We start from the raw sequence: 64943 nt of genomic DNA, 5'->3' as shown, positions 1-64943 counted from the left end.
GGTCCCTTGCCACCAGAACCTGGACATTTTGGACTCCAAATCCCAGAATCCTCACCAGTTCTGCCTGCAGGATTCTGTAATCCAAAAAGTAATATGCCCAAGATCTGGACACAAGAAGTTACTTTTATCACCACTGTAATGATGAATGCATTAGATTGTGCACTCTTCACTTTTGTGGTTTTCCTTTCCTTTTTAAGTTTATGATGATGATGATGATGTGTGAGGTTCCCTTTTAAGACGTTCCTGCCTTTCAGCTTCTAGTAAATTCACTTTACTTGGTTTCCTGTTTCCCCATGGTGATAGCCTAGGAAATAAAACAGCTGCTTTTTGCTGACGTTTTCCAAGAAAGCTTCATCTACAGTAGATCTCCTTCTGCTTTCTCCCTAGTAATTGCATTGTTCTGTATTGAAACAACACAAGACAACAGAACAAAAATCTCTGAGTATCTTTTGTACATCTTGTGACTGGATAAAGCTAGCTCTGAAAGCCTTTTTTTTTTCTGCACCAGAGTCAGAGGAGAAAAGATCACACAGGCAAAGCAGAACTATTTATAGAGACTGGGAATCTTGCTACTTGCTTCCTTGACAGAAGATGGTTCTCCTCTGCAGCAGCTTTGTGTGAATGTATTGCAGGCCAGCATCAGTGCCTTGTACCATGGTCTCTTGAGAGCACAGGACCTGGAAAGAAGGTGGCTACCCCACTGTACTGATAGAAGTCTCAGTAACCTGCAGTTTTCACCCATTCCTAAATTGATGGGGGGGCAGATTCCCTCCACATCTTGGCAATCAGTGGAGGAAATGTCAGCTCTTGATGTAGAGTACTCTTTATTAATAATAATTGTGTGCTATCAAGTTAATTCTGATTGTGACTATTTCCAGGGTTTTCTAGGTAGACAGTACTCAGAAGTGGTTTACCCTTTCCTTCCTCTAGGGGGAGCCTTGGGACTGTACAGCTTGCCCAAGGCCACCCAGGCTGGCTTTTCTCCCAGGAGGGACAGTCAACCTCTCAATCTCTAGCTCCACGCCACTGAGCTATCCAGCTGGCTAGACCACTAAAAAAAAAAAATCCACAAATGTATGCTAGCTTCTGATCTCATACAGACAGGTCTTCACCAGGCTGGGTGTCAGAGCGGTGGAGAAAAAAAACATAAATGTTTCCCAAATCCTAGCCAGATGTGTCTGCTGGACTCCCTTCTTGGGAAAATAAAATTTCAAAACAGGAGCTGCAGACAGGTTCTGAGATGGACATTTCAAATTCCACCTCTAGTGATGTGGATTGGATGTTTTTCCCAACCTTGTTAGACAAAAGAGTAGCACTCTTTGAAAAGTGCTGTCCCATCTTCCCTACATCTTCTTTCCTCAAGGCTAAACATGTCCCGTGCTTTCCGTCTTTTCTCCTAGGGCTTGGTTTTTCTTGGAAGACCTTGGCAGAAATTCCATAACCGCTGCCAAGTGGTGAAAGCAAGAGCATCTCTGGGTTTCGGTTTTTGTTCTTTTTTTTAAATTCCAGAATACAAATCTAGAAGATCCAGGTATTCAAGACAGCGCTCCTTTTCTAGGCTGCTTCCAGACAGTCAAAATGCACTGTACAGCTATTCCATGATAGCTTCCTGACCTGATTTCCCTCAATAAGAAGAAAAACCAAAGAAAATTAAAACCAGGAGCCTTACGAGTGGAATATGCTGTTGTCTGGAAGCTGCCACCCCCACCCCTCCAAAAAAAATTCCAATGAGGAAGGGGGGTTGCACAGTAAAATAGTTCAGCAATTGCTAGTCCCTGCTTGAATAGATCAATGAAATCAACGGCTGTTGAATCTGTTTCATTGATTTAATTTCACTAGAGTGGTCCTATTGAATTCAGGCACCCATCTAGAAATGCTGCACATCTACTCAGCCCCCCATTTGGGCTCAGAAATTTCTTGCATTTGCTTTCATAACTACACAGAGCCCTCAAGTGGCTAGGTTACTGGCTTGTTCACTTGCCCAAACTATCCCCACCCCCGGGGAACAGCTGCATGCTTTGAGTTTTGCTGGTGATGCGTCAAAAAGGAAGTGAGTGCTAACATCCCCAGGGGAAAACAGAGTTGGCACAGGGCTAAATGACTGGAAATGGAATCAGTTTAAATAAACAAGACATCTGGATAGAGAAATGGCAGCTTATTCATGTCTCTTCCTGCTCATTCTTGGAAGTCCTGGTACAACATGGCCATGTATCAGGACTTCCAAGTATCATTTACTTAAAGTCAATTGTGACTCAGAGTGACCCTTTTCAGAGTTTTCCAGGTAGAGAATACACATAAATGCTTTACCTTTACCTTCCACTGGGGGCGCCCTGGGACTGTGCAGCTTGCCCAAGGCCACCCAGGCTGGCTCTTCGAGGCAAAGTTTGGAATCGAACTCCCAACCTTTGACTCCACAGCCAGATATCTGACTGAGCTTTCCAGCCAGCAACACTAAAAGTTAAATTGCCCCATTTTCTCTTTCTGTTTTCTCATTCACACATCCCACCCCCCAGGAAAGAGTCAGAAGCAAGGCACAGATCCACACATTATTACTCCTGTTCCTATATATCATTTAATAAAATAGTGATGTTTACATACATTAAGTTTTGCAAAGAAGAGGAATGACAGATCCCTGCCATAGGGAGCCTACAGTCTAAAACAGGTGCACAAAAAGGACAAAAGAAAAAGATAGTGGGGTTATGATCATGAAACAGAGGAAAACTATGTGGTTAATTTAATTACACTTACTAAGTACTTTTCACCTACAGGGGCAAGATAGAAAACCACTGGGACCGATTATCATTTGCTTAAGAAGATCTGCAGCCAATGTATAAATAAATGTTCTAAATTATAAACTTATAAGATCTGGAAGTTGTGACGAGGCCCCACCTCACACCAGGTTCTAGATAGCAGAGGCTTTGGCATGTCTGCCACTGGTTCAGAGAAAACAGCAACACAACGCTTTGTGGACCTTCCTTACACAATACAAAGTCAAGGGCAAGTGATACCTTTACGCCCCCCCCCTTTAAAAAATACAAGAGAACATGGTTGTTGTGGGTTTTTTGGGCTCTTTGGCCGTGTTCTGAAGGGTCCCGGCCATGAAAGCCTTCGAGAACACAAGAGAACAATTAGCTGCTAGCTTTTGGCCTAAACCCGTCTTCATCACGCTATATTTGGTGGGCAGCGTGGAAAAAAAGTCCCCAAAATTTCTTGGCAGATGGTCACGGCGAGTCTGTTTCGTACAGATGAGTGCAGAAATGCAGGCTGCAAACCAGGGGAGGGGGGGAATACAGCTTTGTGCCTTTGGACTGTAGCTGGCTAACGGCCAGTTCTCGGGTTTCGTTCTTTCTTTCTCATGTTAATTCTGGGCGTTTTGGTCTAAAATGACAAATTCTGCCCGTCTCTAATGAATACTATGTGCCACTTTGGCTCCTTTTCGGAGAACAGCGGCCTAGAAACATTTTAAAGATATAAATAAATGTCTACTACGGAAATACGGTGTCTCTGTCCTACCGTTGTGGAAGTGGCTTTATTGGGGGGGGAAAAGCCCCTCTTTACCAATCTGTCTATATAAGCAAAATGTTTTCACAAAGGGGAAGTGGGACTCCTGGAAGTAGGCCTGTACACGGCTATTTGCATCAGAGCAATTCCAGCATGAATAACACGGCTTTGTTTTTCATTTTTTCAAAGCGGCCTTTGCAGCTGCACCCCCCCCCCTTGTCTCTTTTGCTACCATCAATAGGGCAGGCAGATTTTTTTTCCAGTGCTTTTGACCGGGAACAGGAGGAGGGTCTGCCCAAAAAGAAGAAGCTCTTTTAATATGGTCTTGGGCATTTTTGCTTTAGGGAAAGCAAGCTCTCCATAAACCCTTAAATCAACAGTGTTACCTGACACTGCCTGTCATGTAGGTTCTTAACAAACAGATACTGTACACATAACTTTTCTAGGTTTTCCCCCCACTTTCTTCAACTGCACATCTCTCTGTTTCCAACCACACATTTCTCCCCCCCCCACAGCACATTTTGGGTTCAACTGCATGCAAAACAACAACAACAAAACCACAAACCCCTGGAAATAACCCCTTTCCTGTAAAATTGCAGTTCCAAAAGCCAAGCTCTGCCCAGGAATGAGTCATCTCTTGTGCTGTGTGATAAGAGCAGCTGATCCTTTTTTCAAAAACCAACTGAATTTTCAAATTTTCAATTTTCAAAAACCAACTTAAGACCTGGTTATTTAGACAGGTTCCCTCCGGGCACCACTTAATTGACTTTTCTCTCTCCATCTTGAACTACTGTATTGTTAATTGCTGTAAATCGCTGCAAAATCGTTATTATATATCAATTGTTTTCACTTTGCGTGTTGTGAGCCGCCCAGAATAGACAATGTCTAGATGGGCGGCATTTAAGCGTAATAGACAGACAGACAGACAGACAGACAGACAGATAGATAGATAGATAGATAGATAGATAGATAGATAGATAGATAGATAGATAGATAGATAGATAGATAGATAGATAGATAGATAGATAGATAGATAGATAGATAGATAGATAGATAGATAGATAGATAGATAGATCCTGCAGAATCAAGGATCTTGAATACTCCTAAATACTTAAAGCTCTTTCTTTGCTTGGGTTCTTGTCTGTCGAGCCGACGACCCTCCTTATGCACCTGTGGTTTCCTCTCAAAGGCCACTGGTTTGGCTTCCCCATGATTATGCTTAATTAAAACAAGGCTGAGGAGGCTGGATAGCTCAGGGGTTTAGCTATCTGGTTGCAGAGCCAGAGGTTGGGAATGTTCGATTCCCCACGTGTGTCTCCTGGGAGAAGAGCCAGCCTGGGTGGCTTTGGGAAAGCTGCACAGTCCTAGGGCACCCCTAGAGGAAAGGAATGGTAAAGCACTTATGAGTAATCTCTGCCTGAGCAATCCTGGAAAGGGTCACTATAAATGAGAATTATTATTTATTATTGAAACACAGACCTATTTTTTCCAGGTGTCTTCTCAACTCCAAAAGGAATAGAATGTAAGAAAACAGAGCTCATGACTTACTATGACTAACAACTGATCTGTGAGCTTCAACCTAACTACCAGGAGGCGCAAGTGGGGGATCGAACTGCGGTTCCTAACTCATTGAGCTACCCAGCCAGATGGTGTAAGTAACCGAAAGCCCCTAATTATATTCGAATAAGGAGGAAAAGAAAGGCGTCCTTGAGGAACAAGAGCTCAGAAAAGTTACTTTTGGGAGTTATTTTTACTCCCAGCATCTCAGGCAACTAACTACTAGGCGCGGGATGTTAGGAGCTGCGATAGGACAAACCACTTTCCCACGCTCTGCTAAAACCTGCAGCTAGCAATGGAGGCGTTTTCTTGGAACGTAACGAGCTGAAGCAACTTTACTTTTTTTTCACTTTTCCAAAGTAACGTCCCCGGTTCTGATCCGGGTCCCTGCACGTGGGTTGGGAAAGCTGAGGATGCCCGGGGGGAGCCGCGGCCGCTCGGAGCAGCTGTCCCTACGACCGGGCGCTGCAGCGTTTAAGCGGACCCTAAAGCGCCTGCCGTCTGAGGCCAGCCCAGCCTAACCAGCCAGCCAGCCAGCTTGCCTGCCTGCCTCTGCGCGCCCTGCTGGGACTCACATCCGGGGTTGGGTTGGGCTAAGGGAGAAACGTAACGAACCCGGAAAAAAAGAAAAGAGGGAGCGAGCGGAGCGCTGCGCGCAGCGAGCTTGGCGCGGTCTCCATCCCGCAGGATCCCCGAGGGCGATGTTCCAAGCCAGCCGCCGGACCACCCTTCGCCACCGGCCCGAGGAGAGGCCGCGAGGTGAGTCCGGGATCGGGGCCCGGCTGGAGCCGCCCAACAGGCGAGGGCGCCTGGGGGAGGGAGCCTGGGAAGCGAGCTAGGTTGGGGGCCCCCGAGAGAGCGCGCGCAAAAGGGGGACCGCCGTGCGCCCTCGAAGCGCAGGACGCGGCGGTGGCGGAGCTGGTGGGGACGAACGCTCCTTTGGGGAGCTGAGCGCCGGAGCGGGTCCCTCGGCCTTCCTTTGCTTGGTTTGGGGCTGAGGGTCGGGGGCGCCCCTGGCCCTGGAAGGCGCCGGGACAAAGAGCGAGAGGTCCCCTGAACATGTGCGGAGGGCTTTGCGTTCCCGGTGAGACCCCCCTCCCCTCTTCTGCCTGCCTCGCTTTGGGGGTTTGTCCGGCCGAGTTGTCTAGGTCAGAGGGAACCGCTTGCGTCTCCTCCGTCCTTTTGGAGGAAAAGAAATGAAATTCAAGGTCTAGACACCTCCGGGGTTCCAGGGATTTTCTCCTGGAGGGTTGATGGTCGCCCGCCTTCCTCCCAGGTGTGCGCACCGCGGTGGACATCCAGGTGATCACCTCATCTAAACTCCAGAGAGTTGGTCTTTGTGTTTTGCCTTTTTGTGTGTTTTGTTTTGTTGTTTAATTTTCTTTTTTTGGAACAAGTAAAAAAGGTTCTGATGCCTAACTTGATCAGGTGCCTTTCCTCTTCCGAGATTATGCCAGCTGAGTTTGGCGGGCGCGTTCCCACACGGGCAAGTGGCAGGCCCAGACATCTCTCCCTCCCTCTCACCCCGTGCGGCCTCGGCAGCCGCGGCGACGGCGGCGCAGGAATAAAGAGCCGAGTGTGCGGTAGCATCAGGGTGTGGCAGGTGGATCTGGCCCTTTCCTGTGTGCCCTCCCCCCCCATCGGCCCATGCCAGGGGAAGGTGATTAAAACAAAAAAGAACCAGGGACTGAGATTTTCCTAGTTGGTTTTGCAAGCCTTCTCGCTGGAGACTGGAAAATTCCCTTTTTTAACAACCCTTCTCTGCCTTTGTTCCATGAAGGAGACAGAAGAATCAGACTTTGAAAACCGCGCGGTCTTCTTTTATTTTATTTTTTGGTCCAAAAAACAGAACGTTGCCAAGCTGAAAATAGCTATGGACTGCTTTGCAAGGGGAACTGGGGTAGACGTGTGTGTGTGTGTGTGTGTGTGTGTGTGTCTGTCTGTCTGTCTGTCTGTCTGTCTGTCTGTCTCAAACTCAGGAGAAACTCAAATGAGTAAATTGAGGCCTTTGGTGAGCTGGGCTGTTCATGACAGGACCTTTTGGAAATCATTTATTCATTCATTCATAGGGTTTCCATAAGTCAGAAATGACTTGATGCCTCAGAACAACCATGGATTATTTTTGCTTATTTTTTTCATTGCACTTATAAATGGCCTTTCCAGTGAGCTGAACAGTAATGGCCCAGGTCCCTGTTTCTATCCTCCCTCCTCCCCCTATCATTTATTTATTTAATTTTAAATCTTTTTTTTACCCCACCTTTCTCCTTAAAAGGAGCCCAGGTGGCTTACCTCAATTTTAAAAAAAATGACATTTTCTCACTAAAAACAGTGAGAATACAAACATTGAAAAAGGACTGACCGCAAATATTATATTTAAAATGGTAATTAAAATCAATACCAAAAAAAAGCACATCTAAAAACAACAGACCACAACAATCCAGGTTTTTTTTAAAAAACTCTCAGGCTGCAGTCCCTGAGGGAAAGTTTGCCTGAAGAGAAAGGTCTTTGCTTGCTTGAGGAAGGAGAGGAATGATGGGGCCAACCTAGCTTCCCGTGGCAAGGAGTTCCAGAGTCTGGGAGCAGCCACAGAGAAGGCCCTCTTTCGTGTCCCCACCAAGTGGACCTGTGAAGGCAGTGGGATGGAGAGAAAGGCCTTCCTGGATTATCTTAACTCCTGGGTAGGTTCATAAGGGGAGATATGGTTTTTTAGATAGCTTGGGCCCAAGCCATTTAGGACTTTATAGGTTAAACTCATCACTTTCTATTATTTGCCAGTGCAGCAGTATCTTCACAGAGCTGGGCTCAACGGCTGTGGCTTTGATTCTCACGGGGTGACCTTGGGCCAGTAACAGGTTAACCGATCTCACCTTGTTACTGTGAAGCCGACCAACCTTGCAAGACTGATGTGAGGATGAAATGATAAGAGCAATCTATGCCACTCTGAACCCATGGAAGAAAGATGGGAGATCCGTTAGGCTGCCAATAATGAATAAATGAATAAGCGAAAGCATGCATGCTCACAAGAGCCCTGCCAGTTAGGTCAAGGCGGGTGGGTGACTTAGCCCCACATGGCAGCAAGAGTAGAGACTAGAACCCGCATCTCTGTAGGCCCAATCCACCACTGTCAATGCTGCGCCGCTGATGGTGGTCTGATGTCGTGTGTCAGATCTTTGGAAATGGCTGTGTTTGCAGGTGAATACTGGGAACGTATTTCCAAGCTCTGCTCTATCTAGCTCTGAATTCACCATCAGATTTCAGCTGCTAGGTCAAGGGTGAGCCTTTCGCTACGGGTCGAACCAGGGTGGGTTGCAATAGAAGCTTTACTGCTGGGTGAACGTATGAGAAAAGAATCCCCCCCAGTGCATGCTTGAGTGAAAGAGGGGGACCCCATCATCTGAACTTGTTGAACATAATAGAGATTGGCAGAGGCTCTTTGGAACCTCAGAGAAAAGGGATTTTTTCCCACCCAGTCTTTCCTGGAGGTTGAACCCAGGAGCTGCTACATTCATGGATGCCCCTCTTCCGCTCAGCTCCAGCGCCTCTGTGCTCGGATTGAGAAAAAATGTTTTTGTAACGATGCAGGCAAAACAACCTCCAAGCAAGGATCTTAGACATGAAGCGTGTAAGCAAAGAGTTGCAGCAACAAACACAGCTAGGGAATTGGCAACAGAGAAGTTTGCAGAGTGTAGAATTTGCAAGCTAAGGCTGGCAAGCCAGGCGAGGAAATCGCTCAACTTTTGGGCCACTTGCGGTGTGGTCTGGCGCAAGCTCTTTCTCGGTGGATTACGCAGTGTATGTGCAATGGTCTTCTAGCTCAACCCCAATCCATGCCTTAGACCTTTTTTTTTTTTTTTTTTTTGGTCTAGCAGCTGTAGCCGTTTCAGGCATATCAGGAACTCAATAGGGACTTCTGAGATACTATGCACCATTGATTCTTCGCGGCCAACCTGAGATTCCTAATGTGTGATATATGTATTGGTTGATACGTGTACTATATTTCCGTAGTTATCATTGTTTTGTACTTTTTGCTATATGTTGCAAGGTGGTGGAGTTAGAAACAGTTGCATTCTTTTTGTTAGATACATTTAATGTGTTTATTGTATTGAAGATCACATTACGGTATACACTGTTAAGCACACTATGCAGAGCTTTTTCAGCAGTAATTATTTCATTCTGTGCCCCCTAATTCTTTTACTTTTGGGGGGGCTTGGCCCACAAGGATGGAAGGGGTCCTTTAAGGAAGCTCGCTCTTGGCAAAGCCCCTTGTCATGATGAGACACAGTCATTTCTCACCTTCTGAGTACCCCTAAACTGTTTATATTCAGTTAATAACCCTGCTTTCTCGAGGCTGCAAATACTGTAGGCTGAATACACGGCCGTTAATGGGACAGTATAAAAATGGAAATTCATTCATTCATTAATTTAGTCCACTGTGGGGGACAAGCTGGTTCACTCCATTGACTGGCGATCGGGCAATATCTTTGCTGGCGCAAACCATACCGCCCACAGGGCGTTCCTACCTTCACTTTTCTGCAAGCATGTAAACGCAAAGCAGTGGCTTCTTGTATTGAATCAATCCATCTCATGTCAAGTCTTCCTCTTTTCCTACCGCCACCCACTTCTCCTAGCTCTGTTGTCGTTTCTTGTGAGCCTCGTCTTCTTGTGACATCCTGAAGTAGGATAGTTTAACTGAGGCAGTCCTTTTGGCGCCCTGTATTGCCACACAATAATTCATTTGAATGAAAGCGTATTTTTGGTAATGGAATTGTGGCTTCTTGGATGGGTACTGTAGCAGGAGGGCTAATGGTTAAAGACCCCTTCCTCTTCCGCATTGGCTCCCTAATAGGGATCAGGCTTTCTGGATCAGCGGTTGCATTGGCAATCCCATTGATTTTAATACACCCTTTACCTAAAAAAACAAAAAACAAACCCTAGATGGATACATTTGTTGTATGGCAAAGCAAAATGCATCCAGTCTGCATTAGGAAGGGGTGGAGGGAGCTGATCAATCCCATGTATATCCATGCTCCAGCATATCAGGCAGGATCAGCCCCCCCACCCCCCACATGCCTGCCTTTGCACTTGGGTTAAGTTTCTTGCATTAGAACTGATGGGAGGTTTCCTCCCAATAACAAAAATTGTAGATGGATGAATTATGTGTGTACATTTAATAATAATATTGCAAGCCATCAAATCAATTCTGACTTATGGTGAGTTGGTGGCGCTTCCCAGGGTTTTCTAGGTTTACCGTTCCCTGGGAGGTGGGGAGCGCTCCAACCCTGGAGGCCTTCAGGAGGAACTTGGACCACCCTCTATCAGATCTGCTTTGATTTGGATGCTTGCCTTGAACAAGGGGTTGGACTGGATGGCCTTTGAGGCCCCTTCCAACACCGTTCTTCTATGATTCCCTCCTTCTGGGGGTGCCCTGGGACTGTGCAGCTTTCCCGGCGCCACACAAGCTGGCTCACCTCCCAAGAGGCACCGAGGGGGAATCAAACTGCCAACCTCTGGGTCTAAAACATGAGTTATCCAGCCAGCATGTGTACTTTTAGAGGAAGAAAAAGTAAATTATTTTTTTAAAAAAATACATTCGAGGTATTAATTCTTCAAAAAAGCACTGCGGCTGATTTTTTTCTGCTCATTAAAAATATATTTCCTCGCATGCTTCGTATCTACTTTCCTTTGGCTGTTGCTCCGTATCTGGAAGTTTTGTTTCTCATTGCAGGCTGATAGCACCAAAATAGAACAGTCATACCTTGAAACTTATCTTCCACTCGATTAGGGAGTGAGAAAGAAGGGGCTGGCTCGAGGTTGCCCAGTGAGTGGAGGAAGGGGATTAAGACCTGGAGTTTGACACTGTTATTGTACTTCCTTTTATTTTGGAAGGCAGCCCTTGGAATCATGCAGGCAGCATAACGATTAGCCATAATAACCTTTGGACTGCACAGCTGGAAGGGGCCCTATAGACCGTCAAGTCCAGCACCATGGGGGAATCAAACTCCCAACCTCTGCAGTCAGAGACCTATATTGCACACAACTGATGGATGCAAAAGGCTTTATTCTGATTTTTTTTTTTTTTGCTGCTCTCCTCCAGATGGTTTGAACTCCAGTTCCCATCAGCCCAGGCAAATAGTTGGGGATGATGGGAATTGTACATGAGATGCTCCCATGCTGGAAAAGGCTGCCTTACACTCTTGGTGGTGGGATTTTTCTTGCTCTGGGTGCATGCAAAGCATTGTTTTCTTCTCCAGTAACAGCTGACTGGATAGCTCAATGGTTTCGGGACCTGGCTGTGGAGCCCGACGTTGGGAGTTCCAAGTCCCCCACTGTGTCTCCTGGGAGAAGAGCCAGCCTGGGTGGCCTTGGGCAAGCTGCACACAGTCCCAGGGTGCCCCTAGTGGAAGGGAAGGGTAATGCACTTCTGAGTATTCTCTACCTGGAAAACCCAGCAAAGGATCGCCGTAAATTGCAATCGACTTGATGGCACATAATACATGCATAATAGTTTCTGTGTGTTTCTTGGCCTCCCTGGGGTGATATGTGATTGGGCGTGGGTCATATACTGTATGGGCTTTGCTATGGGATTAATGCCAAGGACCCTTTATGTAGTGGAGAAGAGGGTCACTGTGGGTGCCGGATAGCAGCCTTAAAAGAGAGGTGACCGGGTTCAGCCTAGCTTGTGTCTTTTGATTCAACAGAAGAATGCTAACAGTAATCCCCCACATCCTGTACTCCACCTCCAGCCCTATTATTTTCTGAAACTAGGTATTAATTGCATTCTTACTCACTGGCCTATCAGCTTGTTTATTTTGGGCTGGAAAGCCATATGGGTTATGCCTTGGATGGCAGAACCACCTGCAGACAAATGAGATAATCAAGTGTTTGCTCAAGAATATTAAGCTTTTTTCCCTGGCAACACTTAAAGTGTGCTACATGCCCTGGATCTATCCTCTCAGTCATCCTTCCAACAACCCTGCAGAGCAGACCAGTGTAAGGACCATCTCTGTGTTGCAGAGGCCATGAGGAGCATATTGGCCATCTAATGAGATGCGTTTCAAAGAAGACGTAACCTGTTTCTTATCGCTTGGCAGTTTTGCTGCATCGACTCATGAAATACCTGCAAAGAGGAGAAATACTCTTTCTTCCACTTGCTTCTTCCACCTGGGCTTTTCTTTCATTTTAGGCAGAAATAGAACAGGTAAAGCTCATCTCATAATTTAATCTCCATGCTGGGGGGAAAAAACCCTTCACGTTTTAAACGGCTGCTTATCTCACAAGGGATACAAACATAGCAGTCTTGTTGTGAAAAAGGATAGGTAACCCTATCTAAGAAGTTGCAAATATGTATTTTTCAGCAGCTTGAACAATTATGGGAGTTATCCTCCAAAAAAACCCCCCTCAGATCTGAAAACCTCTACAAATACTGTGGATTTTTAAACATCTCCAGGCACAGCGACTTTGGCAAACTCCCACATGGGTCAGCGTCTTTTTTATATTCAGGAACTAGTAACATGTCTGGACTTGAACAGCAGACGAGAGCAAGTTGGCCATTCCTCTTGAAATCTGTATTTTCATTTGCGATGCATGGGGTCGGCAGTCCATAATCCATCCCCAATATCTTAACGAAGGGCTTTGTCCATGCTTGCGAAAGTATTCTTTCTGTACGAGATTTAAATCAGCCTGTGCTCTAGGAACTTGCCGACAGGAAGCTGTGTAGACTGTAGTCAGCCAGACAAATTTGGCAGGCTTCCCAGAGGACGGGATAGAGAAAAAGGAGAATAGGCCAAGCTGATAATGCTTTGGGCGGAATGACCTTGGGCCTTTCAGATGTGTAGACCAACGACTGCCATTAGATCCAGATCAAGGCTGATATATAAAGTATCACCCTGTACTTGGAGGTTTGAGAGCCCGCTCGGTGAAATTAGGTTGGTTTTCTTTTCTTTTGGGTGTATTCTGGATGGTTGATGAGCAGATCTGGGCTCTTGGTTGCGTGCCTGTTACTCTGAAATCAGTTGGTTCCAAACCTCGGGTCCCAGATGTTCTTGGACGATAACGCCCCGAAATCCTGGCCAGCGTTGCTTTTAAGATCCCATTGCTTAAACAGTTGTCAGTTTTTAAGACATCCCCATGGCGGTTAGGTTTTGATCAGTGCTTCTTTGCTGAAGGCGTTTCAGAAAATTCTTTTCAAAGTCCAAAGAGACCAATGGGTTTTTTGATACTGCACATCTGTAGCAAATTGATGCTTCATTGAAATGTCAGGGCTCCATCCTAAGGGATCCTGGCATGTGTCGTTCGGTGAGGTACTTTGAAATGTTCAGCCCCAAAGCACCGCTATAGCACCACAGCACTCTGGCAAAGAGTGCTTCGCCCCACACCGAACTACAAATCTCAAGATTCTGTAGGATGGAGCAATGGCTGTTGGGCTGATCACAAACGGCTATGACTGTGTAGTGTAGATACTGTTGCAGAGTTTTGAATTTCTAGTGCACAGTACAGCACTGCTACACACTAGAAGTACAGAGACCAGGATTCTGGTATTTCCTGAGGGTGTTGGGTACTCATGGCAGATGTATCACTTCAGTTAATAAAGTTTGCCTAATCCTAAAGTTGGAAAAGTTGCTCAGTTAGGCCACAGTGACCATGCTGACCTAGGGGATTCTGGGAGTTAAGATCTAATCGAGCCACTTTTCCATGTTCTTGGCTTATTAAAATTGCAAACGCAACCTTTTGCTAAGCTCCCTTCCTTGGTCTTCTGGAGGTTGGTCTAACTCGCCAAAGGAGACCAACTGGGTGAGCAGCTATGTTGAGTTTGCCATGCAAGCTGGGGTTGTGTGTGTGTGTGTGTGTGTGTGTGTGTGTGTGTGTGTGTTTAATTTTAATAAATTTCTGGCAATGCGTGATTATAGTGATACAGGGGTTTTATGGAAAAACCTTCATTTTATTCAGAGTATAAAGATGAGTTGGAAGCTGACGGGAGCTCTGAGCTGTTCGACGATGGACGAATTGTCATAAGACAGAAAGTCAGTGCAGAAATTTTCTGAACCCATTTCAACTCTTCTGTATGTATGAGACTGTTGAGAGGATGCAGTAGTAAAGAGGAGAGATTGTACATTGCTTTTGAGGTCATATAAATAAGGATAGGCTCTACCTGCTTTGTCTGGAGCAGTAGCTCCCAACTTTGAGTCCCCAGGTGTTCTTGGACGGCAACTTCAAGAAATCCTGGCCAGCACAAGCTTCTCGAAGTTGTAGTCTAAAAACTCCTGGGTTACCCAAGGTTGGCAACCAGTGGAGGAAAGTTCCAAGTTCAATACAGGGACAGGTGGATAGATAGTTTATCCTGATACAAAACAGCTTCCATGAGACGGTATTAGATTTGTGAGGTGCCCATGCAGACCATCACCTGATATTGACGTTGTCCAGACAGGAACATAACGGGGGACTTCCCCCTCCAAGAACACAGACATAAAATAGAGTTTAATACATTACAAGGTTGCACCGGACTTTTTTAGAAAGTGTTTTGCTTGTGTATATATGTTTGCGTAACAAAATTCTGAATCTCTTCTACAAAAATCATGGAAAAAAGGATTTGAACCGGTGTCTTTACAGAAGGACTGCGGTATCCGAGGGAGATCGGTTCCAAATCCCACCCCTGTGGGTGCCAAAAAATGCAGAAGTATCTAATGCTATATATTGCATGGGCTCTGGCTTCCTCTAGTGACCAGTTCCGATAAACGCATCCTGGAAATACATGTAAATACATGTTTCTTGGTTTTTAGCACTTTCAGGCAGTCGATAAGCAAATCAGTGGATACTGATCCTGCGGATGGGGAGGTCCTACAATACAGAGCAGAGTCAGCAACTTCAACCACTACAGCACACTCACTAGGTTTCATTTACCTAAGTGGGGTCTATTTAAAAATATTTAAATTGTCCCTCGTGAGTGTCTAGAATAGTCGTGCACGTCAATAAAGCGGCCTCCTCGGAGGTGTTTCTCAACACATTTATTTCCCACCTCTTTTTCCTTTTTTACAAAACCGCACAAAGCTGAAAACGAAACAGAACCCAGCGAAAGGTCCCGCTAGCAGGCATGACAGGTCATTTACTGCAGCTGGTTTGCACAAGATGCGGTTCCTCCTTTTCTCTGAGCGGCTGGCTCTGGAGTTTGGCTCTTAGCTGGCAAACCTTAACGACAGACTGAGCTTTGTCAGGGATGATCGGCTACCTGGCTTGGTTTCGCTCTTAGGTAGGAGGTTTTATTGCTCTCCATCAGGGTCTTGGGTACCTGCCCCTGTCCTGGGGAAATCCGCTTTGACCATCTCCTAGATCAGCCTCCTGAAGCCCGTTCTCATTTCAAAGGGCGGCTTAAGGGACTGTAGTTTGGAAAGCCTGCCTTCCCTGACAGCTGACTGGATAGCGCAGTGGTTTGGGTCTCTGGTTGCAGAGCCAGAGGTTGGGAGTTTGAGCCCCTCTTTGCCTCTTGCGGGTAAAGCAAGCCTATGTAGCCCCAGGCCAGCTGCACAGTCCCAGGGCTCCCCCTAGAGGAAGGGAAGGGTAAACCACCTCTGAGTACTGTCTACCTGGAAAATCCTGGAAAAAAAGGGTCACCATAAGTCAGAACTGACTTGGTGGCATATGATTATTGATTTATTAATAATAATGACTATAAGAGAATGATCTGGCCTTCATCCAGATTCAGAGAGTGCCCTTCTGTGCAGTTGTGGGGGGGGGCAAGGGGCAGGCAGAGTCTAGAACTCAGATGACCTGGGTTCGAATCGCCACTCAGCCATGGAACCTCAGAGGGAGGGAAGGTGGCCCTTGGTGAAACCACTCTATAAATATCTCGTTTACCTCGAGATCTCTGTTGGGGGTTACTATTAGTGCATGCAGCTTGGTGACACTGAATACAGGCAGGATTTGGTGTGCTTTGTGTTACCCAAGTATCTATACCCGTGCTTGGGTGGGATGAGGAAGGAGGGGAACAGAAATGCAAACAACACAAATATCACCTGTTATCCCAGCTGGAATCATTGATCAAGCTGTTGCTGAGTTGGCGACAAAGGCATCCTAGCAGAGTTAACAAGCTTCACTAGCTACGGTGGGGAAGTACACGTTTGCATGTAGTTGTTTAACTTCCCTCCTTTTCCCTCCTGTTCTAAACTAGTGCCATCTTGATGTGTGAAACGGTGCCTCTCATAATCGTCGATGGGGATTTGAAATGGGTGCAAACCTCCGGTTCGGCAATTCGTGCTAATTCGGTGGATCCACGGTTTGTTGCCCGGTCCCCTCTGGTAGGAGGCAGCACCCCATAGGAGGTGGGTCAGGAAAACCAGGTTGTTGCTTTTGAGTGGGCGCCCGCCAGAGGGGGTAGGACACTGAACACCCGTTCAGCCACCTTCCGAACTGAAACAAACTGCCGGTTTGTGCCCATCTCTAATGGAGATGGTTGTGCCTCACATTGCCAGCACTCTGGAATCGGGAACGTTGCGTCATTCATGACCTGCAGTGTTGAATGCATTAAATTTAATTCTTCAAGGACTGGGAGAGAGTAGAAAAGGAGAGGTTATGAAGCTGAAAATTAATTGGGTTGCAAGGACATCCTCATCCAGAAGAATTGCCTCCTAGGGCTCCTTCTCCATGGGTCTGCCTGCCTTGCGAACCCTTTTGTTTGAAAAGCAGAATTAGGGATAAAAGAAATTAAATAAAATGTGTCAAGATTGCTTTCTTTGACCTGGCCTTGTTGTTACTGGCAGGTTGACAACCTGACAAGTCAGTGTTTTTTTTCTTTTTTCAGTTCTGTAATCACGTCTGTCATTTATTATGGAAAAAGACGGAACCTACTGAGAAACGGATAACCTTTCATTTAGAAAGAGAGTAGGTTTCTAGTCCTTAAGGGAGTGAAAGTGTAAGGTTACTGCTTAGTGAAGTGTCAGAAAGCTAATGGAAGGAAGTGACGGGTTTTCCTGTAGTCAAAGGGCCCTCCTGAGCTCCTTCCTCTTTAGTATCACTAGCAGAAGAAGAAAGTCACTATGCAAATGGGGGGGGGAGATGAGCACCCATTTCCTGGATTTGCATAGCGCACTCCGTAACTGGGGACACCTCTTGATGCAGAATTGGTACCTGAATAGACAGCCACTACTGAGAGTATATATAAACCCAAGGAAAATACTCTGGTTTTGCTTCTGTCGCCCCCTTAAAAAGCTAGGGGGCAAAATAAAATGGTAAATGCATTATTGTTCAGTTCTCAGTGAGAAGACAACCTCGTGATTTTCAAACAGCAACCTTGCTTTTTTTGAGTTCTGTGAAGCCCAACTTGGGGTTATGGGTCCCATGATTCAGGGCCGAGAAGTCTGCTCCGGACTTCGATATGAACTTTTCAGGAGGCACCCAGAGTGCTGAACTTATTTTAGGGGTGGGGTCCGTGTGTGTGTGTGTGTGTGTGTGTAATTCAGATTTACTATTTGCGCTTTTAAAGACATCCTAGCCTGCTTTGGACAATCCTTCCTTCTTCTTTTTTCCCCTTGTTAATTCCTGGCCCATGTTGTCCTTCCTGGAGCCGTACAAAGAAGTATCACATGTTCCAGTTTGCATGGGAACTGGGAGGCAGTATGTGAAGAATAGACAAAAGCATTGTGTAACTAACTCCGTGTTGCCCATTTTGACAAACCTGACGGGTTTTGTGTCATCCAGTGGATCAGTCAGGGCTGGTGCCAGCTTTCAGGGGACCCTGGGAAATGTGCCCTTCAGGAGTTTCCCATGCCACCCTCTCCTTTCCCATCCTCTCGCCGGGATAGCTACCAATCAGTGATAGTCAGTTTTCTTCTTTTCTCAGATTTTTGCAGCTTGGTCAAAATTCGTGATCCCCACCCTCCTCCTCGGGCAGCTGCCTTTTCCAAGTGTGTACTAGCAAACCACAGAGGAGAGTTTGCATTTAATATAGCGCAGGGCTTGGCCGTGACGAGGCCAGCCTGCAGCATCAAGCCACAGGGTGCATAGCTGAGCACCTCTGATGCACACAATGCAGAGGCCACTTCTGCATTTGTGTGTGTGTGTGTGCAGCACCTAGCACAGCAGGGCGGGGGCTGCTGTGGCCATGAAGGAGCAACTGTAATGAGGCCAAGAAGGCAGTGTTGCTGTACTGCAAAGGCTGTTTGATGATGATGATGATGATTTTGCGAATTGCTCTGCTGAAGAGCACAGGTTGCATGCCTTACCAAGCTCCCTCTACAAGAGAAAAGGGCATTCTTAACCTCAGATTGTTCTCTGTGTGTGTGTGTGTGTGTGTGTGTGTGTGTGTGTGTGTGTGTGTGTGTGTGTGTGTGTGTGTGTGTGTGTGTGTGTGTGTGTGTGTGTGTGTGTGTGTGTGTGTGTGTGTGTAAAAAACATGTTGTTCTGGGGTTCCTGTGGTTGAAATTGGGGACAGATCTCCACCCTTAAGGTTTAAGGTTGGGATGTAATACCGAACACGCTGGTTCGCTGTCTTAATACAGTCACTTTTGCTTTAGCTCCACACCCACCCTTTTGAGGTTTTTCTCTCTTACCAGTGAAAAGGAGGTGCTTGAGCAGGGCAAGGCTTCCAGGCTGCAAGAGTGCCCACTTAACGTGCAGAGTTCTGCTGAGGGAAAGGGCACAGGAGAGCTGGCTTCCCTCTGAATTTGCAATTTTCATTTAAACGTATAATTTTCTAAAGGTAAGGTCTCCTTTTCTTTTTCTTTGGAAAAAGGAGTTGTGGAGCAGCGCACCCATTGTGTCCTGCACACAAGGTGTGTCTCTGCTGCCTGGTATTCTGGCCAGTTGCGACCAAGGCATAGAGATAATGAAGAAGTTAGTCTACTACATATATATTTTTAAAAATTAAATTTTGTCGACTTCGTTCAACAGACGACATGTCCTTTTGTATTTAGCTTTCAGTTGTTTTGCACTGCTTTCCGGCATATTGCTTCCGTGTGATCCTAAACCCTGTGCAGGATTCGGGGACTTATTAAAGGAGAGAAGCAAACACTTTCTTCTCTACAATATCTTTTGCATACATCCTTGATTATTCCTGTTTGTTTTTGCAAGTTTGTCTTTATTACAGCTTTTTAAAAAATCTAGTTGAGGGATTCTGGGAGTTATCCTCCACCAACCGCAAATCTGTACACCTATACTGTATTCACAAATCTTTGGAGAGATTTAGAAACCCTAGGGAGAGCTACTTCAGTGTAGTATCTGATTAGAACTTAGGTCTGGATTCAAATCCTGGTTCAGCCATGCCATTTGTTACATGACCTTATAATGGGGGTGGGAGAAACAGCAGAAAGATCCCATGATCTGTGTTTATTTCTAAGTGGCTAGCTGATCCTTTGGGAGAAACGGTCCCAAAACACAGTGTTGTAATATATTATATATTTTGCCTGTAACTGTTATTCGGCGTGATCCATGAAGGTGTTGTGCTGAGCCTGAGGAAGAGGGGTTTCCTCCATGAAAGCTTGTGATTTGTGTAATTTTAGAGTGGTCAAATAAAAGGTATCTACAGCCAGATACCTCAACCACTGTCCATTAGAATAGCGGTAGAGTAGATATGTCAGCCCGCTATCCATTGGTTCTTGTATCGTTGTGTTTTCCAGTGCTGGATTTCTTACCATGGTTGGTTCCCCTGTTTCGAAGGGACCAGTCTTTGACTCCTTACCTTTTGGAATACAACTCCCAGAATCCCCAGCTGGCCATGCTGACTGGAGGATTCAGGGAGGTGTTGTCCAGAGAGTTCACTTCTCAAAGTTCTGCAAAAGACGTGGATGCCCCCATGCAGGTTACTGGGTGTGATCTGGGCACATTGGTCTTAGTTGCATTTTTTGGGCCGTGCGTACTTTGCCACTTTTGGGTGCCCCCAAAGTTTTTCCCTCCCTTGGCACATGTGTTCCACCTGTCGCCAGCGAAACTGAGAAGAGACCCGAATTCAAGGAGGCTTGTCCAGAAGACTGACATTTTTACTACACATGTCTGTCAGTGCATGGCCACATCCTTCCTTTCTCACATAAGTTTAAGAAATCAACTTTTAAAAAAGAAAAGAAAAAGGAAACCTTGTTTATATCTGGCGAGTTTTCTCTTGAGATCAACGTATGTGGTGTATTGGTTTCGATTCTTTTAAATCAAGTATCTTTTCCTCACAGCTGCAAAGCTTCTCGGGTACATTCCTGCCCCTTGGTGGTAGACCCCCTTGGTGGCTCACTCTGGAACCAAAGGAACACGAGAGGTTGATTCCTCTCTCTCCATCTCCTCATGCAGACGGCCAGCATCTCTCCTGAACTTCGGAAACGGGGGGGGGGGGGGGACGGGACCCAAATTTTCTCAGCCCTGCATGAAGATTCTGGAGGTTGAACCTGTGATCTTTTGGAACCAAGCATGGGCTCTAACAAAGTACAGTGGTGCCACGCTAGACAGTTACCCCGCATGACAGTTTTTTCACTAGACATTGGCTTTTTTGCAATCGTTATAGCAATTCGCAAAACAGTGATTCCTATGGGGGAATTTCGCTGGACAATGTTTGGTCCCTGCTTCGCAAACTCATTTTCGCTAGACGACGATTTTGACAGCTCCCTCTGCACTCGCAAAACGGGTGTTTTCAGGACCTAAGCTTTGCAAGACAGCAATTTAAACAGGTGATCGGTGGTTCGCAAAGCAGCATTAAACAGGTTTCAATGCATTCCAATGGGGAAATGCTTTTCACTAGACAATGATTTCGCTAAACAGCGATTTCAGTGGAACGGATTATCATCATCTAGCGAGGCACCACTGTACTGTATGGGCTCTATCAAAGCATCACCTTCATTTGCTGTGGATAGAACTAATCTCTTTTCCCTAAAGGCAGGCACATGATGAATCTTTTCAAGAGATTGGGCTTATTGCTTGCTTTTGTGCCAACCCTTATTTTATATTATTTGTTCGATTTATATCCTGCCCATCTGGTATATTCTACCACTCTGGGCGGCTTACAGAATATCAAAATAGTTTTTTAAAAATATAACACAAGAATCTTGAGTTCAAACTGGATGGTATAACATTATAATTCAAGAATTCCTGCAATGAAGACAACAAGAGACCTTTGGGTAGTGTGGGCAGCAAATAAGTTAAACAAACGAACAATAAGGAGGAGGGTAAATGTGCTTTAAAAGGAAGAAATAGCTGCATAACGTACAAACTAATTAGGAAAAAGCTCATGAATAGCTAACTACTTTGCTTCTCTGTCCTCTGTTACATGAATCAAAACTCTTGTTTTGTATAAGGGGGCATATCTGCTCTTCAGGCTTGCAGTTCTGTGTAGTTTGGTGGTTTGATTAGAATTCTGAGGTCATCCACCCGACGTAGCAGTTCCCAGCCCTGAGTCGCCAGGTGTTCCTTGAACTAAAACTTCCAGGAGCCTGCACCCCTTGCTATGCTGGCCAGGATTTCTGGGAGTTGTAGTCCAAGAACATCTGAGGGCCCAAGATTGCAAACCACTGCACTCTGGTACATTACAAAATTATGACTCAGGAGCTGAGGCAGTGACACACACCCCCAAGCCTTGATGTGACATATATGGTATATTGTCTGTATATATGTGCCAATCTACACCTGGGCTGCTACAGATCACAGTTCTAGCCTCCTAGACTGTTATGTAGTGGGACCCTTTTTGTAGCTGCTATTGGTCACCAAGTTGGGAGTCAAGAAACCCTTGCCATTTTTTTCGTAACTGAGATGGGTGGGGGGAAATTATGCTGCTTATATACCGCCCCATTGCACTTAAGGCACTCTCTGGGTAGTTTACAATTTAGTTATGCAAGCTATACATTGCCCCCCTCCCAGCAAGCTGGGTACTCAATTTGTCAGCCTCAGAAGGATGGAAGGTTGAGCGAACCTTGAGCCAGGTATCTGGGATTGAACCCTGGTTGTGAGCAGAGTTTCGGCTGCAGTACTGCAGTTTAACCACTGTGCCATGAAGCATTTAGTAATCCATCTCAGTCCAGCAGGACTAAAAGCTAGGAAGCTGGATCAGTGACAGCTCATTCATTTGAAATAATGAGAATATCAGAAATCTTGTACTACAGATCTCTTTTGGAAGATATACGGACCCATATGTCAAAGTCACAGTAACTGACCCTTGCCTTCAGTTGAGCGTAGCTGGAGGAAATCTGATAATTCTCAGTCTTCATTTGACCCCACCATGCCTTTAGCTCGTTCAGCCATGAACTGCATTGTAGCTTGAAAAAGTTAGTCTTTTTGCCCACAGTTTCCAGCATCCTCCAGACAACGGAGCCCAGTGTACTTTACAATATACTTAATTGCAGGGTGTTATCTTTTAACACAATCTTTCAGGGGTAGGTAGCTGAATGTCACAAACACAGAAGTGAGAATAATTGTTCTACGGGGGAAACTTTCTGCCGGTAGTGGCTGTTTTTAACGAAGACTCTTTGTATGTGTCAGTGTTGGCTTGAGAAAGTCACGAATGACAGCAAACCTCTTTTTTAAAACACAGTAATGGCAGGCTTGTTGCTGCTGCTGATCATCACGAGTGGAAGGCAGAAGAGGATGGGTTGTGCGGTTTGCAGTCGCTTTTATTCAAGTAGGTCATCAGTACAGCTGAACCGTCCTGCCTAGCGCCTCACAAGAGGGGAGTGGATTCTTGTGTGCACCACAAAATGTGTCCCCAGAATCCTACATAAAGTGATGATCAGGGGACTGGAGACCAAGCCCTAGGAGGAAAGTGTGAAATATCAGGCCATGTTGAGCCTTGAGAAAAGAAGGGGGACGATGTGATCGCAGTCTTCAGAGACTTGAAAGGTAATCACCTAGAGGAGGGGCAAGATCTGTTCGCGATCATCCTAGAGTGCAGGGCACACAACAGTGGGCTCAAGCAACAGGAAGCCAGATTTCAGATGAATATCAGGAAAAACGTGCTAACGAGAAATAAGACCTTCTTCACTGTGACACCAAAATTCTGGAACTACCTCCTGATGGAGCTACACATGGACCCCCTCCCTCCCAACATTTAAGAAGCTTCTAAAAATGGCTATTTAGAGAAGCCTTCTGTGACAATACTGCCCACGTTGGCTTTAAAGAACCTTAATAAAGGAAGAGACAGATCTTGAAGTTTCTTTTACACTCTTTGCGCCTGGACAGAAGAGGCCAGCAGGTCATCAGAGTCCTGTCCTTTCCGGTGAGATGTTCTAGGTTTCTCCTAAAACAATCACAATTGTCTTAACAGGTGCAGCTGTATATATAAATTATCATACATAACAAGGGTAGGATAGCTGTCTTCAGGTATCTGGGTGGTGTCTTATGAAAGAGAGAGCCAGATGGCTTTCCTGCTGCTTTAGATGGCAGGACCAGAATTTGTGGATTCAAATTTTGTGGAAAGAGATTCCGACTGTGCATTAAGAAGACCTTCCTGACAATAAATAATAGTGACTTGACAGGGGAGAAAAATTACTTTGGAAAGCTTCATTTGAGGAGCCTTGTAATGCAGTGGTTAAACTGCAGTACTGCAGTGAAGACTTTGCTCACAACCTGAGTTTGATCCTAATGCACCCAGGTTTGAGGTTGACCTTCTGAGGTTGGTAAATTGAGTACCCAGCTTGATTTTGTTGGTGGTGGGGCAATGTGTAGCCTGCATAATTAAATTGTAAATTATCCAGAGAGTGCTGTAATCCCTATGGGTTTATAAAAAGGGCAAAGGGCAAATCTACCAGAGCGTCTTTAATTGTGGGCTCCTGCGTTGGCAAAAGGTTGGACTGGATGGCCTTTGCGGTTCCTTCCAACTCTGTAGCTCTCCGATTCTCTGGTTGGCGTGTTCTCTGTGGTTTGGACTCTGTATTTCCTCTTTTGGCTGTTATGTAAGAAGCTGCTCCGTTCTCTCCGAGCTGCGCAGTGTTTTCTTGGTGGGTAAGTTTTGGGAAAAGGGGTTCCTCAGATGACAGAGACTTGAAAATCCCAACGGGCAGCTAAAAATCCCAGCCCTTGCGTTGTCTGGGAAAACAGGGGTGTCGAAATGGGTAGTGATTTCATCAAAACGTTCCTCTGGGTTTCACTCCAGTTGTGGGGAGAGGGCTCTCGAGCCAAATACTGTGGCACTGGTGGGTAGTTTTGAGGTGGCGGGGGTAGATTTTGATTTGAAGAAGCGGCGGTCAGCAGTTGCGTTCGGACAAAGTCTTACGTCAAAGTGGTGAAGCTGCTGTGTGTAGGGTTTTTTCCCCCTCTGTCACAACCGTACAGACACCTTACTGGTTTTTACTCCTTCAGAGGAAATAAATTGCTGAACAGGACTCATGTCGTATAACTCATGATAAGCATCTGACAACTACCTCACTTAACTGCTAGGATTTTTATACTGGGTGTTTACAACCAGGCTCAGTAACGTAATGGTTATTCTCTGCATCTAATTGTTTCTGTGCCCCGTTCCCCTTCCCTGTCTACTGGAAACCCCAAGGTTTATGCTCTGTGCCTATAAGTGAATTAGCATCTATGAAAGTTCATTCCAAAATAAACCTATTTGTCTTAAGAGTTCATTAAAACTCTTTCTTGTTAAACTTGTTTGCAAAATCCTGTGAGTTTCTGGACAGGGTTTACATTAAAATAAAATAGGGTTTTAATACCCATCCTTTGCTTGAGTATTACACTTGAGACCTTCTAACCTTGGTGTGGGTAAAATCTCACATCAGGACAGATGGATTGTGTCATCCTGCTCTTACAATGTTGCTCCTGTAGGCATGCAAATGGTTCAGTGCCGCACGGTTGGCATGTCAAACGTGCAAACATTGCAGTCTCCCCGTTTAGCAATTACAAAAAAAAGGCAAGCTAATCTGAGAAGTGCGGAAAGGGGCAATTTCATGTTAAAAATAAACAGACCATTTTTTGTCTCAATGGAGCGTTGTTTCTAGAGGCGGAATCAGCGTGTGGCCTAGTGAGGCCCTAAGAGTGGATTAAGTGGACCTCGTAATCAGAATATCCCCAGTTCGAACCTTTTATCTTCATGAATTTATTAACTGGCCTCAACGCAACTCTCTTGCTCCCAGGATACTTCTCCTCCACTTCATATATAACAAAAAAATAATCGTAAGAACTTTCTACATGTTTTGAGTGTGGGGTGAGGAGTAAGTGTTCCAAAGAGATGAAAAGCATGTGAGCATTATGAACACTTCTAAGGGCTAGCATGTGTTTCCATTACTTTTATTTCTCTTTCATATATTATATTTTGCTCTTTGTCTTGGGAACATAAGAGCTTTGAGGTAGAAGATGGGTGGGTTCCTCCACCCTGTCCTTGTGAATAACCCTGGAAGGTAAGCTAGCCTGAGAGAAAATGGTTGCCCTGAGGCTGATGAATAAAAATTAAAAGATGGGTGTGCCCTGCCTCAATTCATTCACTTGGACCAATATACAATGCTGCCCTCCCCATAGATGTCAGAAAATGCTTTTGTTCCTCAGAGGATGCTTCTCCTGATTTCAGTCATAATCATACCATAAAACACTAAAATTGTTGTGGCCTGAGGCACCCACCTCAGGTAGCAGGTTTGGACTGCTAGAAAAGGACGGCCAAGGGCTCCTTATTTGATCATTTACAAACCAAAGTAGTTAGCTATTCATGAGCTTTTTCCTAATTAGTTTGTAAGTTATGCAGCTATTTCTTCCTTTTAAAGCACATTTACCCTCCTCCTCATTGTTTGTTTGTTTAACTTATTTGCTGCCCAAACTACCCAAACGTCTCTTGTTGTCTTCATTGCAGGAATTCTTGAATTATAATGTTATACCATCCAGGTGGAACTCAAGATTCTGTGTTATATTTTAAAAAAACTATTTAAAAAGAATAGCAGAAACAATGTGGGAGAGTTCCCAAATGAAGGGGAGCGGGTAACCTTCTGGGGAACATGAAGAAGTTTCATGGGACTCATGACTATATGAAAAATTTTGTGATTTTTTTTTTTTTTTACTGATAGAAACATATTTCTGTGCCAAGAAGCTGAGATGATGCTTGGGGGGATCCTGTGTGCAGTGATCTGCTTTTAGAAAGCTGGTTGTTCTGGGTTTTTCGGGCTCTTTGGCCGTGTTCTGAAGGTTGTTCTTCCTAACGTTTCGCCAGTCTCTGTGGCCGGCATCTTCAGAGGACAGCACTCTGTGCTCTGGTGTACATATTTGGCTTGGGAGTGCAGTATTTATGACTGTGAGATAGGCTTATGTCTTTTTCTGTAGATGGGTGATTAGCATGTCTTGTTTTGGGTATATTGTTGTGCTAAGGAGAAGAGATTATCTGTTCTTGTGGTTGATGGGTGTCATTAGCTGGTCTTTTGTGTGTAGTGATCCCCTGTCCTTGTGGCTGGGTAGAGTTCGTTGACCTTTTGCACACTGTATTTTTGAGAGCTGGGAGCCAAGTTTTGTTGAGCTTCACACTTTCCTCTTTTTTGTTGACGTTCTGCTGGTGCTTGTGGATTTCAATGGCTTCCCTGTGCAGTCTGATGTAATGATTGCTCGTGCACTCCCAAGCCAACTACGTACACCAGAGCACAGAGTGTTGTCCTCTGAAGATGTCGGCCACAGAGACTGGCGAAACGTTAGGAAGAACAACCTTCAGAACACGGCCAAAGAGCCCGAAAAACCCACAACAACCATTAGATCCCGGCCGTGAAAGCCTTCGTGATTACATTTTAGAAAGCTCTTTGGTCCCTTCCACAAAAGTTGTCTTGTTTCATTTGAACCCACAATGTGTGCGCGCGCACATACACGCACAAAGACGAAGGAAGCAGCAGCATAGTTTTTCCAGAGCTGAACGCTTCCTCTTCTTCTTATTAACCAACCAACATTTGCTTATAGTTTGCTTCTGTGTGCAAATATTTAGGGCTAGGTCCAAAACCTCTCTTCTGTCTTATTGTTCCTCCTGCAGGGAACCAATTAAGAGACAGAGCTTTTAAAAGTTATGTCTTATACCGTGTCTTGAATTTCTGCTTAAATTCCCTTTTCATATGCAGTAGAAGTACAGAGACTCACAGAGGAGAATAGCTACACATTTCCCCAGATAGTCCACCCCTTTCATTAACTGGTACTTAAAGTCTGAGTAGCTCTGAAACATTTGTAGGAGAAAGAATAAAGACATTTCATTACTTACAGTTGTGGATAGATCAGCAACAAACAAAAATCACGCTGCTTCCAACCGAAATGAAACACCCAGCGGGGAGGAGAAGCTGTCTTCGAATTTAGAGGTGGGAAGGAACCATAGGTTGTTGCTGGATAGACTAACGGTCACCCCAATCCAGAAAGGTCCTTCCCAAAAAGGAGTGAACGATCTGGAGAACTTGGTAGCTGTTCTCCTCTTTGAGTCTCTGTACTTTTACTATGTAGCCAAAAGGAATTTAAACTGAAATTCAAATCTCTGCAACGCTTTGGCATTATGCAGGCCACGTTCTGGGTTTGGTATCCATCGGGTCACAAAATGTGTGGCCCAGAGAGGCTTGGATTTTTGCATGAGGCAGACTGAAGTCTCACCTGTACGTGTTTGTGATTTTTCAGGGGGATGCTAGAAGGAGCCCGGAATGCCTTATGTGGATCGTCAGAACCGAATCTGTGGGTTTCTAGATGTTGAGGACCGCGAGGTGTGTGGCAAGTTCCTCCGGAGATATTTCATCCTGGATACCCAGGCCAACAGCCTTCTGTGGTACATGGACAATCCCCAGGTGAGTTTCTCCTCTCTGGTTCATGCTTGGCCTCCGAGCCGGGGGGGAGGGGCACTTCCTTTGTTTGTCTTTAGGTTTCCAGAAAGCAGACTGGGTCCACATGGAGGTATTACGGCAGACCCTGATCCAGAACTTGGAAATGGGGAAGAGTCAATCCATGTCCTCCATTGCCAGAAATGGAGAGAAGAACTTGAATTTGGATTATGGAGTAAGATGGTGACCATGGGGGAAACAGATCACAGTTTGGACTGCTGGTGGAGCAGTTTGATGTGATCTGTTTCCCAGCGATCGCACGACGTACAGGGAAACACGCACCAGCCCGACCCCGATCGGTGCCCAAGCTGGACTTTTTTTTGGGGGGGTCCAGCTGTAGAGCTTCTGCTTTTGGGGTCCCAGCTTGAGCCGTTCCCTGACAGACCAAAGGGTTGCTTTGAGGGAGATCACCCCTAGGAAATGACACTTTCCAATGTGAACAGGCATACGTTTTTGCAGCTATTTGATTGCACTCTTAATCAGCCGGCAATTTTGCTCTCTTGGGTGGACCAGGGCAAAAGGCTAAGCTTCTAGTATTGATATCATGTCCATCCAGTACAGGAGCTTACTGTTGCCTATTACCCTATCAGAGCAGCTGGAGAGCTCAGTGGTTTAGGTCTCTGGCTGCAGAGCCAGAGGATATGGAGTTCGATTCCCCCCCGGGCCTTCTTGACAGGGTCTGGACTTGATGATCCATAGGGTCACTTCCCGCCCTACAGTTCTAAGATGATTATCACTATGATCATCAGAGGGGCTGATACTGTCTATAACCTGAGCCTTCAGCAGCCTCGGCTCCTACCATGTGGTCCAGAGTCACCTGACAGAGGTCTGAGGCAGCATCTCTACTCTAGTTGCTGGCACCCGGGGAGTCACGATGGCCCCTTACTTCTTCTGTAGGCCATTATGAAACTCAGGCTCATGAGGCCCAAGAGGAAATCTGACCAAGAACTTTGCTGGTGTGACTCATATCATACCGGTCCTTGGTCTGAGGAGCTTGGAAACTGCACTAAATCCTCTTCTCTGGGAAATCCCCACGGGCAAAGGAACTGCTACCACGAGCCCAGCCTGCAAATAGGAACGAGTAAAAAAAGCTGATTTGGGCCATGAAAACAGTCTAGGATCCATAGGTGGGCAGTACCTTTATTAAGGTGGCATACATTATGACTAAGAGCCAGTGTGGTAGAGTGGATAGAGCAAGGGCCTAGGACTTAGAAACCTGGGCTCATATCTCTCCTTGGCCATGGAAACTCACTAGGGAGTGTCACAATAGCAAACCATTTTAGTACCTCAGTCTATAAGGATCACCGTAACCAAGAAGTGACTTGACAGCATATAGCAACAAGGATCAACTAGAAGGTCACAAAGTTTAGAGCAAACGTTAAGGTTTCTCATGGTTCTCCTTTCAGTCAAACCTTAAAGGAGAAAAGGGTAGGGGATGGGGGGAAAGGAAGGACATCCCGGAGTGCAGAGCTTGCAACAGCTGTAAGATAGGGTGCAGATGTTACGAAGGTCTCAGTAGCTATGTCTGTGCTGGGTTCAGGATGCACTAAGGACTAGTGTGTCCAGAGTGAAACCTAAAACTCAGCACAAATGTAGTTAATAAGATCTTCCAAATGTATGATAATCAAACAAAATTCTCAGACTGCTGTTTATAAGACTCCTTGGTAGTTTGTGTTGGGGGGCTTCATCACAGCTAACATTTTTCCCTAATAGGGTTAATTTCAGTGTGTGACCATATAACCATATCAATCACATCAGGGTCCCTCTGCATATCAAGCTATGATTTGTTTCATTGTTCAAATTGCCCAGCAGGCCGAGGCAAAGAGAAAGTCACAAAAGCAGCAAAACCAAGGAATCGGACAGGGGACAGATTGGATTTGTCTTCCGTGTGGAAGGGACTGTCACTCTCGAATTGGCCTTCTCAGCCACACTAGACACTGTTCCAAGTCCTCCATACAGAGCATGTTACCATAGTCTTTCGAGACTGAAGGATGCCTTCTTCTTCTTATGCTTCCTCTGTCTCCAGAGGATGAGATTAAGTCTCTGGTTCACACTTGTGGTAAAGTTTTTCTTTCTCTTGGTGTTCTTCTCACATTCATTCTGTTTTTTCCCATGTAGAAAAATTATTTCAGACAACATGAGCTTGCCTCATTTACACGCTTTATTTATCTAATTGTAGATATGCTCCAAATGCATAAAAATCCAGAATTTCAAAATTCTGTTCTGCAGAAATAATTTTTAAAAACTGTATAAACTGCTGGTATCTGGTATTTCCTAAAGGGGAACTGCCGTTGTTGGTTGTCCCTGTTATGACCTGAAACTTGTTCTGTCTCTAGCCAGGAATTTCTTGTATTTTCCTGGCTTCCGACTGCTCCCCTATTATAAAAAACTTTTGCACAGCACCATCTAAACAGGCAGTGTGGAACATTTTAACGTGCTAAGAGTTAAACTTATATATCAAGGGATATTAAGAATTAGGCCATTTGGAATAAATTATTGTGGTAGTTGACAAACCTATTGCACTCGTCACAACATGGTAGGGGTGGGTAAAATAGCCCCATCAAAGTGACCCCAGCTACTGTTGTAGTTGCCTCCCCCAAACCACCAAAAAGCACAAAGCAGCAGTAGTTTTGAACCAAATACGTCAACACAATTAAAACAGTACCCTTCATCGCAAGAGATTGGAAGTAGACATCCCAGCCGCTTCCTGTTTTGATTGATATTTTTGTGTTTTCAGGGGCACGGTGACCCATGGTGTGTATCTTGTGGTCAACCTCATTGAATTAAGCTGGAATTACCTCAGTGTAGATGTGCCCCTGGGACCGTGTCTGTTTTAGTTTGCATTTGAACTCAAGCTACCTGCTCGCCACAACTGGCGCTGTGCTTCTGTAGCAGCTCGGGTTGGTGCTTCCATGCCTGATGGGGTGAGAGAGAAGTTGGAGAAGACGTAATTTGATCCTTCTTCCCTACCCCATCCGCCATCTTGTTTTCTAGGACGGTTTTTCCACAATGTGGAAAAAAGCCAGGTCTTGGCACCACCACCTACGTTGGGGAGCATTTGTACAGATGTTTTTGTCTCTTTCCCAACTGACACTACCTTGTCAGGGCCCTTGAGGGCCACAAAGATGGTGCTTTCGTATACTGTGAGACCGGCAAAACCACCCAGTTCTGGCCCATGTTTTTCAACAAGGCCCAGAATCATGGCTTATTTGTGTTAAGTCAACCTGACGGCAACTCACCAGCTGTGGACTAGGACTGGCCAGGCTCTCCACAACGTCCCATTTCCGTAGGGTTTTGTCTGGCACGGAAGTTTGTTCTGCTTCTGGTAGGTTGCTAGCTGTGGGCAGCTGTTGATGCGATCTGCTTCATGGGTCACACAAATGGTGCGTGGCTTAGTTTTAGCAACTCTCGTATCTCTCCGGAAGAAAAACAAAGTTTAAGAAACAACCATAGCTCCATGCTTTGGGGCAAAACAGCTGTCGTGAAAGCATAAGACAAACCAGGCTGAGTTGAGGTCCCCTAATCTCCACGAATGCATCCACTCTCCCTTTGAAACAATCAGCATATCTATCTTGCTGGATAGCTTTAGGCATCAGGCAGCAAAGCCAGTAGCTGGGAGTTCCATTCCGCCTACTGTGCATTGCAGAAAGAACCAGCCTGGGTGGCTTTGGGCAAGCTGCACAGCCCCAAGATGCCCCCAGAAGCAGGGAATGATGAATTACTTTCATGTTTGCTACCTGGAAAACCCTGAAAAAGCTCCTCAAAAGTCAGAATTGAGTTGACAGCACAGGATTATCATCATTATTATTCTATCTTGTGGCAGGGAGTTGTACTATGTGTGGCCTGATGCAATCTGCATGCCTGCCTCACCCCCCACCCCAGTTCGGCTGAGAAATGTAATGGGCAATGTAGGGCTGGACATTCTCTCTCAGTTTAATCTACCTTGCAGGATGGTTGTGAGGCTGATTGTTTTGCAGCACCCTGAGCTCCTTGGGGTTAAAAGTGAAGTGCATCGTTTACACAGTGCCCTGGACTAAGGGATGAGTGCAGACAGAGCTTGGAAATAACGCATCAGATTTAATGCGTTAACATTAAAATGGTCCCTTTACCATCAAACACACAAGCCGACAGATGTGTCTGGAGAATAATGTTTTAAAAGGAATGTTTTTCACCCCGTAATGTGAGTTTCAGAAAAGTTATTTTTGAAAGATTATATGTTCTTCCTGTTTAATGCTGTAAGGTTAACTTGTTAAATGTAGCATGTTCTTTGTGAGCTGTGGTTACAGGCATCATAAATAAAGCAAGCCAGGCCTTGGGGAAACTACTCATTGAGGAAGATAGTGTATTATCCTCGTGGATAAGTACCTCTGCTTCTAAACGGACAGTTCAGCTTTTTTGGACTTTTTATGGACTGATTGTTCAATGTATTCCAGAATTTGGCTGTAGGAGCAAAACCTGTTGGATCTTTGCAGCTGACCTACATTTCTAAGGTAAGACCAGGGTGGGGTCAAGATTGCCAGGCAAATCACTAACTCTGATTGTCTTTCTCAATCTTCTAGTCCTCATGGGTTGGGTGCTGTCGTTTTTCCCCCCTTATTATTATGGTTTTCGACTCTTACTGCATTTTCTCCCTTTTTAAAAATGAAACCGGCACAGAACAATCAGGGAAAACCCTAGATTGGGTGGTTGAGTTATTTATACGGCCCCCAGGCATCCTTTTTGTCTTCTGGACAGCGTACAGAGTAAAGGGTTCAGCAGCCCATCGCTGGAGACGAAGCCCTGCCATGACCACATGAGCTGACCTGCGTCCAGTTTTCCAGCATGCCAGGGGGAAGACTCATAAGCTCCTTTTTTGGCCCGAGCTTCAGCTGGGGGAAGTTTCGAGAGGAAAAAGGAAGCCCTTACCCAACCGAGGGGGAAGAAGGCAGAGTTACAGACTGCTGAGGAGGGGGGTGGGACATGATCTTGCTTGTGGCTTTTTGTGCATCTAGAAAATAAATCCCCCCGCCAACCCCGGAGGAGATCTGTTTGGACAATGCCAGAAGGACAATATTTAACAGCTCCCTCCATCTCATTCCAGCCTGGATTCTTTCTGTGATGGAGGCAATGCAACTGGCCCCTAGTTCTCTGTCTGGTGAGCAGGGCTGGAATGAGTTGGCCCATGCTAGTGCAGTTCTCTGGCAAGGGGAGGTTCCTGATACAAGATGGAAGGAACCGGGCATCTGGTAGCTGCTCTCCCTATGGCATGCTCCCACCCCATTGCTCTTGGGAAAAAGGGATTGTGGCCTCCCGATGCCCCTGGGATGTTTTTGGTGTACAATGAGCTCTGGAAGCAATCCCATGTTAGTCCTGCAGCTGGGGTGGACTTTTAACACTGCCTACCTCCAAGGGTGGTTGTGTCGCTAAAGGCAGGGGAACCATGTATACCATCCAGAGATTCCTGGAAGAAAGGGGCGTGTGCCAAACCTAACAAATCGGATCCAGATCCACCGAATTAAATGCTAAGTTAAAGAAACAGCAGCAACTGGAGGAGGAAGAAGAAGAGCTGGTTTGAGCTCATCTCTTTTTGCTCATTTAGTTGTCCTGTGAATCCAGGGAGCTTAATCTTCTCATCGTTGTATGGCCTATTTTAATTATAGTGTTATCTCTTGCTCAAATCAGCTGACTAATAGTTGGGCAAATGTATCAGCAGTGGGACATCTTCCCATGGAGTTGGACTCCATAGATCCAACAAGACATCATTCCTGTTGAACGGCAAGTCGCGGGTTATATCTTAGAAATAGCCCGGCTTAGTTCTTTCTTAGATTTTGCACAGCTATGTTTCTCCTCCTAGGACTGCCAGTTATTCTTTAATTATTACTCTTTTTAACCTGGGTCTTTAATACTTGCAGGATGGACAGAAATTTAGGAGACATGCCTTTTCTCTGTGTTAGGCGTGAATAAAAAAAATCAAATCAAGCCAAAACAAACCCAAAAGTTTTGTAACTGAAGACTCTTGGCTTTAGTTCACTGTGACCATTCGTAGATCTCAGTTCCACTTTCTTATACACGTGAAGTAGAATATTTAGGTCACAGGTCTGTGATACACAGTTGTGGTTTGGAGACGTAAGTGACATGAGATGCAGAAGTTAACAATAGCACTTTTAACACAGGTAATGAACAGCAGAAGCCAGTAGGAAGACTAATTAGCTAATGCAAATCATCTTGTCAGCCGGTACACACTGGCTGGGCATTTATCTTTGAAATGTTGAAACAATTACTTCTGCTAATTGAAAAGTGTCCGTTGTGCTGAGTCAGTGCTTTGCCAAACAGCCCAACTTGTTGGGCTGTGCACAGGACTGTAGCGAAGACCATCTTCTTGATATTCACTGTGTGCCAAGAAGCCCTAATCTCTATTTAAGCCTCTAAGAGCATGCTGGAATGTGTAGATATACACCACAATATCATGGATATAACTCACAATAAAAGTACCAGAAAACTAGAACTACTTCTTCTCCTCCTCCTCCTCCTCCTCCTCCTCCTTCTTCTTGCTGAAACAGACTAACATGGATACCTCTTTGAAAAATCTATGCTGGGAAGGATTTCAGCTGAGTGACCCCCTGCCATCCACACAGACTTGCTCCAGAAAAATGTTGGCAACGTACTGGAACTCAACAACAATTAAAAGAATTACTCTACCATTAGCATCTCATTTCTGTGCACCCTTCTCTTGCAGGTCAGTGTGGCTACCCCAAAACAAAAGCCGAAGACACCTTTCTGTTTCGGTAAGTGTGACTTGTGGAGGGAAAGAGAAAGGTTGGCCCAGCCATACAAATCGATCCAGTGAATCCTGTGTGCTTGAAAACCAGCAGTGGGGTTTGAGAACCCACTCAGTTGGGAAGATATGCATATGAGGAAGCTTTAGATGATACGTGTGGCTTTGATCTTCAACAGCATGCTCATGTTCACAGGTCATCTCTTGATGTCGCTTGCAGTCATCAAATGACACATGTAAATTTGTGGATCTAATAATAGTACATTTTTTCCCAAGCATCTAGGATAGTGCTTCCCAACTTTGGGTAACCCTCGTGTTCTTGGACTACGAAGCTTTCACCACCAGCTATGCTGGCCAGGATTTCTGAGTGTTGCAGTCCAAGAATGCTTGAGTTACCCACGGTTAGGAACCACTGATCTAGGAAATCACTCTGATTTCTTTTCTTGTAGCACAGTTGGGTGGTTTGAATGATTACTCTTTACAACGTTGAGTTGCATTCGGACAAGTCTTCCAAACCAGGAATGGAAACATAGAACATAACATGCACCCTCCAGAAAACAGTAATTTTTAGCAATCTGCAGGAAGTGGGAAAAGAGCTTGCCAGATCCTTAGCGAGCAATTCTACAGCTCAGGTGTTGCCACTAAGAAGGCCTTCAGTTCTGAATCTCAGATGATTGAGACACTTGTAGGACTTTTCTCTGGAGGATTCCAACGTTGCGATTGGGGATGTGGGCTGGCGACGAGGGGGAACGGTTCCTCCTGAAGCTTGCGAGATCACTCTGGAGTTCAGCTGTCTTCCTTCCCTTGCGCGCTGCTGAACCATGGTGCTGATCATTTTCCCTCTCTCTGCAGTTATTAATGCGTTGTCCCGGCGCTATGTCTTGCAAGCCAATGACCAAAGGGATCTTCAGGACTGGGTGGAGGCCCTCAACCGAGCCAGCAAGATCACGGTAGGTTTGCCCATGTGCAGTTCCTAGACTCCCGGGACAGAGTTGGGGTTTTACTCGATGGACTTACAAGCAGTCAGTGTCACTTTATCCAGAAGATAGTCTGTTGATTTGCTTCTTTCAAATATAACTCTGAACACAATGATTCCCTCACTGGGCCATTCTTTATCTGGCAACATAGCTGTGCACTATAATCAGCAGCTTATTGGTCTGTTGTTTGCAGTTCCAGTATTACAACCTATAGGAGAAGAGTCATCACTCAGCCTTGGTTTGATATCTGTAAAATAGGTATCGGAAGGCTGAGCTGGTTTCTTCGCATGTTTTGGGCTTCCTTGGATGTATCTTTGACTATAGGAAGACGCTGTCTGACTCTTTATAATAATTACAATAAATAACCCTGTGCCATCAAGTCAATTCTGACTTAATGGCAACCCTTTTCAGGGTTTTTTCAGGCAGAGACTACTCAAAAGTAGATCCCTTCCACTGGGGACACCTGGGAATGTGCAGCTTGCCCAGGGCTACACAGACTGGTTCTACTGGCAGGAGGCACAAGTGGGGAATTGAACGCCCAACCTCTGGCTCTGCAGCCAGAGACCTAAACAACTGAGCTGTCCAGCCAGCTCTTCCTTTTTATAGGAAGAAATACAGTGGTGGCTCGCTAGACGATGATAATCTGTTCCACTGAAATCACTGTTTAGCGAAATCATTGTCTAGCGAAAAGCATTTCCCCATTGGAGTGCATTGAAATCTGTTTAATGCGTTCCAATGGGGAAGAATCGTCATTGTCTAGCAAAGATCCGCCATAGGAAAGCCACTTTGCGAACCCCTGATCAGCTGTTTAAATCACTGTCTTGTGAAGCTTAGGTCCCGAAAACACCCATTTTGCTAGTGCGGAGGGACTGTCAAAATTGTTGTCTAGCGAAAGTGGGTTTGCGAAGCAGGGACCAAACATTGTCCAGCGAAATTCCCCCATAGGAATCACTGTTTTGCGAATCGCTATAGCGATTGCAAAAATCCAATGTCTAGTGAAAAAACTGTCATGCGGGGTAACTGTCTAGCAAGGCACCACTGTATAATGGAAGAGCAAAAAGTATGCATGGAAAAACATCTCCCATGTATAGTGGAATTTACCTTCCTGATGCATAATATCAAAGACTGGGCGTCTGTTGGGGAATAGCCTATAATCTCTTTTCCAGGGATAAATGGCCAGCTTGGTCACCTTCCTTTGGATACACATTTCATTGTGTTCTTATCCTGCCCTGCCTACAACAATTTGGCTTTGCAGAGTGGAAGAAGGCAATGATAACGTTTGCCTGCTTCTTGGCGTGCAGTGTGTGTGTGCCCTGATATGAGAGCCAACCTTGAATGTTGTACACTGGCCACACAAACGAACAAAGATCTAGGCCAGCTGGGTGTTAGCCTAGTAAAAAGCCAGTTCTACCAGCCCAGCCCACAAGGCTGCCTTAACTTCTCCGATAGAAAAGGGAATCCACCCAGGATTTGGAGCTGAAGACACAAAGAGCCGCTCTTTGGTGGATGAGATTCAAGAAAGGCTCTCTGCTCTGAGCCATTTTCAACCGGAACCTGAGGTGAATCCGGCTTCTGTGTTTTGCCAGGAGAGAAGTGTTGATGGATGCCCAAAGGTGTGAGATGTTTCCATCTCTGATCGCAGGTGGTGTTGCTCTGTCTTCTTGCTGGATGGCTGAGCATCAGCACGCCCTTTTGTGGAGGAGGTGTTTGGAAAGGAACAAAGGGAGGTGGCCAGTTAATCGTTGGGTCATTAGTACTGACAGTATCTTTTGCAAATTACGGCTTTCATTAGTACTGACAGTATCTTTTGCAAATTACGGCTTAAGGACTGTCCCAGCAACTTCTCCAGAGAAGGAGGAGATAATGTGCTTCAGAAAACCAAAGGCTCTAGTCCCTGAGAATTTACAGCTGAAATCCTGTTTGTGTCACTCCATGTGAACCATAGAATAGTTGAGTTGGAATGAGGCTGTATGGCCATCAAGTTCAACCCCCTGCTCAGGGCAGGAATCCAAATTGAAGCAGATCTGACCGAGGATTGTCCCATTTTCTCTTGGAGCGTTGGTGTGTTCACTATCTCTTGAGGTAATTGGTTCAAGAATTACTGGATAATTAAGTGGCTTAGGTCTCTGGCCATGAAGCTAGAGGTTGGGAGTTCATTTGGTCTCCTTGAGAGGGGCTGGACTCGCCGATCCATAGGGTGCCTTTCAAACCTGCAGTTCAGACGATATTGTTGTTGTTGTACTGCTCTAACAGTGAAGAAGTTTTTCCTGATGTTCATCCTAAATCTGGCTTCCTGTAGCTTGAGCCCATTATTGTGTGTCCTGCACTCTGGGATGATCGGGGACAGATCCTGCCCCTCCTCTGCATGAGAGCCTCTCAAGGATTTGAAGAGTGTCATCCTGCTATCTCCCCCTAGTCTTCTTTCCTTAAGGTGACACATGCCCAGTTCTTTGTATCTTTAAATCTGATGACAATTAAAAATGCCCTACCTTGCGCCCCCAGATTCCAAGGCTCCCTTTCCATCTGCAAAAGCCTTTAATCTCCAACAAATTTTGGCATCAGGATTAGTCCCACCATTGGCAATATTCAGACATTAAAGGCTCTCGTCCATCTCACAGACCCTAAAGGTTACCTCAGGTTGAAAGCGATCTCTAGCGTGCCTCCTCAGATCCTGGTTCCTGGCAGAAAAGTCTGACCTGATATTTGTTGGCTTTATGTATTGAATCTGACACTGAATGTCACATTGAAACACAGATGGTGAACCCCAGGATAACATCCTAAGTTTATGTAAGCCTTTGGGCTGGTTCCTGATGAGTGGGATTTACAACACTGCCTCTAAGCAAGATATGAAAATAGTCTGTGATGATAGAAATGGTCTAGACTTAAATTCTCAACAGGTAAGAAGCCGAAGTGGCTTGGGCCCAAGCTATCTCAAGGACTATGTCTCTCTTTATGGCCCTGCTCAAGTGTTAAGATCATCAGGGGTGGCCTTTCTCTCAATCCCACTGCCTTCACAGATGTGTTTGGTGGGGACACAAGAGAGAGCCTTCTCTGTCACTGCTCTAAGACTCTGGAACTCCTTCCCACTGGAGGCCCAGCTGGCGCCATCTTTGCCGTCTTTCCACAGGCAAAAGCAAAGATCAAAGCAAACCCATGAACCTGTCTGGTACTCATCAGTGGGCATCTCCGTTAATTGAAGGCGTGTTCTACATCAGCCTTCCCCAATGGTGTTTTAGACAGCAGCAACACCATTTCTATTGGATGACAATTCCCATCATCCCCAGACAGCGTTGTCCACCAGTTTATTTCAAGACAAAAGATCAAGGAAGGCATTCCCACTGAACAGAGGGTTGTTGAAGTAAAATATTCCCACTGATGTTTTTGGGGGTTATAACGTAGAGGTGGGCAAAGTGCCATGCTCTGGACAATGGATGCAAGCCCCCATTTATTTCATTCTCACAAGTGAGAAACATTCCATCCATTTTTCCCCCCATGCTGGGCGAGACTGTCAGCATTCTTATGCATTGCTCGCCTTATGACATTTCTTAAAACATCTCACCCTGGAGCACCTGGTGGCCAGAGTGAAGTCTTCGATAGATGCTGCACAAATGTCTTCTGCCAGTTTCTGTGCCAGTTCTCTGAGCAGCAGCTGAATACTCTAGGTGGAAGTTGGTATCCAAGGCATATAGAAGAAAGCTCTCTCTTATATGAAGACCCTGGCAGGTTTTCAGGAGGCACCTCCTGGGTTCTATGTGCCGAGCATAACACATCTTATTTTTAATCCTAGGTGCCGAAGGGTGGAAGTTTGCCCTTAACGACAGAGGTGGGGAAACATCCCTACAGGACCGAGATCATCGGTGGGGTGGTGGTGCAGACCCCCATCTCAGTCAACCAGGTGAGAAGGCAAAGGTTCTATAGACAGGTTTGTTGGCATGGAAGAGGGATGCAGAGAAGGTGGGAAGGGCCACTAGCAGTGGTAAGAGCTTCTGCTTTCCATGTGGAAAGTCAATATGAATTCTGGAATTAAAAGGTCCGTTTATTAAAGATGGAGAAGCACTTCTTCCTGAGACTTCCGCTTGTTGGAGTGTTCGTCTATTTCTGGATCCCAACAGATGCTTCCAACTGCAGCTCCCATCACCCCAAGATATGACCATCAGTGGTGATAGCAACAACAACAACAATATTTGTGTGCTATCAAGTCAATTCTGACCATTTCCAGGATGTTCCACATAGAGAATACTCAGAAGTGGTGTGCCCTTCCCTTCCTCTAGGGGGAGCTCTGGGACTGCGTGCAGCTTGCCCAAGGCCACCCAGGCTGGCTTTTCCTCCCTGGAGGTACAAGTGGGGGAATCAAACTCCAGATAGCTAAATCACTAAGTTAATCATAGTCCAGAGCTTTTGAAAGGTCCCATCTGAGGGAACACTGGTCAAGCTGATGTTGGGTTACAACTCCCAAGAATCTTACCCAGTGAGAGACAATGATGGGGTTTATGGGAGTTGCAATTAAAATATATCTGGGGGGCCCACAGTTGCCTGCCCCTGGTCTAGATGGACCAATAGCTTGCCTTAGTCTATGGTGATATTGTGGGAATTTTGCATTTTTGGTAGATACATGGAAACAACAGATTCTATCTATCTGATACTTAGAGATTCCATGCAGTTTGATTCTTGAGTTTTTGGTAGGGAGAAAACTATGAAAGGGCCATAATAGCAAGTCATTGCAGTGGCTTAGAGTGGGATTCTTCCTTCTGTAAATGTGGACAAAAATACAGAGTTCAGTAATGATACAAAATCTACAGTGTTATATATCTGCTTTGATTGATTATAATCAAGTTTTTTTAAAAAAGGTCACATCCAAAGTCATAAGACTACAGATGGCCACTCAAAGAGCCATGGTTACAGATAAGCAACCTGTCCTTACCTTTTCCACAAAAAGATGCTGGCGTACAGCTTAAAAGAGATGATTCAACAACGTACAGAGTGTTTGTGTTGACCTGGTATAGACAGAAGACAAAAGTTTGATAAATGTTACTGGCCATCCTGGCTGGTGGGTTGTGAGACTTGTAGCCAAAAAAGTTCATGTTTCCATTAGCTCTGATTAACAATTAATCATGGTTAGTCGTGACCATGGTTTATTGTTTTAGGGTGGCACTGCAGCTCTCTGGTTTCTTCCTTTTCTGTGTGTTCCTCTGCTTAAGTGTCAATAAGGTGCATTTATGTTCAAATTTACTTGGATCCCATCTCCCCACCCAACATGGCAGCCAGGGTGACTATCAGTACTAAGATACTCACTGTGAGTTGCATTTCAAAAGGGTCCAGTCCTGGTCTCCAGCCTCTCCTATTATAAATATGTCAAGAAGGACTCTACTATCCTTCAGAACAAAAGTGTTGTTGTTGTTGTTTAGTCGCTAAGTCATGTCCGACTCTTCGTGACCCCATGGACCAGAGCACGCCAGGCCCTCCTCTCTTCCACTGCCTCCCACTGGAGTTGGGTCAAATTCATGTTGGTCACTTGGATGACACTGTCCATCCATCTCATCCTCGGTCATCCCCTTCTCCTCTTGCCTTCACAGCATCAGGGTCTTTTCCAGGGAGTCTTCTCTTCTCATGAGATGGCCAAAGTATTGGAGCCTCAGCTTTAGGATCTGTCCTTCCAGTGAGCACTCAGGGTTGATTTCCTTCAGAATGGATAGGTTTGATCTCCTTGCAGTCCAGGGGACTCTCAAGAGTCTCCTCCAGCACCACAATTCAAAAGCATCAATTCTTCGGTGGTTAGCCTTCTTTATGGTCCAGCTCTCACTTCCATACATCGCTAGTGGAAAAACCATAGCTTTGACTATGCAGACCTTTGTCGGCAAGGTGAAGTCTCTGCTTTTTAAGATGCTATCTAGGTTTGTCATCTCTTTCCTCCCAAGAAGCAGGCATCTTTTAATTTCATGGCTGCTGTCACCATCTGCAGTGATCATGGAGCCCACGAAAATAAAATCTAGTGTAGGGTTGTATAATTTGAGTCCTCTCCTGTATCAAGAACTCCTGACCCTGGACAAGTGTCAATGTTGGGTAGGAAGTTTGAACTTTTATCTGCAGCAAGTCTTCAACACAGGACAATTCAAATGCAGGACTGCACCACCCCCTTGCCTTCTGAAACAGTTTAGTGGCGGCAGGTCTCTACCATGTGCTTTTGCTGAACGAGTAGATCTGCTCCATGTCATTCTGTTCCAGTATCCTAATTACCAGCTGTGTGGGGCTGTGGTTCCAGTACTGATCTCCACCCTTTGCCCCATGGAAAGGGTGGGCTAGAGAATGACAGAACTCTATTGCCAACCCAACATGTGAGGTGCTTAAGCTTCTAGAGGGAGCGTTTCATTATGTTGTTAGCCAATCAGATGTTTTATGGGAGTCAAACTTAATTAAAGCTTGGACCTGGGTGTTTAATGAAATGATAGCTAGGCACCTCTCCTACTCCTTTGACCTCTTGATGCTAGGTCCATTTTAAAAATATATAATTCATGAGATCAACACAAAAGGACAATGATGATGATGACCTAGGCAGTTCCTTTAACAACAGTGACAGTTAATGAATCTGGGGGCGTTGGCAAGTCATGGGGTCTGAGGCCCAAATCTGAGTCTTTGGTACCAAGCCCCAACCCAAACTTTGAGTCCCTAGTAAAAACCAGCTTTTTCCCCCAGAATAAAAGGGAGAGGGTGGGTGATTTCCGAGTTGTGAGTTGAATCAAGTCATTGGGCAGAAAAAAGCCAAGTCAAGTCCAAGTTGAATCAGACTTACATCCAGCTTGTCAGCAAGACCTCATGACTCAAGTCCTCATTCCTCAATGAATCTTCATAGAATTCAAGAAGCAACATCTAGGGCTTGGGACGGATAGAAGCATATCAGGGTGGGGGGAAGGTTTATCTAATATGTATGTTACCTAATCGTTTAGATTTTAGAGTGAGAATTTCCTATTTGCCAAAATAATACTAACAGCTTCTATTTGAATAAAAACATCTCCTCTAGTCCTCTGAATTCTCTCTTTTATAATACGACCGTTTTGCAAAATTCTGTTGAACCATCCGCCGTCAGGGACTCGGCTATGGTGGCGAAACCCTTACCCCTGAAAGAGACAAATGGCGCTTTTCCCGATGGCTAGGTTGTGTCTCCTCTCCCTTCCACCCCTCTTCCTGCTCTGATCCATCCTTCCTTTCGGGCTGCCTCTTCTCCCCCAACCTGGCATGGACGCCGGGATGTTTTATTCTGCCAGGCTGAGAGAGCCTCCGACGCCATGGGAGCGAAAGGGCTACCAACAAGGGGGTATACAATGACCGACTGTGTCTGTCCCCTTTTGTCCCCAGGGAGCCGCAGTTATTACAAAGCATTGGGTGGGCACTCACCCATGAAATTTATGCAGCGAACAAAACCCAGCTTTCTTCTCCAATCGAAGGCCTGTTCTGTGGAAATTAAAAGCTGCTCCCGTAGCCCTGGTTGAGTTAGTTTGGCCTTCTTTAACGTTGTGGAAAGCTTATTTTAGACCATCAGCTCATTTTTCTCTGCATTTCTGTTAGATGGGTTTGTAATAAAAGGTTATAGACTTCATGCCATTCTCACCTCTTCCCTTAAATTCTCTCTCTCTCTCTCTCTCTCTCTCTCTGAGCTCAGCCCCCCAGCATTTTCTGTCATGGCATCTAGAGTTGCTTGCCATTGTCCTCTCGGAATTAATGCTATGGCCTGGATCCAGCTTAGCAACATTCAGCAAGACAGGGAGTGAGACCTACATACGAGCCGCTCTCCCAGCCAAACCTGGGGACCCAGCCATTGCAGGCTTTCGACCACAGGTCTCTGAAGTAGGACAACCCCAGTTTCATCATTTTTTGCCTCCAGAGATAGTTCAGGCTTGATTGGATCCAGGACCCACTGTCTTTCTGGCGGGCCCATCACATCTGCAAAGCTCTCCTCCAGCACTGCATTTCAAATGAGTGATATTTTTTCCCCTGTTAGCTTTCTTAACTGTTCAGCCTTCACACCCATATATGTCATTACCCCAGTGATTATCTTTTCAGTCATAAGGATTAGAAACTTCTCTCTCAAATGCAAGTACTGATCTTCATTAAGCTGATTCCTGCAATCAGCACTATTTTTTTAAAAAAATTGTTCCCCTGACTTCCGTCCCCTGCCTGACCTATTGGATGATTTGAAGTTGCACAAAAGGTTGGTGGGTTTTAAAGCCACTGTTGAAGGAAACACTGATGCAAGAAATAGCAGGCGCCAGATCTGTGTAGCTGCTTCTGTGTTTTGTCCAACATAGAATGCAGACGGTTTGGAAAAAAAAAAAGAAAGAAAAAGAAAGAATAAGGCTTTGAGAATAGTGCTGCCAGCTGACCAGAAGAGCTGATGTGACCACATCCTGCCTTTTTCAGAGTAGTTCGATTTACAAAAGCAGCAGGATCCACCTTTGGCAGGTGTGAAAATTAACATAATGGTCCATTATGTCTTAGAGAGGGAGAGAAGAGAATCTTTTAGCATGAATTGAAAGGACAATTAAAAGTTGAGCTGAGGAATTACACAGGTTGTAGAAACACTTTGATACTCTGGTATATATCCACCTCTGGTCCTTATCTAGCTCAAAATCACTCCTGCTAAAAAAACCTGAAACAGTATGCTCATTTCATTGGTATGAATGGAAATCATCATCATCACAAACCAAACATTTCCTGATAGTAGCTTACAAAAGAAGAGCAGCGGTTTATTCAGTCTGGGAACCATCAAACTGTTGCAGAGTTTGAATCTCTGGTTAAATTCCTGTATCTGCACAGCACACATGCAGGGATTCATAGAGCAGAATTAGCTCCAAGTTCCCCAAAATAATCCACCTCCCTTTTTTAAAATCAGCTGGCGCTTATGGTCTCAATATCTCATTCTGAGACATGAGTTGGAGAAAGCATTAAATGTATTCTTTTGCTTACCGTTGAACAGATCAAACAGCAAAACTGATATACATGACTGCTTGCAACAATAGGTCTCAACAGATTATTTGCTTCAAAGAGACTAAGGGGGGGGAAAGGCAAAGCAGAGAGACTGGGCTGTCTTTGAATCACGGGCAAGAAAGGAAGTATTGTTTAGTGCTGTTAGTGATTGACAGTCACCCCTTCCCAGAAAGGTCCCTCACAGACACGCGTGCTAGAGACAGCAAATGAGTTTGCAAAAAACTCCAACACATTCTGGATGCAATTTATATTTATGTATTTATTTATTTATCCATTTGACTTATATGCTGCCTGCACTCTGCAAGGGTCTCTCTCTCTATACTCCTGTTTATCTTACAGCACAGTGCTTATACATTTTTTTCTAGTGTTTCTTACTTGTTTTTGATTCTGTGATTTGATTGATTTTTATTTCTCCTTTTTTAAAAAAAACCTCTCTTTTTCCCAGAATGGAGGGGACAACTCTGAAGGCAGTGAGGTTGCTGGCCACCCCCTTTTGAGAAGGTCCCAGAGTTACATCCCCAGTACTAAAACACCCACCGGACCACCAGTCCTCAAGAGCGGCTACTGCGTAAAGCAGGGAAACGTGGTAAGTGTCCACCCTGGCCTGTTTTTCTAGTGACGATGTTCTCCCACAATATCAAGACATGGTGTGCTCTTTCTGTGCTTCTGCTGCAGAAAAAAAATTGGACTCAAAGGAAGTGACTAAACTGTTGCAGAGTTTTGAATTTCTGGTTTAATGCCTTTAACTGCGCAGCAGAAGTGCAGGGATTTACAGAGCGGAATTAGCTTCAAATCCTCCAGATTAAGCCACTTTCTTTTTCTTATCTATTCTCACCCATTGGCACTTTCAGTCTCACCCTGAGACATGAGTTTGAGAAAGCATAAAAAGTTTTCATTTGCTTACAATTGAACAGATCAAACAGCAAACTAAGAATAAACACGACTGCTTTTCAGGAACAGGCCTCGACAGACCCCCCTGCTTCCAACAGACTGACTCCCAACAGACAAAAGAGATGGAAAGAGAAGCAGACCTGAGAGGCGGGGCTGTCTTTGAATTAGAGGCAGGGAAGAAATGGTTGGTTACTGCTGCTAGTGATTGACAGCCACCTCAGCACAGAAACGCCCCTCCCAGCCACACCTACTAGAGGCAGCTTGCGAGGTTGCAATAACTCCAGCATGACCTAGGCCGTGGTTGTGATCCTGTTGCATGAGAGGGTGAAGGTGGTCCAAAACATCTTGAGCTTAGCAGCATACGATCCCATTTCCTCAGTCAAGGTATAAAGCACCTTGATCAGGTCAAGTTCTGTCTGTACCCAGAACAGAAAACCTCACAAGTTCCTCCCCGGAATGATCATGTCCTTGGTGGTGGTGGTAATAATTATGATAATAAGAAAATGACGAGACACAATAGCTAATTTTCTGCAACTGACACTTCAAGTCAATGGCCTCGGTCTAATTAGAATAATGGGATCAGGGAGGAAGGCTGGTGACTGCCATGTGGTGTGGATGAGAATCCGCTCTGACTTTTACAGTCTCTGTCCAGGGTGCTGAAGCCAGTCCCTAAAATAGATTCAGGATTCTGGGTGGTCAGTCCTTCACAGTTTGAACTAAAAGCTGGAGTGGATTCACTAGCCTATGAAATTGGAGTCGCCAGCTTCCAACTGGCCTAATCCCGCTTAAGAGAAGGTCTTTCAAAGGAAGAGGCCAGAGACTGAAACTGGAACCTTCTGTGCACAAAAAAAGTGCTCTTTCCCCCGAAGCTATGGCGGGGGGCATGGAACTAAGGGTTCTGAAAAGAGGAGAGAGGGAGGGATTTGCTTTCTGTGCCATGAGACTACTTCTCCGATAGGAGAGCATTAGAAGCTAGCGCTAGATTCAGGGCAGGCCTTAAGGTATTTTGCTGCCTGAGGTGAGGGACAAGACTCTGCCTCATCCACCGTCTCTATAAAGAAGGCAGTTGACTCTTAACTTCCATACTGGTGAGAGGGACAGCATCCTCCACCAGAACAGAAGCATTGGGCAAGTGCCGAGGGTCCAGGGAAGTGCGTGTGAGAAACGTGGAAACAACTGGGAAGGTCTTGCTTCCACCAGGTAGGACTCAGGGCCGTTGCTTCGCTCTGTCTAATAGCAGAGCCGGCCTTGGCTCCCTTGGAGAAAGGCTGATGCAGACTATAATGACAGCACAGATGCTCAGGGGCGGAACATAAGTGCCACAGCACCCACCTGCCTGAATTCCCCAAGAACTGGCACTGAGAGGCATCTGACTCCGGTATGTCAGCTAGTATAGGGTAGCCTTTGAATGCGTCTAATCTCTTCTTAAAGCCCCTGGCGTCAGACCCTATCACTAGGCTGGGGAATTCTGGGAGTTGTAGTCCAACAAAGCTTGATGCTGTTAGAGTAAGGTCATCTAGACCAGTGGTTCTTAACCTTTGTTACTCAGGTGTTTTTGAACTGCAACTCCCAGAAACCTCAGCCAGCAGAGCTGATGGTGAAGGCTTCTGGGAGTTGCAGTCCAAAACCATCTGAGTAACAAAGGTTAAGAACCAGTGATCTAGACTGTCTGAATCCTCTCTCCCTTTCCATTAGTTGATAGTCAGTTCAGTGGCTCCTTCCTATCTGTCTTCAGCATCAGGCATGGAGAGGTATACTGCCTCTAAACTTGGGGGCTCTACTTAACTATGAGACACACAGACTGAGAAACCAATTGTCCTTGTTTATCTCTTGGGATGGAGAGAAAAAGAGCAGCCGTGTGGCAGTGGATTCCCGATTAATTTCATGAATTCAGCAGAGTATGAAGTTCTAAAAGGGTTGTTTCTGGTCTTTCAGAGAAAGAGTTGGAAACGCCGGTACTTCACCCTGGATGACTTTTCCATCAGTTACTTCAAATGTGAACAGGTAACTGGTCCTGCAATAAGTTATAGAAAGTTTGTTTGCTCTCATCCAGATTCATGTCCTATGAGCAAGTAGCGAGAATCCCATTTCTTGAGGGCAAACACCAGTTTTTCTATTAAGTATTGTTCTTGTTCTTATTGTAGGCTAGAAAAAGTGTCCAGCGTTACCAGGATTATAAAATCCTTAGTCCTACGGTGTCCTTTCTCTCCCTATTCCCCCCTTTTCTTTTGTATTCATCAGCAGAAACAGATGTTATAGATGACCAGTCATTAGAAGAGGAAATCCCTTAACTGCTTATCATGTGTGATTGTCACAACCCCAGCTTCTTTTGCTTGCTGGAATTTGCAAATTAGCTTGCTTTGTTTTTGTGATTGGTCACCAGGACCATAAGGGTGTGATTCTTTGAAGTCTGATTTTTCAGATATAAGTCTGTCAGAGTTGGGTCTCTGTAATATTAACATGGCCTCAGCCGTCCTGATGAATTACTTGCAATATGTCTTTCTGCCCTTTCTCTGCCTCTAGCCTGATGATGGTCAAACCCTTCTCTTGGTTTGCTTGCCTTCCATTCCTATCAAGACAGCAGGGCCATCTCTTTCTGACTCTTTCTCAACTTTTTAAAGTATTTGGGGCCCTGCAGAGCATTTGGCTCATGGAGAGCTGCCTACAGGCCTTCCGGCAGAACAAATATGCTGGGCTGGGCTACAGTTTACTCTCTCCTTAGTAGTCAAGCCTGCCACATAGTGGCTGAAGATGGTACTGCAACCTACAAAAAAGAAGTGAAATTAATTAATCCCTTTTTGGACAACCAGGTGCATTTGCTACATTAATAATGTAGAGGAGTTGGATGTGACAGGTGAGATAAAGCGGGCCAGAGAAATTGCTTAAAATTTTTTAAAGGTGAAGGGCAACGGTGCCAGTCAACACTTTTGTTAGGTATATGGCAAGTAAATAGTCTGGAAAGGCTAGCAGATTTTTAGAAGATTGCCAGTACAGTGGTGCATCACTTAGCGATGTTAATCTGTTCCGGAAAAAATGTTGCTAAGCGATTTAATCGCTAAGCTATTTTTAAAAGCCCATAGAAACGCATTAAAACTTGTTTAATGCGTTCCTATGGGCTTTAAAACTAACCTTATGCAAAGATCCTCCATTGCGGCGGCCATTTTCGGTGCCTCTAAAGCGAGGCAACACAGCGGGTGGCCATTTTGTTTCCTGGCGGCCATTTTGAAACTGCCGATCAGCTGGCCAAAAACGGGGGCTTTGCGGTGATCGCTTCCCTGCGATCATCGCAAAGCAATTTTTCCCCATAGGGGCCATCGCTAAGCGATCGCTCTGGTGATGGCCAAAACCCCATCGCTAAGCGATTTCATCGCTCAATGGAGCGATCGCTAAGTGAGGCACCACTGTATTTACACAGATTCTATGCACATGATGCAATTAAAGGTGTGTGTGGTATAAGTGTGTAAATAGAAACAGAAGTTGGAGCTTTGGGTAAGAATGCTTTGATGTCCAGAGAAGAGTGTCTTGGTTCAGAGAGCAAGTGTCAGGCATGGTGTCAGGCAGTCCCAGAGGGCCTCGCGTGGAGTCCCAAAGCAGGTTGAGAAGTCACCAAAAGGAGAGTTTGGAAGCCAGGCTGAGGTCATGTCGCCTACAGTGGTCATAAACAAAGGAGAGCAAGGAGTAGGCTGAAAACTGAGTACAAGGAACAGAACACAACAGGTCAAGTCATTCATCAGGTGACGACACACAAGGAAGCCAGAGTATGTTATCAAGCTACTGTAAGATTAGCTTGGAGATTGGGGTGAAGGAGCTCTGATTCTGATAAGAAACCCCTTCAACCCTTTCTTCTGGAGGGAAGGAGTCCCCAGAAGACAGAATGGATAGAACACCCCCAGGACCTACCAAAAACACCCCAAAAAACACAGTGTTCTGGAGGGCCCCAGAATACTTGGCTTTTTTTTGGCGGGGGGTACATCCTGAGGGTGTTCTATCTTCGGGGGGGGGGATGTTGGATCTTCATCTGGTAAGGGCTGCTTCAGCAGAGCATAACGAGAGAGCTTTGTGTCCTCAAAATTACTGGTGTCTGTGTATGTCCTAGATTGCCTCTTTAAAAAAAATCAGACGTGGAACAGCAAGTATAACATTCTGCAGGTTTATTTGTTTGGGCAGGGGAACAAACTTTTGAATGGCAAAGAAGCTTGTGACGATCTGTCCACTCAACTGATCTACCAGGTGATTGGACCAGGATTTATGTCAACTTTTGGACCAGCGTAGTCTCTGTTTTATGACTGGCCACTTACTCCAGCCTCTGCTCTGCTTGTCTCTTCAGGATAAGGAGCCCTTGCGAACGATCCTTCTGAAAGATGTGTTGAAGACTCACGAATGTCTAGTCAAATCTGGGTATGGATTTTCTTTCTCTTCAACTAGAATTAACCTTGGGTGTTGGCAGCGAAGGTCTATACAAAACTTTTTGCCCGTGCTGAAGAACAAAATCAGTCACAGTTTTTTCTTTTTGAGCATGTCATGTGGTTGATGGGGATGATAACAAATAGACTGCAGAAACACATGTCGTCTTCTGTATTTTTTAGCAATTATTTTGAAAAAATCTATGCTGAGGTGATCTAGCGCTAAACTAGTATGTCAGTGTATTGGTGCAGTGACTTAGCGCTAGACTTGATCATAAAACCCCCCACAAAATTCAGGGACACTCGGGTGGCAGATTGTGGGTGAGGGTGTTCCTGCAGTCCTTAAACATCATGCCCCTACATTGCCACAACAAGACCCACAGACATGCCCACCCCATACTCTTGCAGAACGAAACAACTGATTGCATGGGGGGGGGGATCCATTCAATTTGTTTCAGCTTGTAAAAAAATAGAAGCCTCCAGCAGCAGAGAAAAAAACCCTCACTTTGGGAGCAAAAAGTGCCATACCAATTCGAATTGGCCATTGCATTATGGGATCAGTTTTTTAAAAAATTGAATCCCATCTGTTTTATACCTGGAGCAAATCGTGCTGTTTTTGACCTTGTGGTTGCACCCTTAGTTTACAAAAGTCATCAAGAGGAGAAATGTTCCCAACATCACGTGTGTGATAAGTTGCACATTAACTGTTTCTTTCTGCCTTTCTAGTGACCTTCTAATGCGGGACAATCTCTTTGAAATCACCACAACCTACAGGACTTTCTACATCCAGGTAAAACGTCTACCCTGTGGGGAAAAAAATGGCTTCCTAACTGCATGCTGGGAACTTGGGTCGAAGAGACAGGTTCTTCGGGACCCACTCTGTTCCCTCCCCCCACCAAAGAGCTTGGAAATATGGCTGTGGTGGCTGAGGGTGGAGGCAGGTTTCTGGGAATTGGTACCCTCACAAGTAAGATGCCCAGATTCTGTGATTCATCAGAGAGGAGATCAGCCATGGCAATCCAGTGCAACTTTTAGTGGTGTGTAGGTTGGCTCGGGGGGAAGCACTGGAGGGAGGGAGGACCATGCAGATCAGATTATGGGTTCAACGTAATAAGGGGCTCAAGCTACAGGAAGCCAGATTTAGGCTGAATATCAGGAAAAACGTCTTAAGTGTTAGAGCAGTACGACAATGGAACCTATGAACCTGGGAGGTGGTCACGGTTCCAATGCTGGAGGCCTTCAAGAGAAAAGTGGAGCACCCTCTGTCAAATGTGCTTTGATTGAGATTCCTTGCAGGGGGTTGGACGCCATGGCCTTAGAGGCCCCTTCCGACTCTATGATTCCATGAACTATACATGTTCCACACCAGCAGACATTGTCCAGGATGACCTCACAGGTAACCCACCTGAGGACTGGTGAAGAGAACTTTTGAGTTATAGAACCGCAGGCTTCTGTTTATTGATTCTTTTTCTTTATCCTCTTTATGCTTCAGGATGTAGCTGAAACCTCAAAAGTCTTTGCAGGTAGCGACTTAATGTAGGGCTGCCAAAGTGAGCGTGGATAAATCAGGGATGGAGAAAGATGGCCAAGGATTCTGTGAATCTCAGTTCTTTTCTTTTCCTGTCTCTTAGGGGCAGTCAGGGTGTTTTCAAGCCAGCAGCTTCTCCTATTGCTACCAGCTAGCAGGTGTCAGGCACTTACTGTGGTTTTTATACCCCCTTTGGCAGTTTTCTCTTGTGGGTGGGGAAAAAGATGGAGGAAGCAGAAGGAAAACATGGAAGAATTCCAAATGGAAAAGGAGAAATTGGTTGGTTTCATGCTTTCAGGGTGGAATGATCAAATTTGCACCTTTCTAAAAAAAAAAAAACCTGCGGACTCCTATGCAATTTTTGGTCAATTTTCTTTCAGTTATGTGTTTTGCAAAAGAGAGAAAGTGGTTTTAACAATGTGGCGGAAAAGAATTAGGAGAAAATAGGGAAGGATTTGAGCTTAGTGAGTTAGGCATCTGGTTGCAGAGCCAAAGGTTGGGAGTTCGATTCCCCACTTGAGCCTCCAGGGAGAAGAGCCAGCCTGGGTGGCCTTGGGCAAGCTGCACAGTCCCAGGGCGCCCCCTAGAGGAAGGGAATGGGAAACCACTTCTGAGTGCTTTCTGCCTAGAAAAACTTGAAACCTGTCTCGATCAGTTGGAATCAATTTGGTGGCACATGATAATGATAACTATGCAAACGTGCATTCATCATTGGAAAGATCTGTGTACAGTGCAGAATATATGAATATCTTTTTAGTGTATGAAAAACGCTTACTGTGTGATTTAAACTGGAATAGGATGAGCTTAGCAGTGGAAAAAATGAAAACCTGAGTTGATACTGAACTGGTGAGAGGTGGGAATCTCTAGCCTAGATAACCCAGCAAATGCTATCAGTTGTAGGCAAGCAACTGCAGGATAAAACCCCGGCAGCTTAGCTGGTATGTAGCTAGTAGCCTAGCTTACCTACGGCTGCCGCGGTCAAGCAGCCAGGATCTAAATGTCCGTCCTAAAAGATCCAGTGGGATCCTCTGCCAGACGTTTGACTCATGGACTAACAGGTTTGTGTCCAGATAGAGTTCCCTGTAGCAATGATTTCCAGGTTGCCGTTGGTATACATATCATGCCCTTTGAAGAACTGATTCCTTGCAGGGAAGGCTAGCCTTGGGCCTATTTTTCTAGGCAGTAAATTTAGCTCTTGACAGTTCATGCCATGGCAAAACAGGAAGCGCTGCTGTCAGTCGTTCAAGCAGAAAGGGTGAATGAGGTGAGACTCGTCCATGTGGGCCTCGGGGAGACCAGCGTACCATGGCCAGCCTGCTTCCGCTGCCGTGCGAATGCATTGTTTTGTCATGGTGACGGATGTTATGAACAGGTGCAGAAGAATCATAAGAATGAGGAAAGAGTAACAAAGATGCTCCCTTTGGGAAGATACTGGCGCCTTCCCGGTTTTTAAAACTACAAGTCCTATCAGCCTCAGACAGAATGATATTGGTCCAGACGAGTGGGAGCAGCAACCCCACCCCCCAATATATCCTTCCCCAAACTACATATAGATGATGGCTGCTGTCATTCCCTGCCCTGACCCTATTGGCTGGGGATGATGGGAGCTGTAATTCAGCATATCAAGATGGTCCGGGGTTAGGGACGGCTGGGACAGAGTTATCAATAAAGCTGGAGAGGCTGAGATCTTGGGAGACACTCTTAAATGTTCACACTGGGCCCAGCTGCCTCTAAGTAGGGAATTGGATCACAATGGCTGAGGTGGGGATAGAGGTGGGGATATTTTTAAAACTTGTTTCAATACAGCTCACACCCTACTCCCTAGGGCTTCCAAAGGAGAGAAGATCAGAAATAAGAGGGCAGAGTAATGCGGTTGTTTGCAAAAACAGATTGTTGTTTCCAACACCTGCTCAGGAATCACGCTCGGCTGTGTTTAGTTTCTCTGTCGCAGGGAGCTGTGGGGTCAGCTCGTGTGCATTGCGGTGTACTGCCGGCTCATGGTGGAGCGTTGATGGCTTAATAACGGGTGATGTGTTTAGCTGCGAAGAGTTCAGGAGTTTAAGATGTTCATTTTTGGACGGCACCTTCCGATAAATGTGTGCCGTTCCCATGGAGAGAATTATGGAAGTTGTAATCCTGTCCGGACCCCAGTATCTCGCATTAAAAGGGAGTCTCTGGAGAGCCTCTTCCATTCAGAGCAAGTGGGGCTGTGTAGGCCATCGGCATGCGTTAATACCTGTCTTGTCTCTTATGCGTCTTCTGACAGACTTGAGTTTTTTCTGGCCTGCTTCAATACAGTGCTTGTCCAAACTAAGAATGCAATCAGGTGGCTGTAAAGGTGCGCTCCTGATGGCGACGGAAAACGTCCCTTTGTCGGGAGAGATCACCATCAAAGCAACCCTTCTGTCTGGTGGAGAATCACACCAGCCCAGCCCTCAAAAGTTGAAGCCTTACTGATGGGTCAGAAAGGCCCAGCTTGGCCACAGACCGGGGTCGGGCTGGTGCGCATTTCCCCACATGTCTTGTGATCACTAGGAGAGTCTTGAGAGTCCCCTGGACTGCAAGGAGAACAAACCTATCCATTTTGAAGGAAATCAACCCTGAGTGCTCCCTGGAAGGACAGATCCTGAAGCTGAGGCTCCAGTACTTTGGCCATCTCATGAGAAGAGAAGACTCCCTGGAAAAGACCCTGATGCTGGGAAAGTGTGAAGGCAGGAGGAGAAGGGGATGACAGAGGACGAGATGGTTAGACAGTGCCATCGAAGCAATCAACATGAATTTGACCAAGCTCCAGGAGGCAGTGGAAGACAGGAGGGCCTGGCATGCTCCAGTCCATGGGGTCACAAAGAGTCGGATGCAACTTAACGACAAAACAACAACGTGATCACTGGGAAATAGATGGCACTGGATCTATTTCTGATCACACCCTTAGAGTCACCGTGGATACCTGCATTCACTTTGGCCTCAGAGGGAAGTGGTGGATGAGCAGTTAGAGCAGGAAAGACTTCAGCCTGGTTGTTGTTTTTTTACTAAAAGTCCAAAATTCCAAGCGAAAGCCTAATGTAAAGGAAATACAGTACGACCCCCTTATCCGTGGTATCAGTATCTACTGATTCACTTATCCACAGTCTAAAAATATTTAAAGAAAAATCTCCAAAATATATATTTCTAACAATGGAGTTACCACAACTGACCGCTAGAGAGAAAAGCTAGAGACCATGCTATATATAGTGGTCATTAGAGAAATATATTTCTACAATGTTATTATCAGAACTGACCCCTAAAGAGAGCTAGAGACCATGCTATGTGTAATGTTCACCATTATAGTCCTATTTGCTATATAATCCAAGTTTTTCAGCATCTGCATTGGGGGCCAGGGGTTGGAACTGATCAACCACAGATATGGGGGTTTGACTATATACTCAGAATTGAACCATTCTGATCCCAGGATATTGATTTGAACGAAAACCCAAACTAAAGAGAGGTGACCATTTTCCTGAGCCAAAACCTGCTTATTTGTTTTAGGAGTGCCATTTTGAGCACACTGGGAAGAAATCAGGGGACATTTTTGGGGGTGCTGTTATTCAATAATCGAAAACCAGACATGCGCCTTATTCCGCTGATGCTCACCCAGAGGCTTGCTCTTAGATTCAGAGTGGTCTTCTGCCTACCCACCCTTGATTACAGGGTCAGACCATGATCCAGGGGCAGTTAGTTTCACGCCCTGGAGCCCAGAAAACTTCTTTGTCTGGACAACAATTCCCAGAATCACCCAGCAAAAGTGGAATAATAATTTGTACAAAGTCACTTTTCCAAGATTGGTCAAATCTTCACCCAGCCGCAAATCTCTCCTAGTGTGATCCCGTGGTGTCAGTCTAGCCAACTTCACAGGGTTGTTGTGAGAATGAGGTGGGTGCAGGATGGGGGTCTCACAGTGATACGGTTGGCTTCGGTACCCCCTCCATCCCAGGATACATTCAGAACAACCCTACAAAGTAATTTAAGCTGAACTAATGTCTGAGCCCCCCGAAAAAACTGCATAGCTGGATGGGGAACTGCTGGATAGTTCAGTGGTTTAGGTGTCTGGCTGCAGAGCCCAGAGTTTGGGAGTTCAATTCCCCACTGCGTCATCTTGATAGGGTCTGGACTTGATGATCTATAGGGTCCCCTCTACTGTACCTTGTCAGTTCTTGTCATCTGAATGTGCATAGCCACGAATGGTTTTCCCCCCCATATGGGCGTACAGGTGTTTGCTGAGAATAATGGTGGCTGTCTGTCCTTTGGAGGGCAGCAGATGAGAAGTGGGAGGGAGGCTGCTCTAACCGCTACTTGCTCCTGCTTCTTTGGATCAGTTCCTCGGGGGCACAGCCAGTGCGTCCTCTGTCACTTGCTGTTTGGCTCGCGCCTTGCTCTTATACGTTGTCAACATGACGAAAAGTTTCCTTTCCCAGACTCTCTAAGGCGTCGTCCTGCTATTAGCTCTGCGGGGGTGAGCCCCGTTGACTTCAGCAGAATTTGGACACGGGATTGCCAACTTTTAGTCACAGGATGCGGTCCATCCAGATGGGTGCAGGGTCCATTTCTCAGAAAGCTGTATTTTTGCTAAAAGCCCTTGGGGATTCGTTGCTTTTGGGGAAGGAGGAGAGCGGAAATAAATGGCTCTCACTTCTGTCCTCCGGTGGAAGTTTGCCTACAGATGCTGTTTACACCGAGGCCCTTCTCGACAATACACTGCGCATCCTCACTTCCTCTCGATAATGGTATGGCCCACCTCTGGATCAGGTTTTGTCCCTGGTGATCAGCACTGCCTCACGCTTTCCCCTTCAGCTTGGGCAGGTGGAGAGAAGGTTTATGAGAGCTAATCCAGGAAGAGCAGTCTGGTCGCCAGGGCGGATGGCTGAGATCCTGAGCGTCTGTGGCTAAGCTTGAGGCAGGGGGGACCATCATCTGGAATCCTCCCTGATCTCAGAAAGGGAGACGTGAAGATGGAAGGGCCTTCTGTTTTTCCTTCGACACACAGTCCAACATGCCACCATCTTCTGGAACCCCTGGATAGTGCAGTGGCTTAGGTCTCTGGCTGTGGAGCCAGCGGGTTGGGAGTTCAATTCCCTGACGATGCCTTCTTGACCGGGCTGGGCTCGATGTTTCCAGCTCTGCAGTTCAAAGGTTATTTATTATCTAGAACTGCAGAGCTGGAAGGGACCCTGTGGATCATCTAGTCCAGCCCCTGTCAAGGAGGCCCAGTGGGGGAATTGAACCCCCAACCTCTGGCTCCATAGCAATAATAAGAAGCAAACCATAAACGCATTTAAACATCAATCAACAAGACAGAGACCATAAAACGTAGGGCCTGGTTAGTTTTCCAAGGTAGTCCCGGTCTGATGTTTGGCGCTACTGTTGCTGTGATGAGCCCTCCAACAGGTCTGTGCATACGTGCGAACGGCGCCCTCCCCCCCCCCCCGTTGTTTGGGTTTGGTTTTTTAAACTGGTCTCTTCTGTGAATTCTCCCCCCCCCCCGCAGGCCTATAGCCCTGAGGACATGCACAGCTGGATCAAGGAGATCACGAGGGCGGTGCAGGCGCTAAAAAGCTGCCCGAGGGTAAGTCACATCCGTTTTTGCTCCTTGCGCCGCATCAATTAAGGTTTTGTTTGTTTTCTTAAGGGGACGTCATCTGTTTTAATATCTTGAGCAAATATGTGAGGACTAGCTCATTTCCAGGAGGTGGGTTTTCCGGTCTCGGATTCCTCCTCCGACGTAAGATCAAGAAAGGACAGCAGGGAAGACTGGGGACCGTCCGAGACGGGATGTGGCCGAGGCCATGGAGCTGTCTGCACCTCCCGACAGCTGTGCGAAAAAAATCTTGGCCAAACTCTATCGAGTTCTGTGTAGCTTTTCCTGGGGAAAAAAGGGGAGCATTCAGCATAATTCGAGGGCCTGGCTGTCTAAGCTTACATCAAAGGGCTGCAAACTCTTTGCAAACTTCTTACACGTGTCGATCCCCCCCCCCCCTTTGGGTTTGTCCAAAGAAATAAATTCTGTAGGCAAACTGCCTTGGCGAAGGCATGTCCTGTTCAAATCATCAAAGCAAAAGCTGTGCCTCTATAGTAGCCTGTATGAAAGGTGACTTCTGTGCCTTATTTTTAAGAAAATGGGAGAAGTTAGCTAGAGATTGGGGTTATGTGACATCAAGTCCCCTCTGACTTAGGGCGACCCTATGAATGAGCGATGTCCAAAATATCCTGTACTCTTGCAAACCCACGCCTGTGGCTCCCTTTGGGAGTCAACCCATCTTGCATTTTGTCCTCCTCTTTTCCCGCTGCCTTCCACCTTTCCCGGCATGATTGGGTTTTTTCCCCTGGAGAATCCTGCCTTCTCAGGATGGGCTCAAAGCAGGGCAGCCGCACTTTCAACATTTTTGCCCCCAGAGATGGTTCAGGCTGGATTTGGATCTAGGACCCCCTTGTTTGTCTTTCTGGTGGTCCATCGCATCTGCAAAGCTCTCCTCCAGCACGACATTTCAAACAAATCAATGTAGTTCCCGTCAGCTTTACGATGAGCTGTCCCCGATGTTTGCGGAACAGCTACCTGGGGTGATAACTGATAGGGAATTATTTGACCGTGACTTTTTTCAGAACCTCAACGGGTCTTCCCCTGTTTTCCTGTCATTCCAGGAAATTTCCTTGGTGAGATCCGCCTCCGTGAACAAACACGGCGGCCCCTCCTCGGCCACCTCTGCCGTCACACGGCTGAAGCAACAGGTGGAGGGGGCGAAGGCCGCCGGAAAAGGACCCGCCACCTCCTGCTGGCTGCCGTGGGTCCCCGTACCCCCGTCGGAAGCCAAGCAGCCTGCGCCGGAAGAGAAGGGTGCTCGAGTGAAGGACTCGGAGTTTGCACCTGCACCGTCGGAGCAAGACGCCGGAGGAGGGCAGGTCCGGCGTTTACGGCACCGCTCGGAGCCCCAAAGTTTCAGGGAGCACCCTTTCCCCTTTGACCTGGATGATGAGAGCATCCGGACCTCGGACGTGTGACCATGTGCGGCGCGCTGATGCTTGCCTTTGAAAGCCTGAGACCCTGATCCGGAGAGATCCGGTGGGCGAGCCTCTCTCTGCCAGCTTGGACCTTCTCAGGAGGCTGGGACGGGCACGGGCACGAGGGGGGACTTGAGCAGGACGTCGGATCGGACCACGGACTCTGGGGCCCCCGGGGCCCCTGTGGGCTTCCATCCAGCCTTCTTACCAGCCGGTTGCCTTGGCAAAATTGTATGACAGTTGCAGCCCACCTTGGTGCCTTGATTAAAATGGGGACGTTCAGGGGAACGGCTTCCTTTACAGCAAACAGAGGCCTTCCTATGGGAGAAAAAAAATAAAACTAGCCTGCTCTCAATGCAGGCTGTTGTATTTGAGTGGCTTCGCTTTGGATAGAGTGAAGCAGAGGCCCCATTGCCAGATTCGGTTGAAACCCAGTAAGGCTGGTGCTTCTCTTTCTCTCTCTTTGTGTCTGTGTGTGTGTGTGAGAGAGAGGGAGAGAGAGAGTTTGTGCACATGTGCAGAGCTTAAGAGAAATAAATTTTGCAGATGGCAGCTTTCAGAATCTGCCACGCTGGTGGTGGTGGGTTTGGAGAGTGGGCTGCCCCAAAGTAAAACTTCCAGCCTGTGTATATGTGGGGTCAGAGGTTTGGTTTGCTCACTGGCGTCCTTGGAATAGCGCTGAACTGCATTGTGCCCCATAGGCCTCTGGTCTTGCCTGTAGAGGGAAGCAGGTCTGCCTTGCTTTGGGAGGTTCCTCTAGATCAGAGGTCCCCAGATGTTCTTGGACTACAACTCCCAGAAATCCTGGCCAGCACAGCAAGCGGTGGAGGCTGCTGGGAGTTTTAGTCCAAGAACATCTTGGGGAGCCCAGTTGGCGAACCACTGGTCTAGATGACCTCTACAGATCTCCTCCTCCTATGACTTGAGCAACAAAGAGTGGAGGCATGCCAGGGTTTCAGCTGCCCTCCCTTGTACCACTGTGGCCCTTTTAGAAAACATTGCCCTGCCTTCTTTCCAGGAAAGGAGCCTCATTTCTGGAAGGGGATGCCAAGGGTGGAAGGAGAGGGAGATACTTGGAAAAACAGCGAGACCTGTGTGGGTCATGTTCTTTGTGAGCTTTCCTTTAAACCTGGTAAAAATCCAGGCCTTTTGTCAGACCATGTGGGATGTACATAATGCTGATAAACATCCAAACTAGAGATGGGAGGTGTTACTTTTGGGGACTACATGTCCCAGAATGCACCAACCAGCATGGCCTCTGGTCCAGGCACTCAGTGAGTCTCCTTTGACTGGAAGCCCACTCTCAAGCAGAAGTGAAGCGGGACCCAAATCCAGAGCCTTAGTGGTGTCTTTCTTGATCTTGATCAAAACCCGGTACTTTAATCAACCTGTGTTCCACGGTGCAGAGACTACCATTTTTAGAAGCTCTGTGATTCTCTGTGGTAACAGTACGCTCAGGTATGCCCCATCTCTACCGCAGCTGTTTCAGGAACCTATTGTGTTCATTGCTTTTAAATGGGATGCGGTACGTAGCAGTGAGCCAGGTTTTCTGAAGATGTGGGCTTAGCATGAACCTGGTATTGCTGTTAATGGAGACATGAAGCCGGAGAATAGAGACGGTTCAGTTGTTTTTCTAATTAGGACAGCAATTAGAAAAAAAGGATACGAGCATCCCAAATTCCCCATGAAAAGCTGGATTTTAACCTTTATTAATTACAGTAGGGCCCCCTTATCCGCGGGATCAGTATCCACTGATTCCTTTATTCATGGTGTGAAAATGTTGAAAGAAAAATCCCAGAAATATGTTTTTAATGGTGAAGTTACCAGAACTGGCCACCAGAGGGAGCCAGAGGTCATGCTTTGTCTAGCATGATCTCTGGCTCCCTCTGATGGCCAGTGATAATGATAGCACTATTAAAATAGCATTCACGATAATCTGTGTTTTTCAGCATCTGTGGGGAGGCTTGGAACCAATCCCCCATGGATTCAGGGGTCCTACTATATATGAATTGAGCAATGGGCACCTTTTCCTCTCAGTATCAGGCTTCTGTTCATGGTTTCACCCTTTTTGCAAATTTGCCTGATTTACCCGGCGGTACGTCCTGTGACTTCTTTTGATAAGGTATGTTTTTTGATTCTGCTGTTCAGAAGGAAGTGTAAGGAAACAGGGAGCCTGCGCCCTGCTAAAGTGAATGCTTACTTGGACGTAGACCCTACAAAGTATCTCCTCTCAAGTAGAGCTACCCAAGATCACAGCCTTATTTATTTAGCCACCTTTCCATGTTTGAGCACAGCAGTCATCTACAAGCACCCTGTATGACACGATTGTTAAAAGATATTTGCGGCAGAAGGGTGGATTTTCCAGGAAACTCTGAAAATACGTTGAACTGAGAGGAAGGAAGGATCACCTGGATGGATGAGCCTTTTAGGTATTTTGCTTATGACATGTATATATTTTACCACCAGTTTGCTGGGTTTTTTTTTCAAAATTGTCTCCATTTGCACTAATGTCTAGAATTAGTAGATCATTTTTGACCACTGGCCAACTTAAGAAGTTGACCGACAGTTTTATGGAAATCCTTAGCTTTTAACAGGTGAAATATTGTCAATCACTGCTTTCCTATGATGAGAACTGATTCTTTTTCCACCCATCTGGCAACTATTTATAAAGCAAAGGAGTCAAAAGTTGCTTGGCCATTGAAATATTTGCGTAGATGCACAACGGGTTTATGAGTTTGCAGGGTTTTTCCCCACTTTGCTGGCCTACTGTTACACACACACACACACACACACACACACACACACACACACACACACACACACACACACACACACACACACACACAAGGTGTGTGCGGCCGTGGTTTGTGTTGTATGTAAACCAGCTTACAGTGGGGATTTTATATGTGTGCTACAAACACACATCTAAATAAATGTGGAAATGCAGGTGTTCATCGTAACATTTCCAGCAATCACGCCCCCAAGGAGAGACAAAAAATGCAGACTGCTGGATCAGTCCTTTTCTATGGATAAGGAGCGGGTCTTTTATAAAGTGAACGACTCTTAATTGCCTGTTGAAGGGGGAAAAACCACTCTCAAATTCTTAGCATTACAACAGATACAGTTTATAAACACTGTACTGTTTCTAGGAAGGTCCATTTCTCTCTCATTGACGGTGAGGATTGCACCCAAGTATATCAGGAAGGAGGGTTGAGGCGTGTGGGTGTTGTAGTCCCTGCTAAATAGAACGTGCTGTGCCTTCAGTCCTGTGTGCCTTAGCTCTGTGACGTGGGCAATTTACTAAACCCAATACAAGCTACTTGCAATTAGGCTAGCTCCAGTTTTTCTCCGAGAGAGCCTTTCAGTCTGTCCCCACCCCACCCCTGAATCTATGTTTAATTTGAAGGAAAAACATTTCTGTTATTAAAAGTTCCTGGCAAGTTTTAATTCCACTAAATTGGTGAAACTTAATACGTTGCCCATTTTAGACAGCTGTGCCCCATAGCAGGCGTGGGTGGTGGTTCAGAGAAGCCAGCCTTCGCCCCTTTGCTTCATCAGTGGCTGTACAAGCGAGTATCTTATTCCGTAGTCGTTCGTTACAGTTCATTGCTACTGAGCTCCCCACAAAGGAATTCGGCGCGATTAGAATGCCAAATTGCAAACAAAAGGAATTTCTATTTCTTGATAAGAATAATAGTGGCCTTTTAGTTACTTCTAAAATATTTGATTGCTACGAGCCGACAGAGGTTCGCTAGTTTTATTGTCCCTGTTAGAAAAAGAACTGAATTAGAAGCCTCTCATAGTTTGTAGCTAATCATTTCCAAGATCTAAACAAGTATGCTTTGGATATTCCATTGATATGATCTTAATTGCATTCTTCATAATCCTAGTTACCCGACAGATAGCTTCAAAGAGAGTAAGGCCCCACTGCCAACAGACCAGTGGCCCATTAGCCCCGGCTTCCCTTTCTACCGGCCAACATCCCTTTGGAAGCCCATCTGCGGAGCATGAAGCTGGTAGATTTCTCTTGTCGGAGGGCCAACTGAGGGTCATTGAGATCAATGGTTCCCATCGTTGGGTATTCCAGATGTTTTTGGACTAAGGCTCCCGGTAGCCTTGCTACTAGTGGTGCTAGCCTGGATTTCTGGGAGTTGTAGTCCAAGAACATCTGGGAACCCAAGATTGGGAAGCACTGACCCAGATGATGATGTCCTACAGCTCCAGAGAGAACTAGGCAGCACAGACAACTCTGGTGGCTATACTCCAGCAGTGCCTAGAGCAGTGGTCCTCAACCTCAGGCCTCCAGATGTTTTTGGACTTCAACTCCCAGAAATCCTGGCCAGCAGAGGTGGTGGTGAAGGCTTCTGGGAGTTGTAGTCCAAGAACATCTGGAGGCCCAAGGTTGAGGACCACTGGCGTAGAGGGCTACAGGCTGCCGAACCCTGCTCTGTTTTTCCCAGTGAGAGCTACAGTGCCTCTGTCCATGGAGGTTCTAGTTAGCTGTTGCATGTGGTGGCAGATCATGACCATGTCCGAAGCCCCAGACCCTCTAAGCCTATGGTCAGTGGTTCCTCTTGCGATTGGGAACCCAATTCATAGCTTCCTTGTGGCCGTTCTGGAGCTGCTTGCTGAGTCAATTGGATTAGATCACCCTGAGGTCTAACATTTACGAAAAAATGAGAGAAGCCATTCTGGCCAGCCACTCCCTTGGTACAGAGGCCACCCTAGTTAAAAATGTCATTTTCTTTTTGGACTAAAAACTGCTAGAATTTCCCCAGACTGGACAGTTCTAGAAGTGTTCTACTTCTTCAACAACAAGAATTAACATTTTTAAGCTCTGCGTTGTGGAAAAACCCTACGGAACTCATCAGGACTGTTCAACAAATACAGTGGTGCCTCGCGAGACGATGATAATCTGTTCCACTGAAATCGCTGTCTAGCGAAATCATTGTCTAGCGAAAAGCAAATCGTCGTCTAGCAAAAATCAGAAAAACAGTCATGTGGGGTAACTGTCTAGCAAGGCACCACTGTAATGGTTTAGGATCACCCGGCTTGTGCCCATTCTTTGACAGACTTGAGTAACTCTGTCCATAAGTTGGCTAAGCGGAATGAAGCCTGAATGCAGGCCAAAGACATAGAAGTGCTTCCAAGTTATGGATGTTTATTTGAGCCTATGGATCAAGTTGTTATTTCTTCTCCTGCTTGCCAGGAGTCCACCCAGTGGGTTCAAGGAAAAAACAAATCAATCCATCATCACCATAGAGGTTTCTTGTCTTGCTAGTAAAAAGATCTGAAGCTGCTTGTACAAGTAATGGTGATAAGTGCCACTAATAATTCTCAGCTGTGAATTGCATACCTGTAGAAAGTGTGGTGTTCCCCCCCCCCTTTGAACAAAATTTGTAAGGTACAGTAGCTTGATCTGTGTGAGAAACTGGCAATAATGTGTTGTTGTTGTTTGTTTTCTAATAAAATGGTGTGATCGTCTTGATGTGTTTTGCTTCCTGCCTTAACTCTATGGTGTAATCTAAACACACAATTTTTTAAGGAAATGTGAAAAATATCTATATAAATTTGTTTTCTCCTGTTTAGCAGCAATGTGGACTACTTATGTAAGCAACACAACAGGGTACAGGAGACAGGAATAAAAACGTAATATTCCTGTTGGCATAAACACAGACGAAGAAGCTATACCTGTAGAATTTCTGACTTTCTCTGACCTGGAAAACACCAGCCTTAGTCCAAATAGCCTTAGGGGGTAAGTTCATTTCAATGGTTGAGAACCTATTTCAGTTCAAGGGCTGAATTTTGTTCCAGAGGGGTTCTGGGGGGGGGGTGCCCCTTCCATGGATGGGTTGGTTGAAAGCGAAAAAGCGGGACCCAATTTTAGCCTATTTTAGCTTAAAAGTTCTCACAGCCAGGATTTCTTTATTTGAAGAAATGTTTCAACTTTTTAGAAACAGCGTTGGGAAACCCCCCCAAACCCCAATTTGGAGTTTTCCTTTTAGCTGAATTTTAAGAGATAATCTCAGGATTGGCCATCCATGTAATTCCTTTTGCAATTTATTGTACTAAATGTCACTCCATGTGATTGAAAAAAATGGAGAGAGACCATTATGGATTAGCCCATAATATATACTGGCTGAATAGCTCAGTGATTTAGGTCTCAGACAGAGTTTGAGAGTTCGATCCCCGCACGGGGCCTCCTGGGAGAAAAGCCAACCTAGGTAGCCTTGAGCAAGCTGCACAGCCTCAGGGCTCCCCCTAGAGGAAGGGAAGGGTAAAGCATTTCTGTGTATTCTTTACCTTGAAAAACTTGAAAAAGGTTGCCGTTAAGTCAGAATTGACTTGACCGCACATGATTCTTAGAGTGGAAGAGTTACCCTGCTGTTTTTGAACGATGGAACTCTGACTCAGGAATTCCTTAATACAACAATTCACAAAAGTCCCTCTTTCCAGACCTAATGTTGTTCGAATATGAGCTCAAACGGCTCGTACCATTCCTAACCATGCTGTGGGGAGTGGGGGTAAGTTGAGCCAGGAATTCGCTAGGTAGCCTTAAGGCAAAATATTCCTTCTCAGCCTCATCACCCCCTCCCCCATCTTCCCTGAACCCTCTGCAGC

At 45.8% G+C, this 64943-nt stretch overlaps 1 protein-coding gene across 4 annotated transcripts; it reads left to right on the top strand.

Annotated features, from left to right (window-relative positions):
• Positions 1-5677: 5677 nt before the first annotated feature.
• PLEKHA2 (pleckstrin homology domain containing A2) lies at positions 5678-58464 on the top strand. Of its 4 annotated transcripts, none has more exons than XM_072978953.2 (12): positions 5678-5817; positions 27565-27728; positions 32195-32251; positions 34477-34525; positions 35368-35465; positions 39280-39387; positions 44917-45057; positions 47298-47366; positions 49690-49760; positions 50492-50555; positions 56815-56892; positions 57966-58464. In XM_072978953.2, exons 2-12 carry the CDS (start codon positions 27588-27590, stop codon positions 58320-58322), a joined length of 1233 nt encoding a protein of 410 aa, XP_072835054.1. In that variant the 5' UTR covers positions 5678-5817; positions 27565-27587; the 3' UTR covers positions 58323-58464. The 4 variants fall into 4 exon arrangements, with proteins under 4 accessions (XP_072835054.1, XP_072835055.1, XP_072835057.1 ...); XM_072978954.2 differs by lacking the exon at positions 5678-5817 and adding an exon at positions 15107-15301; XM_072978956.2 differs by lacking the exon at positions 5678-5817 and adding an exon at positions 16351-16370.
• The last annotated feature ends 6479 nt before the right edge of the window (positions 58465-64943 follow it).

Source organism: Pogona vitticeps, chromosome 8 (genome assembly GCF_051106095.1).
Source record: "Pogona vitticeps strain Pit_001003342236 chromosome 8, PviZW2.1, whole genome shotgun sequence".
NCBI lineage: Eukaryota > Metazoa > Chordata > Lepidosauria > Squamata > Agamidae > Pogona > Pogona vitticeps.
The sequence above is the reverse complement of the archived record's forward strand: the minus strand, read 5'-3'. Positions and strand labels throughout refer to the sequence as shown.

Excerpts from the sequence above, each read along its gene's own strand:
- PLEKHA2 (XM_072978953.2), top strand. The coding sequence starts at position 27,588 with ATGCCTTATGTGGATCGTCAGAACCGAATCTGTGGGTTTCTAGATGTT. Across the intron at positions 34,526-35,367 it reads GAAGACACCTTTCTGTTTCG|TTATTAATGCGTTGTCCCGG; the intron begins GTAAGTGTGACT and ends CTCTCTCTGCAG. Across the intron at positions 45,058-47,297 it reads GCGTAAAGCAGGGAAACGTG|AGAAAGAGTTGGAAACGCCG; the intron begins GTAAGTGTCCAC and ends CTGGTCTTTCAG.